Genomic DNA, 64,538 nt, shown 5'->3' with positions numbered 1-64,538 from the left:
ATGTGTTTTTTTTAAATGTTTACTGAATATGATTCATGATAAATAGAAGATACATTCATTTAATTAAAATATACAAGCTAGCTACTGTACAAATGATTAGTTATGCTTAATGTCTATGTGTAAATAGTTTATCTCTTCATATTTTGGTTGTAAAAACGATAAATACCCACTCAAAAAAGAATTCTCTCGAAATCATGAAGACAAACGAACTTAATACATGTACGACATCGGAACTCGTATGATCTTTAAATAATACTTGTGTGTGTGCCATTTTTATTCATACAACTTTGAGTTGCTATCATGTAAATGTTTATAAATACAAATTAAAATCATTACATTATTCTACATAAATTGTTGATTTTTGTCTCTGTGAGCAGCTGTTCACCACCTGTACCCTGATATCCTCGTTTTTCGATGCCGCTGATTTCACACTACCCCTCTTCATCCTTCCTCGGAAACCCCCGACCCTTGGGGTGGGCTCCGGAGTTCTCACTGGAGTCCTCAGTTCAGCTATGTTAACGTACACAACGTTTTCTTGATGCTCACATACTAGGCAATCGTTGATTTTTGAATCGTCTTCACTTAGACCTGAGTCTGAACTGGAGAAAGACGCCCTCCGCGTACACATTTCGTGGTGTTCGACAGGATTGTCAAATGAAATCTCTGAGATATCTTGAGCGCTGGACGATCTCGATTCCTTTATACTATCAAATACGTACGCAAAATGGGCGTTCTGGACCGTTGAACTTCTGTATATTCCATCTAGAGCAGATATGTATGATAGGCGGTCAAAATCTGAACCAGTGCCTATACTGTCCGTATTGGACCTATCGTCGAAAAAGATCGAAATATGATGAGGTTCAAGAGATGAAATTTGCTTCGAGGTACGAAATTTCTTCCACTTTTTTCTGCGATTCACCTCTTCCGTAGAGTCAATTTTCGTGATATAAGTAAACTCTCTGCTCTGAGTTTTCATATTCCAAATCACAGGTCTATCCGGGTTCCTGTCCTTTAGATTTCCCAAAATTGATTCGCATTGTGCACTTCCAATCTCATAGTAATGGGGATCTTCTTTTCCGAGTAAACGGCTGCACATATGCTCGGGTTTGGTCTCAGACCGACCAATTAACTGTCCAAGACGCCTAAAGGCCGTCATGTTTTCATATATATTTTCCTCCTCGCTTTTATCTGGGTTCCTCTTTAGTTTTTGCATCCCAGACATGTCGATATACGTAGTCCGCCGGCATTTTTTGTTCAACACCTCTATATGTTCTATCTCTGTTGAAACTATCCGACTATCTCGTTCCAAGTTGTCTTTTATTTTTGTTCGCAAGATGTATTTCTGTTTTTGTTCAAGCTCCACCAAAAAACCTGGAATCAAATTTTCCTTTGGAGGCTTTTTAGTTACAGTCTTTTGTGGTAATTTCTGAGAAGGAAGACGCATTGATCTAATTGCTTCTCTTGGATTAGCTAATGCTTCATCAAGACGTTTACGAAATTTTGGCTTAGGAAGTGTCTTCGGTGGTTTTGGTTTTGATATTTTTGCCTCGGTTTCACGAACGATATCATCTGTTGAAGGAGCTTTAGGGATATCGACCGGAATTGGCTTAAGCGGAGAATCAGATGATTTCTTTTCTTTTTCAAGCGAGGAATGAGAAGGATGGACTGAAATCTGACTCGTCCTTGATGACGCCTCAGACAGGATTGGACTTGATGGACTTGGAAACAATCCAGCTGAAATGTCCGCTATATCTGGATTCGCTTTTACATGTACGTCGAAAAAGTTTATTTTATTCTTTTTACCAAAGAAACCCTTCCTGTAAGATTTGATGCAGAAAATTTGAATTTTAGATTACAACAAAACATTGAATACTCTGCAGTTACATTGATTTTCAGTCATAACAATTTGTTTATACTTCTTTAAACGATTAAGGTGTAAAACCTGCAGGTATAATTACAATTAACCAAATTGATAAAATAAAACTACAAGCTAACCACATTTTTTCAATTTAAAAGAATTGAAAAAAATCCCACAATATTTGTAAATATTAATCACGAGGACAATTAAGCAGCAGTATTTTTTGTACTGTTGTCGTTAAGTATTTAACAGTTTTCAATCGTCAGTGAGTCCATAATCATGGACTAAAAGACTATGTACATGTACTGAAAATTGAAAATTACTAAAGGGACACTGTATTCTACATGTACACTGCATAATTTACATAATGGGTGTTCTGTTCATCATTACAGTAGGACAAAAATTACCAATCACAGAAATGGGTACTAATGGGTAAATGAGCAGGATTTCACTTTCCCACCCAAATACTTGATTTTGAATCAAATCTATTTGATGTAGCTTGCGTCCATAGCGAAGAATTTACCTTATAAGTATTTTCCATAGTCCAAAAAATATTAAAATAACAAAAAGTTGTCCCGCAAGTACTGGAAGTAGAACCTCTTCTACTTCGAAGTAGTCTAGTCGATTTAGATCATAGGCTACAAAACAACAACAAATTGTAAACCTCTTATATACAGAATCAGCTGAACCTGTTTATTCCTAGCAAGTGTTTTTGTGCATATTTTGAAATAATGTATGATAAAAATAGAAAATACATATAGTCTAGAATTTTAAATTCATATAGAGGAAACATGTAACATGTAGTTAAGCAATGTTGGATAATCGTTCAATTTTCTCAATACTTTTCCTGGAGATTACGCTTATAACGTATTTCATGTAAAAACTAAATTAAAAATTAAAACATAGTTTATTTCCGCCGATGAAACAGCAGATAACGGCATAATTTTGAGATAATGTAAATACAGGCCACGTCGCATTCAATTACTCCACAAGTTCTCAAAATCTACAGCTTTCATAATCATTGTTTTTCACTACTAATATATATTAAATTATATTAAATGATTTGAACTTTTAAAAAAGTCAAACATGATTATATATATTCAACTTAAAGTTTATGCTCAACCAAACATTAAATTTAAAATTTCCTGCCATTTATGCTTACCTTGCAAGCTAAACGTCAAAGCTTCACTACCTAAAATAGAATTCTCGGATTAATTTATGGTTAAAAATATTCCAAATTTGCACGTTAAAAACAACTATTACCATTTATTTCTTCAAAAAAATCGCAGTTTGTGGAGCTGTTGTCCATAAACCATATTTGAACTGTAGAGCCTACAATAGACATAGTATTATAAATAGATGAAAGAGAATCATTCAAAGTAAAAACAACCTTTGCAAAATTTTGTACGAGAACATTTTAAAAAAAAGTAATTACTATCATTGATCCAGTATTCGACATCATTATGCACCGGTTTTGAACAAGAATTGCTTATGGAAGTATAGTTCACTGGTTGTAAGCTCGCTACAATTCACAAAATCAAATTTAAATTAGTTAAGTGAAATACATGTAAGTATAATCAATGATTATCAATTGAACATTCTTTATTGACACTATTATTAACTTGTTCGTGCATATTTTGAAGACGAAAACAAACCTGAAACGTTTTTGCCATCTGAACATAAAAATCGAAAAGGTTTGACTTTTTCCTTTGCCAAAAACTTGACGACAAAAAAACCGTCTGAAGAAAGAAAATCAATGAATGAGTCGGCATACATCTTCATTTTAGCTTTTTAAAATGTTTACCATTCATGAAAATTTTGAACTAAGAAGAGCATGATTGTTTGTTGAAATTTAATGGATGTTACAGTAGAATATCAAATATGTGAGCTAAAAATGAATTGATGTAAGGCCATAACAGAAATTTTTGCGAAAAAATACCGGTATACGTATCTCTTTTAATTTTACATATTCAAGAAGTACATGTATATGTATCAGTGCATCACAATTCTGCATACGCTATTTTTAAATTTTTATTCTTTGACATATGACCATGCCAATATATTTACAATTTCCAATGTCTTTGTGATAAAACTTCGAATCGATTTTGAAACGTAGTCAATATATTTCATCAATGACGTGGTTCGGGCGAAAGACGGGGTTTGCATACTTATACAAAAATGAAAATAAAGTGAAAATATCTAATTGATCAACAGCTAAAACTTATATAAATATAAGTTATAAGGAATAACTGTTGAATATTGTGAGGTTATCAAATATGGTCAGTGGTGATCAAATTTTTTATAAGGTCATGTGGTCTTTATTGGATTTGGTCTCGCACAACCGTATCTGATAGCTTCAGAATACTCAAAGAATAATTTCTTTTCCCTTGAATAAATATGAAAATTGACCCCGTGAAATCTTTGAAATTTAGAATTAAAAGAATTTAGCGGTTCATTATATTCCGTATGAACATGGTGCAAAATATGTAGCTATCACAGAGAACTTGCGTCAATTATCAGTACTTGATTGAAGTTTAATCTCAAAACCAGATGGCCATATTAGAATTTCCCTGGCCCTTATATCGATCCCAAGGGTGCAGTTTTTCATCGGAGACGTAATCTGTTCGACTTCTTCTTTGACTTCTTTGACAATGTAACCCGAAAAACCTGTAACAATATTTAATATAACTTTTATTCTACACATTGTATTTCATTTTAAAACACTTCACTAATCTGACCATACGCTCCAAAATCACACGTGCACACCCGTACAATGTAAAGCAGTATAAACAAAAGCAGAATCCGCATTTTTTTAACAATTAATGATTGAAAACTGATTGATCTCCAATCACACACCCCTAAAACAATAACCGTTAGGATATATACATATTCATTTAGATTTTTGAGAAATCCTCAGTAATCCAAAAGTCGACCTTTATGCAACCTGTCAACCCGGACGCGGATACAATTCGATCTCGATGCATATCCAACTCATAACCTTGGGGAAAACCTCATGTAGATTATTTACCACAAAACAGCAATTCAAGGCATAAGGAAAAGTTAAATCTTAAATATTTGTTATTTGATATCACATTCGAAAAATATCAAATATCCATATATATCAGATATCAACTTTGAGACAAGGAGACTGCATGGTCAACAGTCGGTCTTGTCAAATACTCGTATCCCGTCAGTATCTCTCTTACCGCAGGATGTTTTTGCGTTCATTAAAATCATCTGATTATACACCTGTAGTACGCTCAAATCTCAATTATTTTCTCTCCCTTAAACATTAAACTAGTTTAGTTGCTGGTTGATGCATATCAAGGACACCTATTTTGCATGTCTTTTCGTTTATCCTAACGTGAAATCACTTTAGAAGCGTCTCCTCGACCCTTGCACGACACCCAACCAGAATCGGCAATACCTTAATTTTGACGACACAGGAAGTTGGGTGTGAGTCTGTAACACGCTTCTTAGTTCTCAAAAAGAACCTATCATGCAATGGTTTAATTCAAGCTGTAGATTTAGCTGTCATTTTTTTAGAGGTCTGTAGCGATGACGGACGGAAAAGAATACTAGTAATGACACAGGCATAATGTCATAAATGGTGTGTCGTATTGTAAATTTTGAAATTGTAAATTTACAAGATGGGTGTAAATAAGAAATTGACAATATAAGTAGATTTAGAGTTAACATATAATCCCAAATTTACAAATTACAATCTGGCAAAAGGATAAACTTTTATATTTACATTTTCTTTGTCTATGATGACGTTACGAATCAATTTTGAACCCTAAAACCCAATAACTTCATAATACATGAGTGACACAAAGTGGGCGTGTCTTATAGCATAACCGAAAACGATATTGGCTGTGCCGCGTAGTAATACATAGCATGTGCTACATAAAAAATAGTGGTTTTAAAACAATGTTGTTTTAAAGTGTACAAATGGGAAATAATATAAATATAAGTAATAAGAAATCATTCTTTGAATATCATGGGGTGATAATTTCGGTCGGAGCGTGGTCAAATCTATCATAAAGACCTTCGGGCTTCATTGGATTTGACCACGCCCCGAGCGAAATTATCACCTCATAATACTCATAGAATGATTCATTATTTCTTAAATACAACATTTTTCTGATCTTTAAGACTGTCTTCTATTTCATGCATTATAAAACTGTACAACAAAACTAGCGTTTATTGTCCCCACGCGTAAATAACCATTTCTACAGAAGAAGAAAAAAAAATTGCGCGACTGTTCGTGACACTCATTCCTGTTTTGGTGATGTGATTAGTATTCTTCATACTTATTACAGACTACTCATGTTTATTTATAAAGTTTAAGTGGTTTCGCTTTTCATATTTTAGAACATTGTAATCACTTAAATAGATACATGTATAAATTGAAGCTATAAGTGTAGATGAAGTGTTTTGTACATTTGTTCTGCACTCAAGAACAGCGAGACACGACGCATTCACGTTCATATATGTTGCCCTGTAACCCGAAAGTTCACGAGTACTGAGAGTCACTAGACCGAGAGATCACTACTACTTCAAGCACCGAAATAAATCAATAGTTCGAAGATCAACTAGACTGAAGGTTGATTTCGGAGATCCATTGGAAATCCACTGGAACAAAAGTTAATTTGATAAAAGACCCTAACCAAACGCCTACTCTCACTCGAAAAAAACGTGTACTATTTAAAACAATGATACGTTTTCTTTGGTGATCATACTGATGAAGGTATAAAACAAAATTACATCTTACTATGTCATAATTTGGAAGTACACATTATATAAGCGCGACCCAATAAATATCTTGTATTTAACTACATAAATTTCTCGAAGTCTCCTTTTCTAAGCACTACAAATGACTTCTTACAATATATATAAATCACAAACGATTTTTAGCTATTTAAACAAGACAGAAGGCATCATTTTTATAAGAGATAGTTTGAAAATCAGCGTTATTCATCAAATAAAAAGGGAGTTTTAGATGATACTAATAAATAAATATTAAACCGATAGCTATTATTCTAAGCCAACGGAAAAATAAGTCTTATATTAAGCAATATCAGAAACAGATTATAAAAAGGTTTTCAAATTATCTGAAAATCAAACCGTGACCTATACTTCCAAGAAATGATACAAGACAAAGTCCACATATTGATCTCAGTCAACGTACACAAAATAGTAAACTATAGTCTGTCCCAAGAAATTTATGAAGCACATTTGGGAGATTTTTAATAAAAATACACGCACCTGTAAAAGAAATGCAATTGAATTTGATGAAAGGGAATAATATCCAAGATAATTCCATTCAAACAAGTCAGTGACAATACCCAATCCCCGTAGACTTCACATTTTTTAGCCGTGTATTGACTCTTAAAAAGTTAGCGGGGGCATTTCAAAGGAGAACTCTTGGAAATTAATCATACTTTTGAACGAACATCGTGTGAACCCTGAGGTATTTACAAATATTGAGCAATTAGGCAAAATGTGAATCGAGGATATCTTAGGACAGATTATACATGTCTCGTAACGCCACGATAGCCCGTGACAGGCAGCCAAAACAAATGCCATACTTTTTCATTTGTTTGCACAGAAGACTTTTCCCCTAAAGTTGCATAACCCTGTTAAAATTAGACCTGGACCAAATGCGAACTCTACCTGTATTTCCTGGTAAAATATTTGTATATGCAATTTCAGTTTAATATGTTATACATCCCTTCAGAAGTTAAAGACCGAAAACAGAAAATTTCTTTTTTTTTCTAAGTTCAAAGGGCACAACTCCGTCAACAATCAATGGACCTGGATCAAATTCAAACTTGAACTGTATTGTCTAGTAAAATATATGTATATGCAATTTTTACTTTATATAAACATCCGTTTAAAAGTTAGAGCGCGAAAACTGAAAATTTGTTTGTTTTTCCAAGTTTAAGGGGCATAACTCTGTAAAAAATTATCAGACCTGGACCTTTGAACCTGACCTGTGTATTGTTATGACGTAACCATATATACATAATTATATCAAATTTGAATTGAATGCGAGCAATGTTGGAAAATTGTGTGCCTTTAAATAAATAAGGACGTGATTAAATAAACATTCACAAAAATTTGCAGCTATTCCATGTTTGTAATCAGGAAAGTAACAAGGTTCTCCATGTTTTTCCTTGTGTATTTTTCTAAAATGGATTCAAATTTATCTTAAAATCTATAAATAATTTAATGTTAAGTTTATTGTTCAGAATAGAAAATGTATTAGATAACGAAAATGATTGGATTTAGTCGAAATAAATAGAAACATGAACCTGAAATATATATTCTTAACGCACGGATATTCTGCGTCAATCGTCAATGATACGTGTATATAGCACTTTAAAGTCAGGGAGATGTTAAACTATTATCCAAAGCGTTGTTTATGATGACACACACCCTACTAATATATTTATATCTACACTAAGTTAATATATACTCTTTACTTTATACTATAAGAGCAGAGACTGCAGGGACGGACCTCAGCTTCCAAATAGATATAATTACTTACATGGGTGGAAAAATTGATTCATGTACATGTAACGTCGATAACGTTGCTTCAAGTTGATTTACTCACCTTTGTATGAATAACATAGGCGTCGGAACATGGGGGCTACTTTTTTGCAAAGGTATACACAACCATACAAACATAACCAAAGACGTTTTTTGGCTTGTCAAGATTTTTGATAAGTCTAGCCCCCCCCCCTCTCCCACTTTCAATTTGCTTCCGACGCCACTGAATAATTTTTAAGAGATTAAAAGTAAAATGTAAAATTTAAACAGTAAACGCTTTCACTGGCCTCTCTTGTAGGCTATTAAGGATACAAATTTTGAAGTATAAAAACTCACTTTGATATATTGTTAAAAGCTCAAAATGTAAAATAGATCTTTCTATTGTTGCTTTTAATAGCATGTGAACGTGCAAAATCATAGTTAATTTTAACTTTGTCGTAAAAGATATCCGAGTGCTACATATATATTCAAATCAAACTGTAAAAACAAAACAAACAGATCACATCTATATGAACTTACCATTATCAATCATCGTTGCTAAAAGAAAGATCAGAGCAAGTCTCCCTACAGTAATAAACATTCTAGAAAACTTCACAAAATATATCTCCCACCATTCTCTAATAAGGAAATTAATGCTCTAATAATTTTAATTTCCCTCGCTATACGTTCGCGAGAGAAAACGTATGTTTAGAACAGGAAGACATTCAAAAGAACTAACACGTGACGACCACATCCGATATAAAATCCGGCTTCAAAAGTGTTCACGGATCAAAAATAAAGATTCATTGAAATTCCAACTGCTTATATATGTAAATGTATAGAGAGACTGAAGCTTTGTTTGGATGGAGTTGGATTTGTCTCAGTGAAATATCTCAAGAAGTAATACAAAAGTTATCTGTTTTGAATACTTTTGATGAAATTCATGTTCAGTACCGATAAAAAGGGTGGTTTATCTTCTGATACTGTAAACAGTAGACTGTAAGCTGAAGTTTAACATTTGATACTTTCTCGCAGTATATTAAATAAAGGCGAAGTCATATGAAACCGAATTCTTATATTTCATGCCAAACGGAAATAGATATATACATTAAACATCCGAGTACTGAATACATAAGTTGTTGAGCGTTTTTGTGTCGAGTACCTAACCAATACATTGAACTCACCAGAAAACACAAAGACAGTGATTGTTGTTTTTCTTAACAACTCGCTATTTGTTTTGTTTCATCAGCGTATAGAGGAATAGGGGACGCATTGATTTTCATACATTGTGTCTACATGTAACTACACTCACTACATATTCATGCTGAAATACTAGTAAGCAATAAAAGGTTTGTTTTTAATGTTTTATTAAAGAAAAGCGTGTGTATTATCTTCGAATAACAACTAACACTTAGCTAACAAATTACGATAAGCAAGGCAAAATTTTGACACAAGAGTAGAAATTAAAAATTTATCACTTCATTGCAAGATCCTAAAATCTTCAAGACAAAGAATGCTTAGTTTTTATTTACAACTTTCGATATATTCATAAAATCATGTATTGGAAAAACAATCTGCATTTAGAATCACACTTGTTGTAACACTTGACAGAAAATAGAAGGTGATGCAACTCCATGAAATGCTGCAAAGAAAACTAGCTCCACACTGAGCTTATAAAATTTCTTCGTTGCGTTTTGCATTGGTCTTTGCCACGAAACCGCTCCAAATAGTTATAATGATGCCCACTGTAAAAATATACTGTCATCTATCCATGACCTCCTGATTCAAAAGAAGATGGGTGGATAAGGCGTGTAAAATGCCCATACGCGGTCGGACAGGCTACTAAAAAATTAAAGTATCAACAAATCTGATGGGTTATTTCTAAATCATTTAAAACAATATATATTTAACGAATCATTGATTTGTAACCTGTAGGTATGTTCAATACTTGGAATATGTTGACTCAAACAGGCGTATACGTATCAAAACCTGCAAATATTGTCTTTTTTTTTAGAACTTTAAGGAATTTTCTTTTATAGAGTGGGTCTATGCTCCATATTTTTCTCATAGTCTAATTAAGGTCTAATGGAAAACAAACCGATTTCAATCAAGAAAAACGTGGAGAGATGACCCACTATACATTAAAAATATCATTTTGTATCCCAACAACTGAAAGTATTGAAAATAATACAAGTCCGGTAATTCGTGACCTTAGTCACACATAATATTTAAAAAGCAGCCTTTGTTGTGTCTGAAATGGCTCAGTGGTTAGAGTACCTGGCATAAGATAACCGTATATATCTAGGGTTTTTATGTTACGGGTTCGATACCACCAAAATTTCCGACAATATTTTTTTTTCTTATTTTTTGTTAAATATATTAAAAACTGACTATAGTTAGAAATTTTGCTTTTGCAAAGTTGTATTATAATAGTTTTGAAAAGATTTAATTGGGGAAAAATAAATTTAAAATTGTATTTCACTACTAAACCGAATGGGCATTTGCGCCATCTTATTCCCCCATCTTCTTTTGTCACGCAGGAACAAACCATTTGCAAGGACAGAAAGTTCCATACCATATCCCTAGGCTGGTCAACAGGATTTTTGTTGGTATAGAATGTTCGTACGAACTAAATCTGTGTTTGGTTTGGACCTGATTTTTAATCAAACAGATTTTGATCGATGAATGCTGTTCCGGTAGGGTTATGTTGGTGTCTTTCTCTCCCGAGTAGAAAAGCAACTCTCACTTGTCTTCCCTGTAAATACTCTCTGCAACTTTGTTATTTCGTACAGTTTAATTTGTGTAAAGAGTCTTTGGTTTTAATAATTTGTTATTAAATGAACACAATGATTTGATTTGTAATCAAAGAAAATAATTCAAAGGGGTGTCCTCCTTCAGGTGTCAAATGTCTCGTTACCTGTGCTAGTACTGCTGCTCAAAAGATATTTTCAATTCGGCGTACAATTTGTTACAATGCTGTTACAGTTCTGAACAGGTAGCGTCTTGTTTATGCAGCACACTTTCTTAAATAGACATTCATAAATGCTCACGGGTTAAACGATATTTATTCACAAGTATGAAAAACAACATCCAAAGAGTTCTCTTTTGAAATACCCCTTCTGTAAAATTTTAAAAAAAAGTCTACAGAGATTTTGAGTTGTAACGGCATGAAAGTACCTGTAAAGATGACACTGAAAAATTGTGCGGAACTTCAAAACTGAAAAAATGTCACATTTTCCAAATCTCTGTCAGAAATCTTGAAAGATCGTCGAAAGAGAAGGCATGTCAATGAAAAAATCTAAGATTTCCCCCCTTACATTGATTTCAACTGGTCTTTTTAGACAGGTATGTGTATTTTCTTTAAAATTATCAGAAAAAAATGGCAACAGTAACCTAAAATTGGGTCAGATTCTAGTTACTACCATGGAAGCTTAGGCTTCGTCATGCTTTTTTCAGCAGGTGATATGAAACATCTATTAATAATAATGTGGATATCATAGTATATCATAATCAAAATACTTTCACCGAATTTAACAACATTTGACCCAAAAATGTGTTTTGAAATATTAAGAAAGTTAAACGTTATAAAAGCATCAGCCGGACTCGAACTCATGAATTATGAAATTATACTGATTTTATTATTTCGATAGGAGGAACGTTACAGTATGACAGATCAGCTGCAAGATGTCAACGATAATTAAAGAGATAATAATGCCTATAATACTTTTCAAATTAGAAACATTAGATAAAAATTGGGTTTTTTGTATACTTTGTTAAGTAAAATATTGAGAGTGTCTGTTCTTGATAGCAGACAACCATATTACTTAATTATTTTACAATATTTCACTATTTGTTACCTGGACATCATTCGTAAATCGTCTATTGTAACAATTTGTTATTGACAGTGTCAGCCTTCTAACACTAAGAATTAGTTAAGGTAAGGTATCGTAACACAATAGGGTTTGAATGGATTAATCAATGTAGTTAAAATGAAATTGTCTTCTATGAACAGAATGTAAAGTAACGCATTTATGCAATGTCGATGATTCTACTGTTGATGAACTGTTTCGACTTAAACCGATATGTAACATCACATCTCTCTGTTTTAAATGCTTCTGATTAAAGCATATGCTCATGACATTGTTATTTGTCACTTCACTTCCGGACCTTACTATTGGGGGTACATACATTGAAATATTCCCACTGCAATAGAACTGTTTTCATTTAAAATTAATTTGTTTAACAAGTCATGTATTATTGTTTTACGTTTATTTCACACATTTTACAAATAGTTTATGCTATGTCATGTCAGTACATGTTTTCACATTAAACTAGGCACATTGAATGTATGTCCTATAAACTAATCATGTTTTTACCGTCCTACATTTTTTAAAACACGAACATGAACACAGCGAAACATGAACAATATAATACTAGTTTAGTGTAACTCTTGACAAAGCAATTGTTATTGTAGGCAAAAAGTTTCCGGCTGTACTTAAGCTTTGTAAAAATTTAATTGATTTTAACTTTAAGTATTTATTAAACATAAATCCTTCAATTTACAAATATTTCAAAGAACAGTTTTCAAAAATTGGTTTTAAAGAAGCACAGTTGTTCGTCATTGGAAGGAAACATGTTTATTTCGAATTTGCTGAAGTGTTACCATTTCGTTATTGGGAGATACTGAATTAAAGATATAGCGAAGTAAATATTAATCTAAAGGTCCCAAGAATTGGTTACAAACGAGTTTCATTGTATAATTCACCATAAGCTTTCATAACATGATTGTTTTAATGCAACCAAAAAAATTAAATTTTTTAGTCTTTTCATGTATTGATTAAAAATAATGAAACTTAGTTAATGTCGGGATTACAATTAAGTAAATGTAAAGAGCCTAAAACTGGAAGGAGCCTACAAATTTCTGAGATCTGAAATTTTTTTTTCAATTGTGCTTAATAATAATAGCTTGGACTTTTAAGGCATACCGGGTCCTAATTTTTCAATGAACGAAAACGTAGTGTTTTAAACTGTTATTTCAAATGAAATACATGTACATGTACGAAAAAACCCCCAGCAACAAATCTCGATTTTTTTCCGTATTTGACAAATTAGATATAATTGTATCCAGAATGCATGCCTAGAGTCTCTCTTAAACAGCATATAGAATCATGCTCTTGACCTCTTCTTTTTATAATGATGTTAACTTGAAAATAAGTATCTAGATAACTTTTTATAGGGTTTTAAATGGAATACCAAGAAAATAGAGAGGTTTAGCAAACCAACGGGTACGCGTACTTATACATGTAGGTTTCAAATTAGAAAAACACGTACCAGTTCACATTACTTATCTTGTTTAGCAGTTATAACGCGTACTTGCATATCATTTAAAGTTAAATTTATATCTTTTCTCCTTGTTATTTGGGTATTGATAATCAAGGTCGAAAACTGAAGATAGCAATTTCTATTTTTATTGAACAACATCGTCTCAAGCATTTATATATGTTTATGTTTTTAATTACAGATGATTAAGAGTCACTGAATAATTTGCAAGAGGCGATAAGTGTATTAAAACATCTACATCACAACACACTTCAGTAACAAGAAATTAGCTGTTAATGTGACAGCAAACCGAGCTTTCTTTTGTGTGAACATCATCTACAATCCATTTGACAACCCTGAATTGATGGACACAGCCTATCCAGAGAAATGGGGGACTGAGTACTCTGTACTCAATACTTTGCCAAAAAATGATTAAGTTCAATAGCTGGTATTTTTTTCATAAATCACCAGGAATCAAAACCCTAGCAATATGCGTACCTCTGATATATGCAATAGAAAAACGTCCTATCTTGAAAACTGTAGGAAAGGTCATCTGTACAACAGCGGTACCCTCTATGCAATATTTTTCAAAAAAAAAAAATGACTAAGTTCAACAGCTGGTCATTTTTTAAAAAAAATCAAAACCTTAGCAGTATCCACACCTCTGATATACATGTATGTACAAATGATCTGCAAAAGAACAACTTCTTATCTTCAAAACTGTAGGAAGGGTTATCCGTACAATAGAGGTGCCCTATATGCAATATTTTGCCCCAAAAATGACTAAGTTTAACAGCTGGTATTCTTTTCATAAATTATCAGAAATCAAAATCCTAGCAATAACTTTGAAATTATTTGTTTGATCTTACTACTGCACAATACACGTTTATGTAATTTAAACTGAAAGTTTGTAAGTGCAGAAACCAATTATTAATATTTCAAATTTACGTGATAAAATTTAAAGTACGCAGTAAGTAATTTCCGTGCGGACGTATTGAAAGACTCTCGGCAGATAAAAGCAGGAAAATGTATTATTTGGGGTTGTGAAAACTTTTGGATATCACTAAATACCTGACCTACCTTTAACGGAAATGAAACCGAAACGTATCATGTATATGTATGTATTAGAATAAAGATCACGATAAACATGTATATAAGATATCTATCCTTGTGGTTGTTTGTCGGTTCATTACTGTACACTTATCTACAACAAAATATAATAGTCAAACATAGCCACCGACAAGCAATCTACTTATGAGAAGATGAGGGTCTTTTGAATAATTCTTTGAAGATGCCAACGGTTGCTACGGATCAACCATTCTTCATAAGCTTTCATTAAAAAAAATGCCCCGTGGAATTAACAATCAACAACTTGAATTTCCTAGAAAATCTCTTCATTTTGAAGTGAAATACAACCATACACCCATTATGATTTTTTTTTATAACAAGAGGCCCTCAGGCATTGGCGGTCACTTAAGTACCATATCCCTTAAAAGATGAACCTGTCATGGAGTTTCATGTTTGCATTTTAAGCTTCAATTTTGAGTTTAAACCCTTATCCAAGACTCCTCTGACAAGTACCTCCGCTTTTATTATTTGATGTTTGCAAACATCAATTCATCAATGAGAGGTGAGTTGGGGGTCGGCGATGGGGGCAAAGTAAAAAAACAACAACCGGATTATCCATACCCTAGCACCAGGGGCCAAAAATTGTAAATTTTTGGACTTTAATGGTCAATATTTTATAATATTTACAGTTTCTTTAAACTGCACACATGTTTACAATGCACAGGAAATATTAATGTAGATTTCTTTGAAAAACGCTTTAAAGAATATGGGCGCTTAAGATGTACTTTCGGCAGGAATCTGGGCGCACAAGAAGAGTGAAAATTTCATCAATTAATTTTTAATATTTTTCGAATTATAACCGTTATTTGGTATCTGTTGGATGTGGAATGAGTGGAAAAATATTTGAAATGCAAAAGGTTTTATCATAATATGGGTCTAAATATAGCAACACGATGCAATTCATGCAAAATCCGACTTATTAACAACTGTTTTTAAATGATTTTGTTGTCTCTGGGTCTTCTCTCCACAAATTTGAAACGTGTAAAGATAACATATTTCAACATAAAAAATGTCGCTTTTTAAAAAAAGATGGAGAGATGACCCAGAGATGACTAATTATGTACTTTTTCAAATTATTTTTTGAAGGATAAAAAACAAAGTCCATTGATATAACAATGTTGTTTCAAGCAGTACTTTATACAGCCAACTGACAAGTCTCGCATGGCGCAGTGGTTTCGTCCTGGATTAGTGAATACAAACATTCAGTGTTTTGGGTTCAAATCCAACTGGTGGTCTTTTAAAAAAAACTTTTTTGTTTTAAATGTTTGTTATTATAACCTGATGTTGAATCATAGTATACCGGTATATTTTTTAAATTTGTTGTTATTGATTTCTAGATCTGCTGTATGAACAATATTTTCCTTTTTTATTACTAGTTTTTTTGGATATACACAATATAACTTCATTAAAATATGTTTGCATTAACATTTCCAACTAGTTATTGGTTTACCTCTCATTGCCATTTTTTGAAAGCTTGTGAGTTTTTTAATAACCGGAATAGCCATGTACTTCGACACTCAACATAATATATTTCTGTTGAAACCTGTACATAGCCTTTCGAGGTTATAGACATTTAAATCCCAGTTGATTCGAGTCGAGGATTCCTGCAAACTTACCGTCTTGTGCGCTCACTTTCTTTATATAGCCCAGTGACAATTTATCTTGAAGTTTTTAAGTTAAAAATGTAAAATTCTTAAGAGACGAAGTAGAACCAACGGCAAAAGGTTCCCCCGAGTGTCTCAGGTGATCTAAAAATTTCATGTTCACTATATAGCCATATATGTTTCCCCTACCCTTCATAGCACTTAACCTTACTCCATTGGCAGTGAATTTCACTATTTAAAAAGAGGACATCATAGACATAACAAAAATGCATTTAGTCCAACAACAAATAAAGTACAGAAGATAATTTTTAAAATTTTAATAATTTTCAATATGTTGCCATATTGCCCTACTAAAAGGACCTGAACCCCTGATCCAGCTAGGGTCATGAATTTTACAATTTAGGTGGACGGCTAAATCAACAACTTTTCTCTAATAGATATGGAAGAAGAGAAAAAAGATGTTTAAAGATTTAATACTTTTTCACTGTATGGCCTTGCCATGGGACCTGATCCAGGGGCCATGAATTTCACATTTTTGGTAGAGAGCTTCATGGACTTTATAACCCTGCATTTTGTTTTTCTCAAATATATGTTGAATTAGAGAAGAAAAGTTTCTAAAATCTAATACATTTTCATTGTATGACAATTTTGGCCATACCATAGGGCATGAACCCCTGACTCGGTGATCATGAATTTCAAGATTTTGGTAGTAAGAGGACTGCATGGATATGCCATGCATTTAGTTTTTTTTTCTAAGTGTGTGAAAGTAGAGAACAAGATTTTTGAAAATTTGGCCCTATTGGTGCAAATTTAGCTCTGCCTATGACGCCCCGGCGGTATTAGAGCCATGAATTTCTCAATTAAGATTCCTCTCACCATAGAAATGCTTTAAACCAAATATGGTAGCAATTTGATTTTTAGTTTTCAAGACGAAGTTTAAAATGTAAAACTGTTAACGCACAATGGACGACGCCCGACGACGGAAGATGCCCGGTAGCAATAGGTCGCCCGAGTGATACATACTGAGTGACTCAGTATATAAAAATATACATATTTTCTGACATTCAAACCTACACTTTTACGGCATTCTGCTTCATGGAAATTTTATGCCGATATTTGATAAGCTAACACTCGAGATTAAATCGGGAAATACAACTTGAGATTTATTAAAATCTAAATTGCTTCCAATGTTTGCCAATAAAACCTCGAATAGAAATCTTTATTAATACGTGATTATTCAATAACTTCCGTGTTTACTTATTCAATTTCTATTGAGACCCAAGTTTATCATATGTATTAAGAAACTAAATCATGAATTAATTAATCAATTACGCAACTTAGCCTGTACGTCTAATGTAGCATTGAATGATTGACGTCGTCGTGTCATTAACTGCCATCAGGTGAGCAGACAAATTGAATAACGCGCGTTATGATAATGTATCTGCTCAACTGACGGCAGTTATTTACACGACGACGTCAAAAATAAATAATTTAGTGCTTATATTTACATTACCTCACAAATAAAATCAATTATTTACTAAAATAAATCGATACAAATTGCAGCTCACGGAGGGAGTAAATAAGTAACAACACGAACAGCTGTTTTATTAAAACCGGTTTAAACTGGTTATCACATAGACTGTTGAGTTGAAATCAATGAGCATGAAAATATAATTCATGAAAAACAACTCTCAAATGCTTTTATCAATAAAATTAACTTTTTGTTGAATAATTGTAAATTGAAAACAAACATATATAATAATTGGATAAATTTCCTACTTCATGAAGAATTTAATAAGTTTTTAGGAAATGCATATATAAAACTTATTTCAGAAGCAACCCTTGGAAGACGCTATTTATATCTAACAGTTCTAGTATATATAAGTGTAGAGTCGCAGTATATATTCTTTTACATCATCCCTATTAAATTCTATCTATCTCCATGTAACCTTACCTTCGTTTGTTCTTGAAAAATACTTTTTACATGGTATCAATAATATAACGTTTGTTCTACAGTATTGTTACTATCGGTTATTTAGTAAAAAATAGAAATTGTTGCAAGAACACAAAACTGTTATCATATCTTTAATTGAATGTAGCTTACAAACATTGAGTGATATCATTAAAGTGACATTTTTCCTGCATATTTTAATTTCCTGCATGCATCTAGGGTTACATAGATCAACATATATTAGGAAATGGTGTCAAATAAAACTTACCTCCCCTTCCCAACCCATTGACATCAACAGTCATACACTTACCTATATTTCATTGGGGTGAAGATATGTTCGTTCCATTCTAAGAATTGTTTTAACTAAACATTATGGTGGTAATTAAAAGGTTTGGGAAATCAATGTTTGAGCTGGTGAAAATTTGAGCAATTTCAATAAAATAAAACTGAAGATAGTTTTGCTTATATTCAAATCAATCGGCAAAAGCAAAAAGTTACCGATTTTAAAAACACTTTCTTTAAAGTAATGCCCATTCAAAGATCAAAAGGTTTTGGACATTTTTAAAAAAAGGACACTATTCAAATCGAAGAGCTATTGATTGAGGGGAAAAGTAATTTCTTGGCCACTCCTATGGCCACTTAGGAATACTTCTGCACAGCTGATCTTTCAAGATGGGAGATGTACATGTACATATGTAAGTAAGAATCTTACATGTACTGTATCACATCATATCATGCAGCCGGGGCTGGATCATGTTTTTTCAAAAATAGGATCCTTAGTCTTTTACAGAAATATCAATAGGAATAAGATGCTATATTTTACATATGCATCATCAATTTATAAATTTTACTGAAATTTAAAGAAGAAAGTTAATCAAATGAGAGGTACAATGAATTTAGTTTACATGCATCTCCAAGGACTGTGAAAGAACTGCTGTGGAAGTAAAGAAGATCTTCTAAGAATAAATACATTTTTACTATTTGGCCAAATTGGATCCGCTTATGGGTCTGAACCCTTACCCCAGCCGCTCAGCCTGCTCCGGGTATCGTCTTTCAGCTTCTCAGACAGACTCTCTTCGTTACTTGCTTCACTGGCTTATATACACTTGGGGCAGTTCATTCTAAGGGGCGTCTGGTCATTCCAGTTTTATGGGTGCGTTCAAATTTGTTCCAATATGCTAACTTGTTGCATCATGAAACTGTATGAAAGACCAATATTTTGAAGAGTTAATGCATTTTCACACAAGTGGGTAAAGAAGACTCAGTTCCCGTTCTTGTACCATGCACCTAATTTGCCCGATAGATGGCAAGGAGAAGAGAGGGCAATTTAACATCTTGCAAAATTGAAAAAATGTCTTGAAAATATGTATGAGTCTTTCACTTTTATTTCTTTAACAAATTTCACTACTTTCTTTAAAATGATAGAAAGAAATGCATAAATGTTCTTTATAAAAAAGTAACCTTTTCTTAAGAAATGAAGTCTTTTTATAAAGAACAAAAATATCTAGACATTTGTCCCTCTTATGACTTATTTCATCTAAAGTTAAGACAAAACACAGTAAGATATATTTTATTAGAATTTGATGAGGAAAGACAACGATCAAGCAAAGATGTCTGAATTTCCGACAAAGAAGGCTTACTATCTAAATTCCGATCTTCATCAAGTTTAGATTACTGATGCTTTGTTAAAATTCATTGCAGGAAATCTGCTTCCACTTTCCATCGTTAAAAGTAAAGAATTTAAAAATCTAATGGAAATTGCAGACAGTAATTATCAAATCCCTAGCGGAGAGCATTTGTCCACCAAACTGCTTTTCAAAAAATCAACAGAGGCCAGAAATAACATGAAACATTAGTTGAAAAGGACTGGTGTTGACTTGACCATTGATAAATGCCTTAGTAGCCAAATAAGGGGTGTACCAGTATATGAATGCCAGCACATTTTATTTTGAAGTGGAATCTACGGTCTTCTCTGTGTGTTGCAATCGTCTTAAAGGAAATCATACGTCAGGCTTTGGTGCGCTTTGTAATTGCTAGCGCTCTCGAGCGCCACCTACTACGTTAGTCGTTTTCACTGGAATACGCATGCTTGACTCCATACTAGGGGATTCTGGGAATACTGTACTACTGTAGATAAACTGTAGCATTTGAATTCCGTTTCATCATCTTCACATGAAGTTTTGTGTTTTATTGAAAATTTCAAAAAGTAACAGTAGCTTAGGTCTTATAATGCAAAGTTATTTTAAATATAATAATAAATAGCTAGCTTTATATTAAATTCATTCAAGCTCGGAAAACAACCTCGGATATGTTTTCCGAGCTTGCCGGAAAGGCCCGAGAAGATACGACTGCTACACGACAGTACCAATGGTTCTTGAAAATTTTCACCTCGATCCACGAAATTAAATGTTTACTGTAGTACATTTTCTATTAACATTTTATATTGATAGAGTCATTGGCCCCTAATTGTATCCTTGAAACTGTGATTTTCACTTTATCCACGAAAATTTATACCCTTGAATTTAAAAGAAACCACGGTATGCTTTTTAATTACGTATAATGGTTATTTCTCTTTTAAATGAACCCGTCTTTAATACTTTTTTGTTTTTTTCTGTTATTCCTAAATAATTTCAAAACTTACTTTATTAGAGAAACAACAACAACAACAACAACAAAAACAAAAACACAACGTTTTTAATCATTTATAAATAGTAATAAAATTTCACATAAATTGTAGTTTATGAATTTCCTTGCGACCCTATGGTGATACCAGAAAATTAAAAACGCCGTGATAACTCCGTGGGAACGTAACCTGGCGTGACAGGGCCTTAACAATTAACCAGGAAACAAAATTATTATTATTATATAAGTGGGTCATATTTTATAATGAATTGATTTTTCTACTGAAAATGTTCAAATTAATTAGGATGTGTGTATTTTTAATTTCCGGATCGTCAAATCCAATGCAGCAGTTGACTTGTCAATATAAAAAAACCGGTCATTGCTTGAAATATTGTACTTTAATACTCTTATAAAATATCTCAAAAGTAGAACAATACTGTACGTACATTTGAAATACATGACATACTTAAGAAAAACGCAAATCTATTCACTCTGATGTATAGGGAGCCTTAATCTCAAAATTCAGATTCAGGGTAAGACAGGATTCTACAAAAGATTCAGATCATAGTAAGTTTCTTCATTTCAGAATTCAAATTCCTACGGACCATAGCCCATCAACAACAGGGAGGAAGCAGATTCAGATGAATTCTGTGAGTAATATACCGAATCATTCAATTCACCTGTATTGCCGAGAAAATTAACTAGATCTCGAGTAACCTCCGATCGCCTCGGTGAGTGGGATATTTTATTGTTTTTTATGCCACAAAATCGTGTTTCATAACGCAGGGTAAACTAGTATTTTAAAGTAACATTAAAAAAATCAAGTTCTTATGCCAGCATTCCCTATTCCTTAATCGCAAAATGTTGTGGTGTCGGTTGTTCCGATTAGTTATTAACACTGTGCCGGATAATTATGCCAGTGCCAAGGTGGCATTTTTGCACCCGCTTAATAGGCAGTTTCGGAAAAAAATCATACATACAATATGGTAGACCATTGTCTAGAAAGTATAATCACTTTTGTTTTTAGTGTGTTTCACCTGACAGGTGAGATATTTACCTTTAAAAATTAATATCCCATAGGAAAATAATATGTTCCATTAGGAGAAATGATTCTCCTACAGGAAATATTGAAAATCATATAGGATTTTCTAAAAATCCTAGAGGAATTATATTTCCTGTAGGAGAATGGTATTTCCTGTGGGAATTTGATTCAGACAGGCGGTTTTCCTATAGGAAACTAATATATTCTATCGGATTTTATCAAATCCTGTCGGAATTGAAATTCCTATAGGAAATTCTTGTACTCCGATAGGAAATTTCAAATTTCCTGTAGGAATACCGTTTTTCCTATGGGAAAAATTATTTTCCTGTAGAAATTTGTTTTTGAAAGGTAAATATCTCACCTGACAGGTGAGTTTCGATGATAGCAAAGGTGGTTGTAAACTCTTTAAGCTTTCCCCATTTACTGCAAAAAGGAATTAGCAGGGTACTCGTTCAAAACAAAATAAGATTTGATTAAGGATAATAACTAAATTCATCTCATCCACATTTCCAGAATATAATTATGCAGATTTCCAATAAGTCTTAAGTTTATCAACTACAAAGTTGTAAATGCAATAGTGCCGAATTTCGTGACGAACGGGTAAAAACAGTTTACCAATTGCATATTTTAGCTGACATGAATCCATTAATACATATTATTCAACTTTCAACTCAGACAATCCACATGATATTTTTAATACTATGATTATTTTTTAACACAAGGTGTAAAAAGCAATCTGTAATAAATACGATACAAGAGAGTGTCCCAACAAAGGACAGAACGGCCTACTGCAAAACTACCCTGTGGGATACTGTACCTATGGAGAGATGGTCCGTAGATATACTCGGACCCATGCGCTTTGCTCCTATAAATAATATGTACTTGAATGGTTGGGCGATTATTTCACAAAATGTCGCGATCCATAGAGGAATGAAGTCAATTACTATTGTATAGAAATTAATAATTTCCAATGTTTTTCTCAGATAAATTTTCAGTTGAAGGGATATATTAAACCCGGACCGCGCCCTAAAGATATTACCCAGATTGTATGATCGAGGACAAACGATAGAATTTAGATCATGCTTTCAACCTTTGTTATCAAATACCTGAAGATTAGGACGAGTTAATACTTTTGATTACGCTGGCGTATATATCAGCTGTCCGTGAGGCAAAAGGTGTAGGCCCTAGTAAATTTTTGTTTGGGCGCTTTGCTACTATCCCAGAAATCCGGTACTTGAACATCCCTTTCGATCTATATGGAATAAGTTCTGATGAGTGTGCACACAACATATCCAGTAATGAGTTTGCTTTCGATAACTTAAACATTTTTTTTTTAAAATAAGAGGCACACAGGCTTTGACGGTCACCTGAGTACCACATCCCTTAGATGGGCCTGTCAGGGAGTCTCATGTTTGCATTTTAATTTTCAATTTTGAGTCGAAACCCAAATACAAGTACCCCCGCTTGTATTTTTAATATCAATTCAATAATGAGAGAGGTGGGGGGGGGGGAGGAGGGGGAGGAGACAAGAGTCAGAAAAATCTCGGATTATCTATACCCATTCTTCAGGGGCCAGCAATTATACACTTTTGTTAAAAAGAGACCTGCAGGCTTTAAATTGTCAATAAATAATAATATTCAGTTTCATTCATACTGCACAAAATTGTATGCCCAAGTGAGAATTTACCTTGAAGTTTTCAAGTTAATAATGTAAAAACTGTTTATTGACGACGTACGACCCGAGAGTATATTAAGTGACATAAAAAGAACACAATAAAGTCATATTTGTCATCACCCTGAAATAAAAAGCATCAACACTTGCCCCAGGGGCCGTTAATTTCACATTTTTGGTTAGAGGGTTTCATGGATATATTAACAATGTATTAAGTTTTTTCCCATGTGTTTGAGTAGAGAAGAATTGTTTTTGAAAAAAAATTGGCATTTTGTATATTTTGCCACGCGATGGTAAAACATTTAGATTCCTGTTATTTAATCCTTTTTAGTCCCCTACCGGTTTCACCGGAGGGGACTATAGCTTTCCTCTGCGTCCGTCAGTCCGTCCGCCCGTCTGTCTGTCCGTCCGTCAGTCCGTCTGTCTGTCTGTCCCACTTCAGTTTTCCACACTTTTTTTCTTTATGCATTTGAGGAATAATATGAAACTTGCTGAACAGCTTCAAAATGTCAAACTACAGATCAAGTTTACACTTTTGTAGCGTCTGATTGACATATTTTCGAGAAAATTAATTTTTTATATTCCAATTTTTTAATGTTCGGGTTCGTTATCGGGTTCGGTGTGTATTGAATAAACGAGGCCAGTATGTAGTCAGTAATAATATCGTGCGTTACTTGTACCATTCCTTTTCCTGTACCATTCCTTTTATCATTTCTAACAAACAAATGAATTCTATAAAATAGTGTCAAACATTGTGTTGTAAATTTAATCGGCAGGGTTTTTTTGTATTATTATTACAATCGGGTTCGTTGTCGGTTTGGGCTGTTTAACTGTTTGGTTTGATTCGGGGTACAGAAGACGGTAAGAAATGATATTGTACATAACAGTGCATTGTTTTCACAAATTTTTACCAGCGAATACAGAATAGACTTGGCGAAATTACAGGAGATGAAATAAAGAGTATTATTTCACCTATTTCCTATTTAATTTCTATATCAACTATATAGTTTTAATTTCCTCTGTTCTTTAATCTCTGATTAAAGCATGACATCTCGTTTACAATAGCTCTGAAATAGTTGTGTGCTTGGAAGCTTTCATAGAATAATACAAACCGGTAGGGGACGTGTATTGCTTATGCAATACTCTCAGAATGCTTGTTTAACAAGCATTCTGAGAGTATTGCATAAGCAATACACGTCCCCTACCGGTTTTTGGAAATTGTGAAAACAATGCACTGTTATGCAAAATATCGAACCCGAACATTAATTTGGAATATAAAAAGTTAATTTTCTCGAAATATGTCAACCAGACGCTACAAAAATGTAAACTTGATCTGTAGTTTGACATTTTGAAACTGTTCAGCAAATTTCATATTATTCCTCAAACGCATAAAGAAAAAAAGTGTGGAAAACTGAAGTGCGACAGACAGACAGACGGACAGACAGACGGACGGACGGACGGACGGACGCAGAGGAAAGCTATAGTCCCCTCCGGTGAAAACCGGTAGGGGACTAATACTGAAAAAATAGTTAGTGTCGAAGAAAAACATGATGTTGAAATAATCGTGCCTGGAATAGAAGATAATGCTCTTTTAGGATTGGTCTTACTGTTGAAAGAGGGAAATGGGTCAGTTGATAATAATTACATGAAATTTTCATTAATTTCATAAGAAAGATAATCAAACAAGTGGTTGACAAAACCAAGAGAGTTATGGCGGCTGACAGTCGTTATTTCAAGTAGATCATAGAGTTACAAACAATGTGATAGATACAGGAACATAACTTTACATTAATATTAACTTGGTACATTAAACACCCCTATGGCTTCGCAGATTGTAAAGGTGAGGATTAGCAAATGGAGCAAATCACATGCAGAAAGAACAGCTTAATAATCCCAACATAGATCCAGTATTTAATTGGAAGAAAAACCAAATCAGGCCAGATATGCCATGCAACGATAATTATTTAATATCACGGACATATCTTCGATTTTCTACTTTTTCAAATTAAAAAAATTAATGAACTCTCACTTACACAAGTTAAATAAATCTAGGGTTGGCGAGATGGCAGCTAAGCCAAGCGATTTTCAAATACAAAACACAACCCCCAAGAAGCTGTTTATATTTGTACAAAGTCATCAGTTATGTCGATGCGATGTCACAAAATATAATTCATTTTCACTATCTCAAATTTTTTTTTTAAAAATTTCTCCCGCTAAAGATAGTTCCTGGCCCCCTGATGATACGTGCCTGTAATGTAATGTTGTATTCGGCGAAACCGCCAACATTGCAAAACAGGTGGCCCCATTGTCAATGATGGCTCAATGTCGTGCCGATGCAGTCATATGTTGATCCAAACACTCTCACTTTTGCCCAATAAATCTATTTTTGTCCCCCGCCGCAACGCGGTGCGGGGACATAGAAATGCCGGGCGTCCGTCCGTGTGTCCGTGCGTCCGTCCGTCACACTTTTTTGTAAGCGCTCTCATGCCTACAAACTTTGACGGATTTTCATTAAATTTATACCAAATGTTTATATCACCAGTATCTTGGTCAAGTTCGAAAATCAGCATTGGTCAATACTTTTTGTTGGAGTTATGGGACTTTGATCACAATCATGACTCCGTTTAATCCAAAAATTGACCTTGTAAGCACTCTCATGCCTACAAATTTTGACGGATTTTCATTAAATTTATACCAAATGTTTATACTACTTATACCTTTGTCGAGTTTGAAAATCAGCATTGGTCGATACTTTTTGTTGGAGTTATGGGACTATGACCACAATAATGACTCCGTTTTATCAAAAAATTGACCTTGTAAGCGCTCTCATGCCTACAAATTTTGACGGATTTTCATTAAATTTATACCAAATGTTTATACCACTAATACCTTTGTCGAGTTCGAAAATCAGCATTGGTCGATACTTTTTGTTGGAGTTATGGGACTATGACCACAATAATGACTCCGTTTTATAAAAAAATTGACCTTGTAAGCGCTCTCATGCCTACAAACTTTGACGGATTTTCATCAAATTTATACCAAATGTTTATACCACTAATACCTTGGTCAAGTTCGAAAATCAGCATTGGTCGATACTTTTTGTTGGAGTTATGGGACTCTGACCACAATAATGACTCCGTTTTATAAAAAAATTGACCTTGTAAGCGCTCTCATGCCTACAAACTTTGACGGATTTTCATCAAATTTATACCAAATGTTTATACCACTAATACCTTGGTCAAGTTCGAAAATCAGCATTGGTCGATACTTTTTGTTGGAGTTATGGGACTTTGACCACAATAATGACTCCGTTTTATCCAAAAATTGACCTTGTAAGCGCTCTCATGCCTACAAATTTTGACGGATTTTCATCAAATTTATACCAAATGTTTATACCACTAATACCTTGGTCAAGTTCGAAAATCAGCATTGGTCGATACTTTTTGTTGGAGTTATGGGACTTTGACCACAATAATGACTCCGTTTTATCAAAAAATTGACCTTGTAAGCGCTCTCATGCCTACAAATTTTGACGGATTTTCATTAAATTTATACCAAATGTTTATACCACTAATACCTTGGTCAAGTTCGAAAATCAGCCTTGGTCGATAGACTCGATACTAGTATGCTGCTTGACCGGCGGGGGACCCAGGAATTCTATTCTTGTTAAAAATGATAAAGGAATCATTCTTTCAGTATTATAAGGTGATCAAATACGGCTGGGGGCTTATGGTAGATCTGATCATGCCCGACCGTATTTGATTACCTCATACTATTTGAAGAATGATTACTTAGGTCCTATTCAGTAATTGTACGATTGAATATCAAAATAGTCATTGATTAAACGTTTTGGACTATACATTACAAAATAGATTCGTAATGTTATCACAGACAAATACACGGGAAAATGTAATTATTGTGACTTAATAGTACAAATATTTCGAAATCCAACAATGTCATTTAATCTTGATAGAAACTATGTTAGAAGGGGAAGTCTCAGCTGCAATAATGTAGCCCTCCCACGATTTTTTCCTCTCCTGTAAACATCATATATAAATCAAAGTACTGAAGTACAGACGGGAGTTGATTTTATCGATTATCATTTATTTTAAAATCAATTTATCTTGCATGGCAATTAGTTTCTAGTTTTTATTTGAATTACGCACTTTTTTATAATATGAATTTTTAGACTTTTCCGACAAGAATTTCGAGAAACCCCACATGAATCATGTTGTGTAATATTTAAAGATAGATTTCAACTACTAGTATATATTAGCAATCGAAACAATTCTAAAAATTGTATGGATTCAAGCACTATTGATATCGAACTCTAGTCTCGTTTAACAAGACGCCCGGTTGTCTCCATTAATATCGCTTGTCGCAGATTTACGGAGACAGCCGAGCGTCTGGTTAAACGAGACTATTTTAACTCTGGCGAAGGAATACATGAGACTACAAAAATATCTAAATTGTTCGTCGTATACAAAATTTGACTATTTTCAAAGTGTTTATAAATAAGTTTTTCTTGAAAAACAATGCTTCAGCGTACATTGCATCGAATTTTTTCTATTATTTTAAAGAACTCAGTCTTGTCAGCGGTGATGACTTACATCGAATTTTTCTATTATTTTCAAGAACTTAACCTTGTCAGCGGTGATGATTTGTGCTTAGGTCCAAACACTGTTTCACTTTCGGTTTACCAGAGTAACTGCATAGGAGAGTTGATTAAAATCAACTCCCAAAAATCAGAGAGGGCTACATTATTGCAGCCTGGGAAGTCTTGCCCCTGCCTTCCCCCGCCAATACCAAAAAACTCGCGTTTTACTTGCCAAAGTCTATATGCACGGATCCAGAAAGGGCCTGGACGTACAGATTCTGCATTTATTCAAATTATTTTGGATGTTCAACTATAATCTACAATGCATTTTTCTGCAAAATATTGTGTATATTACTTTATCATTCAGCATGGCATCAAAATAATAACGTGAACTATCGAGGTACCCCACTAATAAAGACACGACATCACAAGATGGCGTATTAAATGGTCTAAAATATATTTCATCTTAGAAAATCTTCTCTATTCCCATTTATATCTAAGAAAACATAAATGCTTGATTCTGAAGTCCACTGGTTATCCACTTAAATTGTGAAATTCATGGTCCCTGACAAAGGTTCAGACCCTAGGCCGGGACCAATATGACCATATAGTGAAAATGTACTAAATCTTACAAAATCTTCTCTGCTCCCAAATATTTTCGAGAAATACTAAATGCATGATGATATATCCATGAAGCCATCTGCCAGTTAAATTCGTGGCGCCTTGGGCTAATTGCAAGATCGCCATAAAGTGAGAATGTATTAAATCTTCAAATAATATCCTTTTATATATTTTTGAGTAAAACTAAATGCATGGTTATGATGTCCATGGTATTCAAGGTGACCGTCAAGGCGTGTTGCCCTCTAGTTCTCATTTAAATGGGGCAAGTAGAACTGGATTAAGAAAATTATTAATTACAAGGCTGTTCAATAAATTCCTGTACATGTACTCATATGAAAAGATAAAAAAGGTTCATATTTTTTAAGCCATAGATAGGATTTCCTTTTATTTATATAATGTATTTTGCTCTCGCAGGTTTACAAAAAATCAATCTGACCTAACAAACAAAATGTTCAGTCACTAGAGAAACTCAGGTGAACTGTTGCTATCTTGCTTTTGTTCGTCGTCGTGTGTTAACAATTTTACATATTTTAACTTCTTGAAAACTACGAGACCAATTATTACCATTTTTGGTGCGAAGCATCTCTATGGTGTGTGTGTGTGTGTGTGTGTGTGTGTGTGTTTTTATATATATATATATATATATATATATATATATATATATATATATATATATATATATATATATATATAAAGCATGTACATAAACGTAGTACTGTATACTTATGCTGTAATTGTACTATTTATGTTTTTTATTTTTATTTTCTCTTTCTCTTTCCGCAAACTGGTTTTTGCAACCCTTTTTTGTCCATCTGAATATATATTTTTATGCATATATCTTTATGCTTCATCATGCAATTCTTTATATGTATTACCTTGCACCTTATGGAGAAGGCTTACATAGGCATTGCCTGCTGCCTAATCTCTTTATGTAAATGTATATTTGCATAATGAAATATGTTCAAATCAACATCGTCACGTACATATAATGAATACCATGGATTTTCAAAAAACAATCTTATTTGTGATAGACTTTCAAAATATCAATTTTACATCGTAACAAACGTTAATCTGATATTACATGTATAAACAAAATAATGTTTTAACAAGTGTGAAAGAGTTGCCATTCATCGTTTGATCTTTAATCACACATGTACAGATAAAGGCCATATGAATTTTTTTTAAAGTACATTAATATCTTGCAACTTCATATGAATATTCCCCTCACGTTTTTTACAACAAAAACAGAAGATAATTTGAGACTTTTTTACACAAATGACCATTTATATGAAAAAAGTGTTATCGATAGCAGGTAACTCAAGTTATTTTAGTGTTAACAAGAACTGAATGGCACAGTTGACACCTATTATGTCTGTACTTTTACTGCACCTATCACTGAATTAACTATTAATGTTTAGTTTCTTTTTAAACTCAGTTTGTATTATTTTTATAGTTTCTCTTAATTTGGGCCCCGCTAGTCGGGCGCGCTATCTGTTCATTCGCGTTCTTCTTTCTGTATGGCTGTCCGTCTGAGATCGCTGTCCGGAGCTTATTATCTCTTTCCTTGGCCCAATCTGGCTCATACTTCACCCACAGAGTGCCTTTGATTACGAGTGTGCAGTAACTTTGAAACATATTTGTAGGTCGAAGATTAAGGTCATATTTATTATAAGAATTATATATAAAATACTTGTCCATGTATCTTCTCTTCCCATTGGTCCAATCTGGGTCATACTAAACTCACAGAGTGTCTATGGTCTAAGGGGTGCAGTGATTTTGAAAGAAGTTTGTAGATCTAGAGTAAAAGTCATATCAGACCACGCAAAAATTCTTTTTTCAGAGCATATATGCACCCCCAATAACATATACACATTTTCAGATTGTCAGACAGATATTATCTGCCACAAACGCTGACCTAACACTGCACCTTACGTGCTTAACAGACCGAGACGTTTATACACATTAGGTATGAAATTACCTCAAGAGATCAGGATCAGCACTACATGTAAATACTTAGGCATTTCCTTTAAGACTGGGTAATGTTCTGACTTTCCGAGTGACTGTAATGTTGTAGTTTAATGCTTAGTAGAATATCAAATCAACAAAATTTATAGATATATATGCGTAAGTTCGTATAATGTGATAACTACTTGTATATAAAATAAGAACTTTACACCACTGATAAACAAAGATAACAGTCAAAACACAGTGGTACAAAATGGCGTTAGAAGAAATTAAAGAAAAATTTGTGGGCGTATGGAAGCTGGACAGAAGTGAAAACTTTCAAGAATTTCTACAAGAAGTGGGTAAGAATTGAGATAAATACAGCAGAACGGCATTAAGATGTTGAGTACATAGTTAGCAACAGTTACTTCCCGTTGGTCAATGTAGACTACAAGACTTGTCAAAGTAGTATTGATATTGATTTCCGAAATAAAAAAAAGGGATAAAGTACATAGAATGCAACATAAGAAATTGACGAGAGCATAACATTTCCTGAGCGTGACAGCAAACTGCCAATACAATGTCATCTATTTCATCTGTGTACTTTTGTATTGTCTATTGCAATCTACCACACTTCATATAACCCCAACATACTTGTCTTAGGTGTGGGATTACCCCTCAGGAAGATGGCTTCTCTGGCCAAACCGGAAATGACAATAAGCATTGAGAATGACAATAAAATCAAAATCGTTATGAAAACTGGCTTTTTCACCCAAGAGGACTGTTTTCATCTGAACGAGGAGTTCCTCAAAGAAATGCAAGGAACTCTAATGAAGGTAGCAAATCCAGAGTATCACGGAATATGGGTACTCTTTTCATTTTCTGAGCCACTAATTCAGTTAATATCCATTTAGTCGGAAAAAGGAATGTATGGTTTCTGTGGTTTTTAGCACAGCCATAAAGTATTAATAAAAGGAAAAGACATAGATGAGATAGATTAAAATCAAAGCAGTTTACGTAATACTAAGTCATTAGCCTGGGACTGTTCGATTTAATTGACAAAAGGGATGGCATCAAATGATATTAAACAGTAAACAAAAGCTTTGATCAAGTTTATAAATGAAGATACAGAGGTAAAACTAGTTCAATAACCCAATAAATTACAACTTCAAAAATTATTAGAAGAATGGTTAATAGGTATTTAAATTTGAAAACAAAAGATACTGTCTGAACTTTTTGATATGCGAGGGGTCGAATTTACTTTCTAGTATTTTATTTTGTTTAATATTGATTAACATGATTAATGTGCTTTTACATTGGATATATGAAATGAAAACTTTTCATTTTAATTCTTAAGGCAATCGCATCATACGAGGACGGCATGATAAAAATGACCAACACTCCAGTTGATCCTAAATCCAAGGTCAAGCAGCAAGTCATTCACAGGGAAAGAGTAGGTGATGAAATCATATTGGTGAGATTCTATACTTAAAACTTATATGATATGAGATTCTATACTTAAAACTTATATGATATGAGATTCTATACTTAAAACTTATATGATATGTACAAAGACTTGTAATTGCATCTGATTCATACTGTCAATTTGTAATTCTTCTCAATGAACCTACTGACAAATCTACAGCTTACTTGTAAACTCATAGATGGCTTTTAGCTTACAAAACGCTTGCTTTGCTATCGGTTCATATTACACTTATTAAAATAATAAATATTTATATCAGTCAAAGGATATGAACCTAACTTAAATCCAACAATTATATAGTTATCAGTGATGTTGTTGATCGTCATTTTGCAGACTTTGCACACCGGAAATGTAGTATGCAAGAGGTACATGAAGAAGATAGGATAAAACTACAATTGACCGAGTTCCTATATTCGTCTTCTTGAAGTATGATCACATAAACAGTGATGACTTTTATTTATAGAACTTTGTGGTGACATATAAAACACAATGCTCTAGATTGGTAAAGGGAGTGAAAAAGGAAGCTGTATAATTCAATTATAAATGTGCTTTCGTAATTATCGTATCAATATTTGATATAATTGCAAACTAAATACTGCAGAAACACAGTGATTAAATAAAAAACCCGTGGTTTGCTATAACGGTGATTACAGTGTTCTGTTGCAAAGGAAGGAAAAATGTTAAAGAGTATGTTGTGCTATTACATAAATAAAAAGGCATTCTTTTAATAAAATGCGTTTTTGTTGAATTTCTTTTTGATGACACGAACTGCCAACCTTAATAACATCAAACTAACAAGATTTGGTGTTTTGCAAATAATGGATGAAATCAAAAATAAATTTGTAGGCAAATGGAAACTTGATAGAAGTGAACGATTTGAAGATTTCCTAAGGGAATGCGGTAAGCTCACTTGATTTCACTTTGAAATACCTTCATCCGCCATATCACACCAGTACATATGTTGACCGATACTTGATACTTCCGGTTCAATGTAACATACGGAGATTTGAAATGAAGAGCATGTTTATGAAAAATTGTAAAATAACACGCCCATGTGGTGTACAATGGAACCACAAAAAAGCAACAAGAAATGCGTTTAACAGACTTTCAAATCGTAAATGCATTAAATTTTATACATTGCCGATTGGTATCATGATACAAAATAGTATGGTGGAATGCTTGTGTAAAAAAAGGACCATCATAACAAAGCTGTATCGATGATGTCCTTTATCTTACAATATCAATAACTGAAGTCCGTAGAAGGCGGGGTCTATCTCTTTTCGACCGATTATATTGGAGAAACCCTTTTCACACTTACTAGAAAAGTGCACCCCACTTTTTGTTAAAATATTAAAATTGCCACTGCGGATCTAAATTGTTTATGTAAGTGTGTATGTCTATGAAATTAGGTAAACAAAATTACAAATGTGCTCAAATAGGACATAATATACAATGATAGATTTTAAAACGATACTGGCAGTACGGTTTTAAAATAAAAATCAAGTGAAGTGTTAAAAAAAAAATTCAACGATTCTTTGTTAATCAAAGAAATGCACTTTTTCCGAAACAGGAAATTTGATTATTTGCAGGTGTTAATTTCTTTGTCCGTAAGATGGCGGGCATGGCCTCACCCGTGTCGGAAATCTCCGTCAAGGAGGGCGATAAAGTACATATTTCCATGGTAACCTCTTTTATGACACAGGAGGATTGCTTTAAGCTTGGCGAGGAGTTTGAGAAGGACATGCGTGGGAATAAGATGGTGGTAATTTTTTTGTATAAATAACACTATCAGATAACATGACTGCTCGAACTACAATGCTTGCATGATTGTGTGCGCATTTAATTGAGGTGGTTACAGTGGTCAATAATCGTTTTTTTGTGTTGAAGGTATCAGCTTGTAAATTCTACTGATTTTCCTAGTCTTATCATAAATGTTCCTGCGAGAAATAAAAACATAAGGGAATGGTTTATATCTTTCCCATCCAGTATGCGTCATTAAATGTTAGCTATGACATTTTCGCCACAGTTTGCGTACCAACACTTTACAATAATTGTTTATGAACAGCAAAATTTATTCAATATTTTATTTCCTAAAGGGAACATCTTTTATTAGACCCGACGTTAACTAACTTTCCATGATAAAATAATAGTTCAAATGTCAGCATGGAAATGTTTGTCTAGCCTAGAACGATATCGAACAGTTGTCGTCATAACTGTTGAATTTGTTAGCATGTGTCTGCTTGTATTCCTTGAAGATCACTAAAATTAAAACCTTTCGCGATGCTACAGACAATTCCATAAACAGACAAATACAAATAAAATAAGCAAATCAAATACATTTTCAAACTATATGAGTATTTTAAGATAAAAATTTAACCACTTTCAATACCCATTAAGGAGAATAAAAAAGATAAGCAACATGTATATCCCTTAATAAGATAAAAAGGCATACTTATCATCGAGCACTGCTTAATGTTGTGATAGATTTACCTGTATGTTATTGAATTGTACAATTTATAATATTACCTGTCTATTTTTAAAGCATTCATTTATCACATACCATGTTAACATTGTGTTTCGACCAATGTGTAGAAAAACTGAGATATTTATTTTTTCATTTCTGACAATAGATCTGCTTATCTTTTGGTTTTTGTGTGCTAGTTTTTGCTAAAAGCTCTCATACCCCTATCAAGGAAAAAAACTGTTAATAAATCGTTGTCATTCTTTTTTTAAATATCTGATGTCATGGGAAAATCGTCAACATATCGTTTATACCTGTCATCTCTCGTATGCGGTGAATGCTCTTTTTTTGCTCTTGTTTTTCCTACGACTGTACGACCAAGAGTATATACATACTCTTGTTAAAAATACTTTTATTGTGCAATAAAACATAAGAACAATATGACATTTAGACACAATCTTAACGTAATCTTATCGTTATCGCACCATTACGGATGCGGGTATGCCCGTTGTCTCCGCTCTCTGTGACATAGGCGTAGGTAGAAGAAATCGCATCTATCCGCAAAACAACTTTTGTGTCCAGTATAGCACGACAAAATCATTTATATCTGAGTCTGTTGAATAATAAACGATATTAATTAAATGGCTACGTTATTTTTTTTCTATCAAAACTAAACATCATTTTATAGTGTGTTATATTTTATCAGTTATATGATACATTTGAGAAGCAACGTTTAATTAAGGTTGCGTATTGTCATCCTCATCAGTCTTTCGTGACTATTTCCTGTAATACAAGTAGAAAAATTCTTAATTATCGGTTTCCATAAATAATTTTGTTTCCTGATTGGAAGTAAACTTTCATACCTTTTGATTTTATTCGTTCAACGGTAGCTGACCTTTAGCGAAATGTATACATATTTCACAGATTCAGCTTTTACATATATATATGTTCTTTTTGTTATTAACTACTTTGGTTCATGGTTGAGACGTTTTGGTTCGATCCTTCATTTCACCGTCTAATATCTGTATACAAATTCCAAAACTTCAACTATATTTAATCAACAACAAAAAAAATGGGGAAAAAACGACATTACTTTATAGAAAGCATAGGTACCATGATAGTTATATATCTTTCGATTTCAAAATTTACAATATGTAAGTATAAATTCATTGAAACTTTAACTTTAATAAGAACTCTGTTCATTTTAAAACCATTTTCAACATGTGAATGACAAAAATGAGTGTAAGCTACCGATTTGTAGTTTTGCAATATTATTGGCATGCATTTTCTTTATATGTATTTTATGTTACTAGTTGTAATAATAATCAGCTGCACTGTTTCTTTATAGGCACTTAGGCTCATAACAAGAACACATTATAGCAGGGATTAATATTACTTTAAAAAATTTTTATGATACTTCCAAGTTTTGAAATCCTTGCCATTGTATTTTTGTTAAGCAGTGGTGGGTGCTATTCTATAAATGCCGTTTAATTCTGCTTTATTGAATATCCAAATACTTTGAGGTTAAATGAAATAACTTCACACCAATGAAATAATACAGACAGTTCAATACCTTAGTTATAAGCATTATTGGGAAACTGAACATGCACCTAAATGGGTTGTTGTTGCAAAATTGCTTTTGAAGTCGGCGAAAATCAAAATGTCATTTTGATAACCTTTGGCGGAAACGTGGGAGAATATTGTTCTTATTTTCTAAATTACTATGCTTCACACATGTTTTATATACTGTGGAATGCAATAAGACTAGACTTAGTATATTGTAGGGTAAGCCATCCGTAGTAGATGGAAAGATTATTATTGAGTACACTCCCACAGACCCAAGCATAAAGCCACAGAAAGTGACGAGGGAGGTCATCAATGGAGAATTAGTGCAGGTAAATAAGAAAGAGTGCAAGTATATTAGAGTTAGTATAGATAATTTAGAATTAGTTCAAGTACATTAGAATTGGCTCTAGTATTGTAGTTTTCCAGCGAGTGCTAGTGATATCTTATATGTCAAAGTTATTTTGGACAATTTATAAAGTATCCCAATTGACCTTCCTAGACGTCCCTAGATGTGTTTCATTTTCTGGTACATCAATATTCAAGAATGCGTGTTACTGTATCAGTGTGTTAAGCCAATAATATGATAGTTGTCATCTTTTGAATTCCATAAATTGCAGAAACGCAGATCTAGTGTAATCCTACAGCTTTATGTAAGCTTTTGAACCAAGAATTATGTTTAAAGAACAGAAAATCAAAAATGTATATGGGTTAATATGACACGTACTTATTCTGAACTTCACTGTTTTTATTTTTTACTTTACAGACTATGGAAATCGGAGATGTAACTTGTAAGCGGTTTATGAAACGAATGGATTCAGAAGTTTGAGCAGTAGCCACAGCGGGTCTTGTGGTTTTCGAACTGTATTTTTGTTCATGTGCAATGACTTTGAAAAAGGGATCAATATTGTATCGCAATAATAACTTATAAAATATACATTATAAATCTTTTTAAATTACGAATTAAATATTTTGTTGTTTGTAGTAATATGATGATGTAAAAATATAAAATAATATCAAAGCGATGGATTTTATAGCGTCTGCTTAAATACCTTGGAACTTACACGAACTAGGCCCTGAAAGACCTTTAAATGAAGAAAGAAAATATTTTTCGAGATATCTGTATTGGTATTTTTTACAAGATTATTATTGTAACGTATGGGACATATTCTTTCACAATTGGACATTTCATGACTCAAGCAAGAAATGCACTCGAACGTTACCAAATTGGTGTTGTTGTGGTTGTTTCCCGTACCCGAAAATTTAACATGTACGTGTAGAATCCCAGTCGGGTAGTTTTTAAATACATACCTGTATTAATCAAGAACGAAGGAACAGAAATCTTTGATCTATGAACATAGAACATTGAAAGTTCAACATATTTGTCAAATTTTAAGACTCAGATCTGCTATAATGAAACATTTGGATTGGAGAGACACAGACTATTGGAAGAAGCAGAGACATTACGTAAACATTTTGTCTACCGATAATTTTTGGGTATAAGAACAAAGTAGCTATAGTTAATACCACGTGAAATAAACGAAAGAATTATAAATTTCATTTAAATCATTCTAGAAATGCAGTTGATCCTTAAATATAACAACACCCTTTATGGGATACATGAATGTATATATTTAAAAGTACTCCATTTTTACCCTTAGTTAGAATCAAAATCAAATATATCTCAAAATCAAGATGATATTCGGTTGAAGTTAAGTTATAAAAAACAGGATATTTATCTCTTGCGCGTACTAGCTTTTAAGTAGAAAAAAATGAGGTAACTAAGGTTATTTTAGACGCGAGTGATAACTACGATTAGTGTCGTCCGGTGCCACGGTTGACACCTATTACGTGTGTACTGTTACTTTATCCCTCAATCTATTGTATTTTTACATTCAATTGGTCAAGGTCACTGAAAATTTTTAATTTCTTAAATCAACTACTATAAAAATTAGTAGGCTTCAAGTCGGTTAATTATATTTTAGCGAATGGGTTGCATTATCTTCTTCAACAATATTTTGAGGTATGAAACTAATGAAGCCAATGCATCATCATTCGTAAATGTATAGAATATATAACACTTCAATGTTGTGTCAAAGTTGAATTATCCATGGACTTTTATGTTTTCCAACCAAATTTTTGTTTGCTTTTATCTTTATTTTTTCGTTTCCCGAATAGTTTCAGTGACATTTTCAACGCAATTTCGTTTCATTTAAGGACATTTAGTTTTTGAAAATTCTTCCCCGCTTCATTATACAAAAATCAAAATTGAAGAAAAAAAATCGTTTTTCCGACTAAAACTCATTTGTGTGGGTTGTTGATTTAAAACAAATTACCGGCATTGAACTTTAATATGCATATCAGTCATGTGATAATATGTATACCTTTTGTAATTGCGATAAGGAAGTTTAGATGTCATCATAACGTTCAGGCGCTAGAAAGATATCAGTATTGGTTAATTCGAAAATTGTTCTGTGTTATGTAATGGATTGATGTCCTGAGGACAAACTCGTTACCAATATATACACCATTTACCGTTTGGTATTATTTGTCATCTATCGGTAAAACCGGAGGACACTATAAACATGATGGATCTCCGTTTATTCTAGACCATCTGTCTGTCATACTGTCCTTCTTCATTTTTTTTTAAGAAAAAAATTCATTTGTTTAAAATTTTATGAAAATTTGTCGAGAAGCTTCCTCTTGTGGCAAAATAAATGGAATTAACACCTTTTCTCATTATATTGTTCGGTCAATACTGAAAAGACAAGAACATCAGACGTTGATATGGATTGTTTATGTAACAGTCTTTTTGCAGCGTGGAGGACTCTCTGAACACCAGTTTTAAGCAATATGAGATATTTGCATATGAGATTATTTTGCATCTAAAACCTGCTGTTATATAACTTAAATGTATACAGCAGCTCTTTCTTCCCGGGACAGTCTGCAGAATTGAACAAAAGGGTATTCTGGTGGACGAAACGGAGCAAACATTATAAAAAAATTAGACTATGCTGAGATAGACAGAACATCTCACAGTCAGCTTCAGGGTCATGTAATTTAAACAGGCTCATTGTTGATCTTTGTCTTATTATTACAAAAGGAAAAAAGAATGGAGAAAAGAGAAACCAAGATCGAAAGTGAGATACATTTAGGCTCTATTGGTCCGACTAAAACAGACTCATAGGTCTGAAAACTTCGCCAAGTGCAGTGTTTGACTGGATCCTTGAAAAAAGGTCACCTCTTACTCGGAATCTTGCACTCAAAAAATTAGCTGTACTCAAATTGTTCGCAAAACTATTGTATAGGTATACCACTTATATTAGTACTAGCTCATCCGATCTGTTCGGATGAGCAGTGCGGTTTTATTCTTTAAATATGAAAGTAATGAACATTGTGAAAAATATAAAACTTTGGAAAGTGAAAAAAAAAATCAATAAAAAACATGCATACCCTATTTAAAGATATTTTAATAATTTGTTTTCGTTCTCTTTGCTTAATCAGTGTGCTCCGTTTGATACTTACTAACGATTCTCGTGTAGATATGTTGTAATTGGCGCTTGCTGTGTTTAATTCCGTGTAATAAGTGAACAAGTCTGGCAGGTGAATATCGACCATTTACTGGGAACTATTGCGCTAACATTTGGCTTGGCACGGGATGTCGCGGTGAAATAAAACTTCCTCTACGTTCTATTTATATGCTCTCATGAAAAAAAGCTTTATGTTCTGGTTAATTATACACAAAAACATAATTTTGAGGAATCAGTGATGTAATCAATGATTACACAATTACGTTATGATGGTCTTATATAAAATTAATAGCCAGTCAATTTTCCTAAGAACCAGCAAAATTAAGAGACATTCCTAAGTACATTAGCGTTTTTGAACTTAAATCCTTAATCGTTCATTTTTAATGTAGTGTAGCTTAAATTTAGCTAATTTTAGCCTATTGCTAGAGATTTCGTTATTACATTTTCAGTACATGTAACTCGTTTGTCTATCAAATGAATCTTTTTTTCATAATCAGAAAATTTTAAAACGCTATCTTTTTGAAACACATGTTAAAATCAATAGTTCTCTGTTTAACAAATTAGTTTTATACCGCAGTTGATTTTTGGAAATCAAGATACAAGTTATTAGCATGTCTACCGGTATACGCCATTATTGTTTATGGTTTAACTTATTATTTTTTTATTTGATATTTATTAACGGGAAAGGGATGACATTTTTTACTGTTTTTATATGTTAGATCAATGCGAATCGTCTACACAGTAAATGTAGTATAGATCTTTTCAGTCTTAGCTTAGAAATAAAACTGCGGGGCGATATCTTGTCACCTATCAGACCCGGGCCCCGAGTGGGAAGTTTCACTAACGATTTAGATAATAAAGAGTACGATAACGGTGTAGGCGATATATGAAGTACAAATTAATGTCAACCAAAAAGGCTTTCAAACAATAAAAACAAAGAAAGAGAACAAGCAGCTCGTTCAAGATGCATTGAGAAAATCTGATACAGAGAGAGAGTCGTCGATTTAATGATTCGCTGTCGTGGCCGTCACGGTAAATATTCCTTGAGGTTTTTTTCTTCCGTAAACAGTGAGACTTCTACCCGTATTCCGATACTTTTATCAATGGGTTCCTGTTTCATTCAGCATCACACTCCCGGCAGAGCCAATCGATGCCTAACTGAGGAACTTACGGAGGCATTGATTGGCTGCAAGACTTCCATATAACGAGCAGTCGACAGAACGTTGGATCTATAAAATACGCTCACACGGTAAATGTTCTATTCAAAATACATCTACCCGCTACAATAATCAATTATAAAATCAACTCGTCTGTATCTTAATGAATGGACTTTATTATTAATCCGAGTACTGGATAGATTTTTAATTTTAATTTTCAAAATATTGATAGTGCAAGCGGTTGAAATATAAAATTTGGCATTCAATATAAGGGCATTCAATAAGTCAAAGGTTTTTCATAGAATGTGAAATGGCTCTCGAAGAAATTCAGTCACAACTTGGAGGAAAATGGAAACTCGATAGGAGTGAAAATTTTGACGAATTTTTAAAAGAGTTAGGTAAGTCTCTCTCCCTCTCTCTCTCTCTCTCTCTCTCTCTCTCTCTCTCTCTCTCTCTCTCTCTCATAATGATTTATTAGAAGTGAAAATGGTGACGTATGTTTTAAAGAGTTAGGTAAGTCTCTCTCTCTCTCTCTCTCTCTCTCTCTCTCTCTCTCTCTCTCTCTCTCTCCGAATTCTTGATTTGTTTAATAAACACTTTAAGACAAAACAAGTACAATCACTTAAGTATAACTTGTAGCCGGTTCTATTTTATTTCTATAGTTTGTTTAATTTATGTTTTTAAAATGTCAATCATTTTAATTTCTTGTTATTGTTCAAATAATTATTTTTTAAAAGAAACCCCAGCCCCAGTCACAAAAAGTGAAAAAGGTAAAACATGGTATATAAAACAATACCTTAACTACCAGTTTAAAAAGCGATTGAACTTTTTCCTTTACCAAATGTCGAAAGTACAAGTAGTATGAGGCTAATTACAAAACGGAAATTATTTTTTATCACTTGCCAAAATCGAATGAAAACAATAGAATCGTTTTAACTACCATGTGTTCTTTCAAGAATTTGCCAGTGTATAGCATAATCAAATTAGTTTTTTCTCGACATGTGAAGGAGGTTTCCATCTTCCTATTCAAAGGAAGTTTATTTGCATTTAATGCTGAAGTCATGTTTCTGTCACGTTCAATTGTTCCCCCATGTGTTTATTTTGATCTGCCGTCTCTTAAAGAATTCCAGAAAGAAGTTAAAGTATGTCTGTAGTTTAATTTGCTCACGTAATGAACATTTGTTACATGATAAATGCAATGATAAGTTTTTATAAAAATCTATCATATTTGATACATGTATTCCAGTTTTAAATACGGAGGTAGTATGATGTGTAGTGTGATAAAAAAGAAAATTATGACAATTGCTTTGTATCTGCACGGATAAGTATCCAACACTGGTGTTGAATGTTAGAAGAACCAGATTGCAAGATGTCGAACATAACGTTGTTCTGAACACTATAATTACATGCATCCCTCTGCCAATAAAACGCTTTCCAACATGTATTAACACTTAAAAAGCATGCGCCCGTCTGCCTATGTTCATTTGAACACATCTTGCTTTAACAAACACATTCTTGAACGCGATTCCTAGATTCTGTTATAAAGGGAGACCAATTACAAGAACAGAACGTGTTCGTTGATGATTGGAAACGTTTGATTCTGTTTAGATACCAGACATTAAAGAGGTGGCAGGTTGATAACATACCAGAACAACGGGGAGACTTGTTTATTGTATAATTGAGATGAACCATACTTCAAATCGTCTGGGATAAGTCTAATGGCTTATGAGAGTCATAATATATGTGCTTAAAAGATGATGGTTATTACCACTTCTAAAGCTACTTTAACTTCAGATAATAGATGGTTTTTAACATCAACCCTGTTAAAGTAAGGATTAAAATATTAGTGTGGTAATTAGAATACAAAGTCAAATAATATGTATCATTATATAAAGAATATGCAGTCGTAATTAAACATAAAATCATCTTTATTCCAATCAATGAGAGCAAATAGTAATTATATTACAAATCTTTTAAAGAGCCTTAATCGTATGTTATAATTATTATCATTATGATAACTTTCTTAGTTTTTTCTTCATTCTTGTACAAAAAAATTTTTTCAGTCATGCAATAAAGCGTTAAAAGCTAGTAATCAAAGTTGATGATAAAATGCATACATTTTTATTTCATGTAGAGAACTTGAAAAACTGATACAATATTTTTTAAAGTAGTTTCTTAGATCAAATTGGTGTCTTTTTGTAAATTGTGACAGTAATGCATTCCAGACTTACTAAAAGCATTATATGGGACGTCCCCCAATTCAATAAGATGTTTGGATTAAGATGGAATTGATTTCAATATTAGCGTGTTTACAGAATATTGCGCTCGAGGGTCTAGGCGCTCAGGGATGCCAAGGGTAATGGGCGCTCATCGCAGACGGGGGAAACGATTAATATAATTGTTCATGTTAATTCTAACTGACTTCACTCATTGGTTTCATCTGTCTTCTCTACGGTTCACCTGACTAATTGGAGCATTGTTATATAATGACAAAGATTCGAGCAATCATAAAGCATCTCCGCAAATCCTTAGGTTAATGTATACATAAGCGCCCATTTTCTCCAAAGAGAGATTGCCAATTGCCTTTTCGTTTATTCTTGTGATCGATTTGTTTCATAAATCAAACTATTACCAACAAAACTGGCCCGGAAGTCTCTGAGGCATATTTGTTTAAACACAGTGGTATTTTTCGTGAACCCAAAAGTTTTGAGAGCGAGTTAAAAATATGTTAGTAATAACCTAATGAAACGCCAACATCAAATTATTATATAATATTTTAAAGACAGGGTCAATATTGCTATGAGGGAATTTTCCCCTATTGTCATGCTGATCAATACATGTCATTTATCTAAACACAGAAAAAAAATACGTACAAGAATCCCTGCCCTTTGATTTGCTACCTAGATAAACATTGCGTGGGTGCGATTTATGACGATCAATTTAACACTCTGATTACATTTTCTGATTAGAACTAACACTGAATCTCGTGATACATGTACACTGAGCATCTTGGATGGAGAAATACATCACGTTCTTATTAAAATTTGTATTGGTTTTTTCACAGGTCTCAATGTGGTTTTCCGTAAAATGGCAGGGGCTGCGAAACCCGTGATTGAAATCAAGATTGAAAACGACACGGTTAATATAGTCTCAAAAGTCAGTTTCTTCAATCAAGTCATCTCTTTTAAGCTGGACGAGCCCTACCAACAGAATTACGAGGGACTAGAAATGAATGTAAGAAAACAAATTTTGAGAATTTTCATTTGTGTTATAAGGTCATCCGCAAAACGATTTCGAAAGTTAACATGAAAGAAATACTCACTGTTGAAATTCGAATGATTTTACATTTCAAAGAACTGTTTTCTGATTTGTATCATGCCGCTGTCGGCTATACCTCATTCATCTGTAGGATTCGGCAATTGTTGGAGGATTGCTTGGAATGCTAAAACACGTGCAGATTCTTAAATAACAATTGAATACGAAAGATGGTACCTGAAACTTCTTCGTTTGAAAAAACAAATATATATTTATAAATTTTAATTGTGAAGTAGTTTGGCTCTTTGATGACAGGTCATTATGTAAAGAGAAATTGCCATAACTGTTAATTTATTTTTAGATAAGTGAAAATTTCGGGGTTTTGTTTTTGGTTACAGTGTATGTCTAGATGGGAGAACGGCAAAATAATAACAGAAGCAAATCCGGTTGCGGAGGGAAAAGGAAAGGCTCAGAAATTCGTGAGAGAAATAAGTAACGACGAACTAATTCAGGTTATATATCTATCTGTAATGTTTATTATCCCTTCTCATGACTACGGTAAATAAAAAAAAAACATCAGTCCGTTGTACATGTATATAATGTGTTCTTTAAAAAATGTATCACAAAATATTTTATACCAAATATAACAGATGACGATTTTTAAAAAATAAAAATGACTTTAAACGAAACGAAATAAATAACGAAGTTTAACTCGCTATATAAATTTGATTTTTTTATTATCTGATTTCAGACTATGTATGTTGGAGATGTAAAATGTACTAGAGTCTTCAAGAGAACCTCAGAGTGAAAAGAAGGGGGCCCAATCATACAATTCTGTATTGAATCACTGCATTTGCTTTAAGCTATTGTCTATAAGCATGGTACAGTGTCGAACAAAATTAAGTCGATAAAATGAGAGGATGGCGAGTGCTTTTTGCGTATTCGTTCCTTTGTAGTCATTCTTTAGTATTAAGGTACCTCACTACACACAGACTCTTACTTTTTAAAACACTACGTCACAAGATGGCGATTTAAATGTTTTTTAATTTTTTTTTTATATCTTTCGATTCGGTTGTATATCGTCGTAGCTAAGTGGTTAAAGTATTGGGCTTCTGGAACCACAAATCATGAGTTCGAATCCGACTGGAGCTTTTGCTCATGTTTACTGAATTAAATATTCGAAAATGTAATTTTTCATCCAAAATTGCACATTTTTTTGCTTATTTGATTTAAATACTTTTTATCCATTATGACTCTCATAATCAAGTAATTTTCTGCTGATTTGAGAAAATATTTCAAGGTGTAATGAGCCACCTTAAGTCTTTTCTGAAGTAACTGTTATGTTTGATTCCATCAATACCTTACTCCCTTTAACAAATTGGTACAAGTTGAAACTAAAGCGCCTTTAACAAGAATAAAACATGTCTCTTTTAAGAAAATATTTTATTGCTATGTTGAATTCTTTGAACTGCTTGTCTTGTGCATAAAGATTTTTTTAGTATAGACCATGGGAAGAAGTGTTCAATTTTAGCTGTTGAAATTTAACACCCCACCCGTGATAAATGTGTATTTTGTTGATATTTGTTCATTTTTACAATTTCGAATGTACAAGATAACAATTGAACTCTTTTACCAGAGAAGTTGTTTCTGTTTTTACATTCCAGAATATATTGTCCTCTATCAGACATAGAAGCCAAAATTGTTTAACCCAGCTTGCGTACATGTCTGTATGAACTGTTAATATAGCGGCGTTTTGCTGCTTTTAGCATTAAATATCGCATCGATGTGTTGCTTTATTTTCCAGTTGTTATTTTACGACAATAAAGTTACACCACTAAATGTCATTTCTCATTACTTTATGAAATATACCAGCAAAGCAAAATATATTGCTTCACATTCACAAAACAGCAATGGGCATAGTTACATCGTCCACAGGATATGACTTAAAAATGAGTTGAAAATTTAGAGCCATTGTAACGATGTGACCTTAACGAATGATCTTATTCAGGGTCATTGGTTAACTAAACAAAGTATGAGCTTCTAAAGAACTAATATTAAGAAACTAAAAGAAAAAAAAGGATATATCCCTCTCTAAACTTATATGCAACCAAATGTTAACAAATGACCATGTCCATAAATTGGAAAACACCTGAACGATAAAAAAGGAAAGGAAGTAAAAAAAATATGATATAGAAATTTATGCATATATTTATATCCTGAATTAAGATAAATCATTCACAGCACTGATGATTTAAATAAACCGTCAGGGGTATAATACGAATAAAATGCCTTTGAGGCAGAGCTTCGGTATATAACGTGTGATGAAACATACATGTACTGGTAATGTTATAGCACTAGTATACATGTACTAGTACTCATGCGTACTTGTGTATAGCGGCTCAGGTTCATGTGTATCTGAAATCCTGTATTCACTTCGATTTATTTTAACTGTATACCTTCATAGCTATTTCCTACTTAACCATCAAAAGTCTGTTAATTGCAAGCAATCATGATTCCTGATATGCCATTAGCAATTTCAGTTTTTGTCATTCTGTTGGTTTCTTATTAATTATCAAATATTAACTACATATAAATACCATAAAATCGTGTTAGCCAATTGCGGAATTTTTCTTACTACATGCATATAAAAAGTGTAATAAAAATTGTATCCATAAGTTCCAATTAGTAGAAGCTATTCATCCGAATTCAACATTGAATGACCAATGACATTTGTCTAACCTCACCGCACTTACGTGGTAAGTAATATAAGAATCTATCATTTCTGTCGTATTACATGTATCACATTAACGACATTATTGAGGTGTGCTTGGGGAATAAAATGGCGCCTATATAAATTCTACCACTAACGTCATACGGTTCTCTTCGGTCGTTCTGACCAATTATTTTCGGTCAAGTTGACCACAAGTTAGTTGTAAGCATCACAGTTTCAACATCTTGCTGTATGTAGCAAATCAAAACTGGCCTTTTCATCTTAAGCTTCATAAATGTTTGGGGAAAATGGTGTAAGGTCGTTCTGAAAGGATCGCAACAAAACATACTTAATTGTGATTAAATGTAAAGCTAAACATATTTATTCATAACGATTAATTTTACAATTTCACTGATTCGTTGATATCATTTTATTAAATTCATATATAAAAGCTTATACCTTGAAATACAAAGAAAATTGCACAATAACCAGATATAGATAAAGCTTTACCATCAAACATGTTACTTTGGCTTGGAAAGTTTATCAATGGGTTTTGATTTGGTTCCAAATCTAATACACTTTGAAACTTTTTTTAATGTGAAACTTTTAAAAGCGCGTTGCCGTACAACATCAAATCAAGTCAAGAAAATTATTACATTTAGTAAATTCACTGTTTTTCCTTTTGACGTAACTTTTTTATTGGATGCAATGAATTATTTCAAATAACATCTAACAATGGGCTTCAAGTCTGTTGGATTGATATAATTTCCAGCTTGTTTTCTATGTAAGTGACGGAATCCTTGGCAAAGGCATAGAAAAAACGCTTTTCAAGAAAACATCGCCTGGTCTTTTATCTTTAAAAAAAACTAGCAATGTTAAAACAAGTACTTCCTCCAAATGTCATTAAAAAAAAAGTGAACACAGTTTTGATAGTTTGTTGCGTGCCCAATGCAGGAAAACATCAATTAACATACACAGGTTGATAATGGGTAGAAACTAGACATCATAGATATGGTGACCATCTCAAAGGGAATCCGCTTCAATTAAGAACGTTAGGATGAAAAGCACTAAGAAGACACTGCTTTGATCTTAACCTTCAAATTAGAAATTAAGTTCAAGATCCTGAAAATATCATCCTTTATCGAACAAGCATTGTATGCGAGAATAAGCAACGGCGAAACGATAAAAAAGGGTATTTACAAACATTTAACAGAGAAGCATGAGTCAAGGTCAAAGCAAATTCTTTACCTACAGGCAATCTTATTTATCTAATATTGAATTTATTATTTAAATTTGTTTGTTTTACTTCTACATATTTTCATTTAGTCTACAAGAAATGTTTAGACAGTCGATGAAATTATTTTTACATATACATGTATATGTACATACAGTACAACGGGCGACATTATTTTGGACACAGAGGCAAAATTATTCTACATATTGTACATGCATGAGAAAAAATAAACAAGTATATATTACGGAGATATCAAAGAATTAAAGATATTTTCAAAATATGTATTGTATATTACCATCATATTAGATATTATGTCCAGTACACCAGTAACCAATTATTAGGTTTGGCATTCTTGAAATTGGCGTTCTTTGGATTTGACGTTACTTCAAGAAGGTTAATATGAGACGCTAAAATTTTAAGCTGGAGTGCTGAAACCTTATTATAACCCGGATATTTTATGGAAGTATGTTGATCTCTACAATTTCAATTGTAATGACATCGAGCGTATGAAATATAACCTTCTCACGCGGAATTTGATGTCTCTGTTCATGCTATGCGATCTAAATATTCGCGATAGAAAAATAGTTTTAAACTAGAGCAAAGCTCGTTGCAAAGCAACGAGTGGGTCTTCCGTTAATGTCGGAAGTAAGGCTGGAAGTTTCTGTAAGAAGCAGAACTCTTAAACCAATAACAAGAGTAACTAAAATATAAAATATGAAAAGAATCGAATTATTCCTGGTACGACTTAACAAAATACGAATGCTTTTAAGTACGACCTATCAAACACCTTTCCGATTTCAAGAACGACTTAACAAAAAAAAATCCGAATGTGTTCAAGTACGACTTAACAATTATTTTTGGTACGAGTTAATGTTGCTTTAAACATTACGCTATTTTTTAAACCAAAGACGCGGAATCAAAATTTCCGGAAAAATCAATTTTTAAACCCCGATATCTCTGTAATGCATCGCCCGATTTTAAAACGGGTTTCGGTTTTAAATTAAGCTTAATAAAAGCTTCTCTGCTGCTTTATGATTAATATCAAATTATTGGTCAGAAAATAGTTATTATGAAAAGATTTAGTAGCCCTTCTGGCCCCTAATTTGAGGGGTCAGCCCCTTTTTCATGATATCAAATAAAAAGTCTCGCTACTATAAACATATTTTGTTCTACAAGTGTTCATGAATTGTAAACCGTTATCGAGATATCTAAACAACTGTATTTTAGGGGCCGACCCTTTAACTCTTTACCGGGGCCACTAACAAAAAAAATTAATGTATCTTATTGTTTAGAACATTATTTTGAAGAACTTTTGTTCTACATTGCTTTTAAAAATATTTCTCCTTTTTCAGTTATTAATGATCAGAGTTTTGAGTTCTGGCCCCTTGAAACCCCTAATTACGTAATATATGACTTAGGTGTGGTAATGTATAGATGAACAGCTGTACAATGAACATTTTTGCTTCTATAATTAATAACAAAATATTGCTCAGTAAAGAGTTATTGTAAGAAGACATTAGAACCCTCTTGACCCCTAATTTGAGGGGCCAGCCCCTTTTTCTTGACATCAAATGAAAGGTCTTGTAAATATAAACATATTTTGTTCAACAAGTGTTCACAAAATGTTTATCGTTCTGGAGATATCTGTACAAATGTGTTTCAGGGGCCGGCCCTTTAACTCCTAAATGGGGTCATAAACAAAAACATATAAGATAACATATTGTACAAAACATTATTTTGAACAACTTTTGTTCTACATTTCTTTTCAAAATATTTCTCTTTTTTTTTAGATATTAATGATCAAAGTTTTGAACTTCTGGCTCCTTGAAACCCTAATTACGTAATATATGACTTAAATATGGTACTGTATAGATAAACAGCTGTACAGTGAGCATTTTTGCTTCTATAATTGATAACAAATTATTGTTCACTAAAAAGTTATTGCTAAAAGACTTTAGAGCCCTCTTGGCCCCTAATTTGAGGGGCCAGCCCCTTTTTCTTGATATCAAATAAAAGCCCTTTCAAATTGAAACAGCTTTTGCATTACATGTTTTTACAAAATATTTATACGTCAAAAGATATTACTGAAAATGTGCGAAAATTTTGTGAAAAAATTTGGTGCTAATTTTCAGGTTCAGGCGAGCTTCTAGGCCTTGCGTATTTTTCGCAATTGGAAGCATGGAGGGCAATCTACAGACATTCATCTACAATCCCTACAAATTTCAAGTTTTTATCATGATTAGTTTCAGAGGAGATGCGTGGACAAAATGACCGTTAAAAATTTACAAAATCGTCCATATCTGAAACCGGAAGTGACGTAATCATTTGAAATTTTAAAAATTAGTAGCGACATTGATGCTTTATATCTCCTAAAAATTTGGTGTAAATCGGTTGAATAGTTTCTGAGCAATAACGCTCCAAAAAAGTCAGAAAAAGAAAAAAAAGTATAATAATAAAGAAAAAGAAACCGTAGAATAACAGAAGGGTTTTCCGTTGAAAACGGAAAACCCTAAATATAATGATGCCTATGGATGTTTGTAAAAGTTTGAATTTTGAAACAACGATGTTATCCGAGGTTCGCTTCACTACATTTCCTTTGTGTGTAGTTATTTAGACAATTATTACATTTTTAAACGTGTAGTTGGAAGGTCTTCGGTTTTTCTATCAACCATATTACATTTGGTACACTGCAAACATATCTGCATACATAGGGGACTGATACAGAGACCACTTTCTGACATTAATGGTAATCGTTAGAAGAGCTCGTTCAATACCATGCATACATGTATGTTAATAGTAATTGTTTAATTCACTTGATGGATTTGATCCAACAGAATACATTCCACAGCATTATGATGCCTTCGTTCTCCCACAATCGGGTTATTTTCAGATGACCGACTTACGGCTTGAGCAAAAAGAACCAGTTTGACAATTATATATAAAAAGCCGATCGCGCGACAAGTCGGTTTATATTTATTATCAAGTGGTTTATTGCACGCTTGTACATAAAATACCTAATATAGGCTTCAGCTGCTGTTGGCTTTAGTCTGGGAAAACGAATGACAACACTTTGTAAAATCGACACAAATTATTAGTCCACTGATGTTTCATCAAGCCCATCCCGAGTCAATATTATGCAGAATCCTGACATTGTTTCAAGTTCGTAGTAGAAAAGTCCGAAGATATATGATTTATGAGATATTCAGATTTTCATAACCGGGAGATGCAATATATTGCTTGTTTTTCTATTGATCATCTAACTGTTTCTAATAGTAACCAGGTAATAAGAGACAAATATATGGTTAAATTAGATGAGTGAAAGGGCTCTAGGTTGGTCGAAGGTAGTAAAAATAGTTTATGGACTATTTACAGTGGGTTTTTTTTAAATTCAGGGTTAACTTGTTTTTCCAAAGCACACAAGAATGAATAAAGTCCCTTAAAAATCGATTTTATCAAAACATTTATATATATATATATATATATATATATATATATATATATATATATATATATATATATATATATATATATATATATATATATATATATATATATATATATATATATATGTTATATTTGGGGAAAACAATACAACATCCAATATTTTCATACTTTTAGCCCAAGGTTATATTTTACCCCACCAACGCGGAATATACCATACGTTGTTATCACAGACGTGATATTTTCAAATAATGGCAAATTCTATTCGATTTTTTTTTCAAGCATTTCTTATAAACCATTCTTTCGATTTGAAGATTGTAGATGTTCTAGATCTATTATTCGTCATATTTATTATATGAGGTTTGAATTCCGCCACCTTGTGTGTTTTAGATTTGCATATCTATGTAATAATTGGATCAGTTTCAATATAGCTTTTAGTCTCAGTAATAAATACGTATGTCACTAATATAAGCAACATTGAAATCTTTTATAATATATTTTTCAATCCATTGTAATTTTCAAACAATAAACATTCTTACGTGTAATATCTTTTACCCGCCTGATTTTTTATGAGTCGACGAGGCAATATTTAATACCGAGTGGGCTTAAAATTGTGTGGGTGAAGTACCCTATAAACACAAACAGAGATATTGTCTTATCTAAAAACAATACTAGGATAAAACATAATATCTAAAAATTAAGTAGATCTGTGGTACATTTATTTATTTTAAGGGATTTGTGTAGATGCCTTGATAATTTTGATAAATTATTTCATTAATATGATAAAACATCATATTACTTCTTGCATTAAAAGGCGGGTCAGATATACGTTCCTATAGTTTGAAACCTTGACTCTAAGATATTTTCGGAAGGACAATAATGCTTTTAAAGCTGAATTGTTTTACATCTATTTTAAATTAACCATGATGTGGAAAAAGGCTCTTCAATCCATTGTTATTTTAAAAAAAATAAACATTCTTACGTGTAATATCTTTTACTTTCCTGTTCTTTTATGAGTCGACAACGCAATATTTAATACCGAGAGGGCTTAAATATACTCTATAAACACAGAGATACTGCCATCTAAAAACAATATTTGGAAAAAATAGTACTGAAAAATTATGGATATCTGGTTGACATCTATTTATTTTAAGGGATTTATATTGATGCGTTAATCATTTAATAAATTATTTTTTAATATGATAAAACATCTTACTTCTTGCATTTAAAGGCGTGTTAAAACTTAATCGTTTACATCTATTTCAAATTGACCATGATGTGAAAAAAGGCTCTTGTGAGATGGAAGAAATTAAAAAAAAATCTACGATACACCAAATGTTTTATGCAATTTCAAATATTATACTTGAATGACGTTTTTTATGAACATCATACTATATCATCGACTTTGTTGTAACGAGATAACATACAAAAGTGCAGTGTGTCATATTTTCCTTCAACTTTTCATGAGACGGTGTAACTCTATATTCAATTGAATGTGCTTGACTGCTTTGAATTCGAATGAAACTCTAGCATAAAGTCTGGTTTAACTAATCAATGTATATCGTTATAAATATCCTTAGCGTATATACAACTACACTGCAAATATTCTCTTAAGAAACTTGCACCCTTAAAAATAATATTGAAAAGTGTACTTCACCCTGTTAAATTATAATATCAGCTTAGAACATATGCCTCTATAAATAATGTAAATGATAACGTAGAAGAGCTATATATTGCATTATTAGCGATTTTTTATCAAGTTTTAGTGATTTGGACGTAATATTGAGAATTCGATATTTGTTACAATCACTTCCTTAAGGTGCGCAATTCGCACAGCCAATTGGTTTCATCGTCCTTAACACAAAAGGCAAATGATGGCGATTGTTCACTTGGTACAATTATATGTTTCTAAATTGTAACTACGTACTATAGTATCATTTTTCTTCCTTCCTAAATTCAAATCACCATAATCATAGTTTAAAGGTCATGTCACCTAGCTTGTTATACACGCACATTTTTTCATTTCCATGGCTATTTAATAATAGTAAATACTTTATCCTTTTTCAAAACACAACAGTTTTATGTTGAATATGATTGCATGAAACATTGTCTTGGGGAAACAATATATCATCCGTCATATTTGATTGATCCAAACATTTTTCTTCAATGGATGATAATCCTCATTTTTAAAAAGTACATTTCTTGTTTTCATTGCGAATCAAGGAAGACATAAACCGAGAGTTTTATAGACTTTGGCGGTCATTGGATGGTATATGGCTCCACAGCCATCAGGATATTGGTTTCAAGAACTAATCTACATTTGGTTTTTGGAATTTGTATGAGAAACGTTTGAGGAAAAAATGCATGGAACTCTTCTCAAAAGCTTTATACATAATAATGGTTATTATTTTTGATAAAAGAATTATATCAACATTGTAGTATCACCGTTATGTTTTTTGGCATGCGTGTTTATGTTTGAGCAGAGAAAATACATGTAAGTCAGCTTTCCCTTAATTTGGTCGAAGTTATCAATAATTCACACAGAGACTACGTTTATTTGTTATTGTGTCACAGTAATTTTGTGCACGACCCAGTATATTTGTTTTGACTATTTTCTTGATAATAAGATTTATTTTTAAAATCTTTATCCAGTCTTCAGTTATTACAGTTGTTAGAGTAGTGACTTCATATATGGATACTGACAATTTCAATTTTCAGAGTTTACGAAATTTATTGACATTTATTATATATTGGATGACCCAACCTGATTTGTCATGATAAAGTACCTTACTTACAGCTTTCAGGCAATTCTTTTGGAAATATTTTTTGTCTTGGAGTACACTCAATTTGCAGCTGTTCCCATAGCCATTAAGAAATGCATGTATATCCTATTACAACTAGGCTAAGGTTTCATCTCGAAACACTGCTAACATATGACTGTGCATAATGGACTTTAACGGTACACAATATTTTAAACTTATCTTTCTTAACTAATGCAAACTGCAACAAAAGCAAGCGTCTTTTAAATATAAAAAATAGTCATTAAAATATTTTCTCGTGAAAACGGCATAGATTCTTTTAGGCACTATCCCAAAGGTCAGATCAATCAGTAATTTACCATGTTTATTCAAATAACACGCGTCCTATGTACTACTACAAGTCTACTTGAGAGGATTCAAGACCCATTCAAACATATTTCGAGGACATGAGTTTATGATAAATATGTACTTGATTTCTCAAAATGGATCGAAATCGTTGTGTATCAAAATAACATCATTTATTTTTTATTTCTTAATCCTACGAGCGGTTTATTTTTCACGTTATATTCATAGAAGATATTGAAAATCATCTCTGATTTCATGCAAGTTTTTTCCCACTATGATCGAGTTCATAACTATTCATACATGTATTCAAACATAATCACACGTCATTTCAATCACTCAAATCTCATTTGTCTTTATAAACTACCTTTCAATTGTGTAACAAATAGGCTAGTATACAATATATTAGGTAAGTTTTTTTCTTCAGTTTACACTAATGCTTGAGTTTATCTTTTTTGCGCACCCCCTGTTTAGTGTTTTATTTTTTTAACGAATTGGGAATCTTTTTTTCTCTTATGATATTGCTATGCATAATTATATACATCTTGTTTGCGAAAATTAGTCGCCGCGTACCAGTGTATTTCCGAACTTTGCGACATAAAGTCGACGCGAATAAAAGTTGGTTTACAGTCTGCGCGGTATCGATGCGTACTTGTCCAATATCCAAACTGCAAAACTCGGTGAAGGTTCTGAACTTTCGACGTTGTAGTCTACGCTAATGATTGAATCCCAAGAAGCAATTAGTGATGATGGTGTATTATAACGACAGCTGTTTGGCTCTCAGAGTATTTGACTAGTGAGGAATCACAGGACTTGAATTCCACGGCAATCGGATTGTCCAGTGATAATTTGTTTCCGCTTGCAACATTTCTAACATCAAATAAATTTAATTCACACAGTGTACACTTTTTGATTCGCATGATCATGAAAGAAAATTAGTGTAAAATGAAAAGTTGCCTTATACATTTAAGCTGATTATATGCATTCGTGTTATCTATTCCCGTGAATGTTACATGTAATTTTGACCAACAAAATTACATACAAGTAACTTCTAACACAATTTTTTAAAACGTATAACAGGCGTATAATTATACTTGCAGTATCTGAGTTTAATAAAAGCAGATGGTCTCACGGAGGTAAATTGAAAAATACGTATATATTTCCATAGTTGTGTGAATTAAACCATCTGCAGAAGCATACTTTGCAACATTGTCCTACTTTTTATTGCAATAATACTAATGAATACTATTAAGTGCTCTAAGTTTTAAGAATCATCTACATACAATATAAAATATGTGTAAAGTAAAAATCACAATGCGTTGTACGCTGACTAGTCAATAGAAATAAGTCAGGGCATTGCGTATAAATGTTAAAAAAGAACAATGGTAGGGCCATAAATTTTTCCGTATATATCATTTTTTTATCTGTGTAACCAGATAACACTTAAAGTTACCCAACAAATCAGTCGGTAAAAAATTCTTCTCTGTGACCTTCGTTATATAGAACTCTAAAATATGCGAGCTATTTTTTTAAATCTCTGTCCTACAGGTAGTAAGGTCTCACATTGCACATCTAACCATTTGCGCAAAGTGTATATGTGTGTATAATATACAGTACCTTCTATTTTAAAAACAATTGCACAATATTTACATCTTCAAGCTTTTTGAAAAATGACAAATAATTATCTACATCGACACTTACATTTTAGCTAGAAATGGTTTAGTGTTATTGATAAAAAATTATAAAGTTCGATCTACTTTCAGTTTCGTATTTCGGATTTTCCATTGCATTTAAAATGGAGGTAGATATTGTCGTCTCATGTGTTTTGATTTTTTCATTTACTTTTCTGTGTCCATACGTTTGTGGAAACCGTTTTGAAGAAGTGTCATCATGTCCATCAGATGGAGTAGAATGGAGAGAACGAGCTCAGAGTAAACAATGTAAAATTCCTATACCTGATTTCATGTGTGCAGCCATTGAAAACCAACCTGGGAGGTTTGGGGAAATATGTACCATTGTTGGTCTCTCGACTGCAGGTAATAATGTAATGCTGTTGTATGATTTTATGCGATCAAATAATTTTTGAAACCATATAAAGTCGATGAAACAGGTTTGTATATTGAGTGTTTAAAAAAGATAACTCTTTTACTGCCTTGTATATACAAGAACGTTTCCAATAGATATAAACCTGAAAGAGTTTACATCATCATCTGCTTCTTTGTTGTGCATTGTAACTTTTGGATTTTAGCTTGTTGAGGTAGTGTCATGTCGTCATCATTTTCGTTTTAAGAGCATTTCCTCGGACCGCGAATACATTCTTGCCGTCTGCCTAATCACTGCCACTGTCCTTATTATAACGTTTTGAAGAATTTGAACGAATGATAGTGTACTTGTTTCTGCAAATTTTGCAGTACAGCCTTTTATATTTTATGTGTAAGGCTGATACAAACCTGTCTGTCGACGCAGAACGAGATCGCTTCATCTTTTATCACTTACTATACATGACCAGAACACACATATCTACCTCGGTTGTACGGCTCTTACATGTAATTAGATCACACTTATATTCTTAATGACGAGAGATTACTCAATTGAAAAATATATTCTGTATAAAATATGCAAGAAGTTTTATTTTCATAATCGGAGTACTAATTATCCTTACTAAAATGAATTGCACCTTCCATTTTGTGTATTTTTCAGGTTTTTGTGCGGTTTTGGATGAAGACACCTATAATCTAAATTACATAAAATGTGTCGCAGCTTCCGGTTGTCCGACTACCGCATACAGATCTTCTGAAGTCTATAGATGTAAGTCGCAATCATCAAAAAAAATATCAGTTAATGATTTATTAACTTATTTTACCTTAAGGTTGCAGTTTGGTAAAAAAAAAAAAAAGAGCAAAATCTTTCTGAATTTTCTTTTTGTTGTCAATTTTCAAAAATATATTTGAGTGTAAAGATGGCATGGTTATTCCATATTCTAAAAATTAACATTATTTTTATCGACTTTATTGTAGACGAAGCATGCTATAGAAGGTACTTATAAATTAAATCTTTTTTAAAGTATATTGTGAAGTATTTTATGATTCACGTCGTCTGATAATATTGTATTTGAAAAAAAGAGATTATTTTCCTCAACTCAAATTAAAAAATTAAAGAACCTCACGTATACGTAGGAATTCACAAATAACATAATGGTTGGTAAAGTATTTTGATCAATGTCAAGAGATATGTTAATTTTAGCATCGAAAATGTTGAATTGTATTCAAACACTATTTATGAGACATGAAACGTAGAATACTTTTACAAGAAAGATAAAAAAGAAATGAATCTTCAATATTAACACCGTCATTTGTTTACTAATTTTGGTTTCACATGTAGTCAACTCTACTCTACAACAGCTTTATATATTCTATATATTGATGATACAATTATCCTGTGTTTGTTTATATTTGTGTGCTTTAATTTTCATGACTTAGTAAATTTCACAACTCCCAGAGTAAATAAATATTTGGCCAACGATCATATCAATAGAATATATTATCAGATACCACTATAAAATGAACATTAAATTTCGTGGAGCAATTCAAAAACGAAATCCACAAAATTGGTATTTAACGAATACAGTTGAACTTCCATATCTCGAACACCAATATCTCGAGAACAATGGATATGTCGAAGTGATTTTTAAGTCCCAACTACCCATTTTTAAGTATTTTACCCTCGATATCTCGAATACTTGGATATCTCCAAGTTTTTCAACAGCCCCATCTAGTTCGAGATAACGAACTTTGACTGTAGTTGTAAAACCATAGTAAATTCGACATAAAAGTTTCGTTTATTTTTTTCGTTTGCTTTATCATAGATATCATTTATTACCTTAAGGGGCACTGTCACGATTAAAACTACAAGCTTAAATCGTGAAAAGGTATATTATTAGCAATTAATTCAATTTACTTTATTTTTTTCAGTGAAACTTCTACACCTTCAACGGATACCGTCATACTAAACAAGCTTATCACGTAAGTATCTACCGGCATAAAAGCGCGAAAGCTTCTTCGATACAACAAAAACTGGTTGATTTTGTTCATTTTAGAGCTTTTAAAATTAAATGCTCAATTCAATTAGGAATTGTCATAATTTGAAATTCATTTGAGGGGAGGGACCGGTGGTCTTGTAAGAGAAAATATATGTGATTTACTACTGTCACTCTTAGTGGGTATCTCGAATTCCGATTCAGGTAATCATATCAATTATCAAACCTATACATGGTTTACCATAACTCATCCCTTACTCTCCTTTTCTTCCTTTGCATTCGGACAATCAAAACTTTGAAACTATCAGTTTAGTCTTAATTTCTTATTCATAACTAACCCGTCTTAAGGTACTTTAATCCTCAGCCTCAAAGTGTTTTTTTTTTCATCATAAAAATGTTTTTTGTCCTTCAAACTTTATAAATGAAATGAAATAAAAAGTTTATTGATGGTATCCATGATTTTGCAAGTTATTGCAAGTTATTGCAAATTTGCCCACGAATAAATATACAAGTTGGCTCTAACCCCTTTATCTATATGTAATATATCTCCGTGGATCCACTAAGCCCAACATTTCGTTGAATAATGGAACAAAATATTATCACTAGAAGACTTATTAGTATAATTAACACAATAGTTCATGAAAGTGTTGGTTTTTTTTGTTCTTTTTAGGACAAGGATGCATATTGCAGAACAAGTTGGATCCTTCAATGCAGTCACTTTTTCTACATTTATCATATACATATGTTTTATATTAGTGTTTCTTGTTATATTTATCTTTTGGACAAAAAGAAAACTATTCAAACACAGAGAAAGTTCAGGTAATATAAAAGTCATGGTATAATCAGTTTTGATATCAAAATAATGTTGGTTGTGATATTTAAATGAGTGCATACTTAATTTTATAGTAAATGTAACAAATGTATACACACCAATTTAAAAAAATGTACAATAAATACAAGACTGTGTAATAATACACAACTCGTACTGAAACTCAAGTCATATAAATTCAACTACATTAAAATATATCAAATAAATGCAGTTTAAAGTTATTTATGATATTATTGTCCTAAGCATAACAAGCTCAAAAGTCTCTACTTAATTAAATGGTTGACTTAATTGCCATTTGTTAAAACATCTGCAATAACTTTATCGTTTCTGAAATGTAATTCACGCCATCAAATCTTAGACTATCTCATAAAGTTAAGAACTAGAAAGACCCGTTTTAAGTAAGGCTTAAACATTATTCGAAAGTCTTATTAAGTGTGAAATGTTAAATTTATTTTTATATGCTTATTATCTGCATTTCAAACATTTAAAGCTTTACATTATGAATATGATTAGATTTACTCAACCGGACTCGTACGCCCCTACGGAACAGTAATAACACTGTTTCCACAGTCTTTCATTATTACTTTATAAACTTTAAGTTACACTATAAATGTTAGCTAAAAACTTTTTGTTTCCACCTTTAATACCAATACGAAGATATTTTAGGATATTGCATCAATGTCAAACTGTAAAATCATCCTAATGTAACCACTGTCAATTATTGGGTTTATAGCATGTTTTTATGATGAATTTAAAATGATGAGGGACATGCTCACATTTCCTTTTTCAAATTTTCCTTTTCAAATTTTGAAAATAACAATGCCTTAACAAGGTATTTTCAATTGTTAGCCAAACTTTTAGCGTCAGTTGATAAGTTAAAAGCAAATTGCAAAGCTCACAATTCTTTCTTGTGTAAACAAAGTTCGCGTCATATGCTTACATCTAGGGTGATTAATAGAAAATACGATGTTTAAAAAGAGCAGTTACAACTAGTAACTGTTAAATCACTTTCAAAAACTTGCAGATAAAAGGAATCTTTTACCAGGAGTAACACCCTTTGAGAAAATGAAAACCCCAAAGACATAGCACGTGCCTTGTTTACATAACAAAGAATTGTAATTGAGCTTTGTATCACGCTGATATCATGACAACTGATGATAAAATTTTGACTGATCTTTAGAACTATCCAAGGTAAGCATCGTTAACATCAAAATTGGAAAAGTAAATTTGAAAAAAAAATGTAACCATGCCCTTCTAAAAGTTAACAATATTTTTACAATGCGTGAGAATTGTTTATTAATCTAAACATCGTGCACATGCTTGTTATAATGGTTTATTTTGTTTTGTTTACATGATTTATACTTTTTTCTCTAGAAAATCTGTATAAGAATGGGAACAGGATTTCACTGTTGGGAAATAATATGAAATCTCGACTTGTTGCTTTCTGTCATGAAGATCTAGACAGCCTTAGATATAAAATAGTCACGCATTCTGAATCATTAAAGCATCACTTCAAGGAAACATTATGTGACCCGATGGTTTATAATGAAGATGATATGAAGAAATTCGATTTAGATGTCGTATACATACTGCTAACAAATTTTTGTGACATACCAAGTCCGGATAATGGCTGGGGAAACATGCCAAGAGATGGAGACCTTTCTTTAGGGGCGGACATAGAAAGAGTACGGATCTTGGTCAACGAATATTTAGATAATAAAACTTTAAATGTTGAAGAGGCTGATCAGATACTTGGAAGATGGGGAAATCTTTCCGGAGAGATCATTCAGGATGATTACAAAGAGTTTTGTCCCGAGAAAAAAATCATTTGTAAGGAAACAGTTAAAGCGTGTTAAGTTAAAATGAAGGAAAAAAACTTATATCATTGCTAACTGGAATATTTCTTTCATTTATTTTTATTTTATGAGACTTTATTATATAATTGCATTGTGGTCTTTTTAATTGAATTTTTAATATTTATTATAATTTTTGAAATTTGTATCCTTTTTTTGGAAGTTTTTAATATCATGTAAAAAAAAGTTACAAATTAAAAATACTTTAGGGTATTGCATTTGTAATCATAATCATTTTGCTTTTGTCATTAACAGATGTGAAAGTAATGCCAAACAATATCTTAGAGGATGGAGTTATTGTAACACAGGGTATTGCAAATATTTTGGAGAAAATGAAATCAAAAAAAGTTGTTATCTGTCATGGTGCCATAGGGTGCGGCAAAACAACCGCATTGGAGTATGTAACAAAAAAGTACAAGGAGGATGGATGGACTGTAGAGTGGATGGAGGAATCATTTGACGAACCTTGCATTGATAGAATCCCAAAGCACGTCAGAGAAAAAACAGTCATTTGTATTGACAATTTGTTTGGCGTATTTGGATGTCAAGTGTTTGTGAATGATTTGTTCAACAAATTTAAATGGTTCATGCGCGAAATTGTCAATTGGGGAAAGCAACCAATCGTTTTGCTTGGCATTCATCAGCATGTGTTTGAAGATATATCCCCCGAAAACAACCCTTTTCCCAAAGATAAAAGTTTTTTCATAGACTTGGACAAAATGTCGCAATCTGAAGCATTACAGATATATAAATTACAGCAAGAAAATAATAAAAGCAAACAGGGTGATATTTCAGTCGAAGATTTTTTAAGGCTGATTGAACAGAGATCGAGTGAGGTTGGAACACCTTTCCAGACGCTGATGATATCAGCAGCTCCTGGTGTCTTTGGAAACAAATGGTTCTGCAGCCAACCGTTCCAGACATTGACTGAGCATTTCAACTGTTTATACAATACTGAGAGAGAACTGTTTTGTTCTCTTTTTTACATTATGTGCGTGACGATTTTTAATCCTAGAGCGGACGAACTGGACATGGATGTGGTTAATGCAATAAGTACCTCTTTAAACAGAAACACCATAGCTTACTACCTATCACAATTAGCCCCTTATACGCATGATGATGGTAACGTTATAGAAATAAAACACGATCTCATTACAATTGCATTGATTCATGCATTGATGAGAAAATCGGAGAATCTTTGGACAGTTTTAAAAGTTTACGATAACACAAGAACTTTAGAACTTGTGCGTCCTGATGACCGATATTCCAGACATCATAAATTTGCTGTTCCTTTAAAAAGAGAAATGTTTACAAAAGCACTGTCCATTTTAGAGGAAAAAACGTTTTATGAAAATTAAACATTTACTGTATACTGTAAATATATGCCTGTCCTGATTTGATATTAACAATGCTATATTATTAAAACGTAATTTATTTTCTTTAAGCCCAGTCAGGTATGAAGAAAACTTATTTTCGACTTGCTAATCTAATAATAACTTAACATCATCTTTTAATATATCATTTCAAAAACAAAATACATGTTCAGTGTTTTGCTGTACCATTTTTCATCAGAGTTTGTATATGAAACCCATCTATTTTCAGCACTGAAAAGCAATTATAAAACAATTATTTTATGACATTGTTGTATATTTTTCAAGTATATTAAACTACGATCAATTCCAAAATATATTTTGATATCTTTTTTTTTTCATTGAAAACATTCTTATAACATCCAAGGTAAAAATGAAATTAATTATGTAACACAATTCAAAACGGATTTTCACTGTTTTTACTACATGGGTAAAAATACAAAAATGGAAAGTAAGCATTTGAAACCAATCCAATTAATGTAAATGTAACTTTTATATACACATAAAGACCGGTGTTACTATACAGTGGGGCATTAACTTCATGGTTTCACACTGATAATAGTTTCCACTATATATGTTTTATATAGCACTCTAAAGGATGACTATTTCTGAATAATATGTTGCGGGGGGGGGGGGGGGGGGTCCTGTACAAATCTCAGACAAGTTTTACTAGTCACTTTATCTCATTAGCTTAAACTAACAAAGGGGAACACGATAAGGCCTAAAATAAAGGTCTACCCTTATTAGTATGTGTTTAACTTTTTATGTGAACGATCCGTACAATCATCAAGAAGATGGATGATACATGTACCTTGAAAGAAGTAGTTCATATGAAATGATGTTTAAAACGGTCTTCTCAGTTGTGTAAAACATATTAAAACTCAAATAAGGAAAATGTAAAAAAAAATAAAAAAATTCAGTCATGGAAATAATAATTCTGAAGTATATATTCATATTGATTGGTCAATTACGATAATGATCATTTACGATAAGTTAAGTTAATGAGCGGAAAACTACAAATGTATAGAATAATATTCATGTATTAAAGTGAATTGTTGTGACTTTAAAATGTTTACATGTATACATGTTTTAATGAAACATTAATAAACATGTGCGATGATAAGTAGTTACTGTAGGAAACAAATTATTATGGATAAATATTAAATTGATATAAGAAATATGATCACTATTTACAAGTAAATTTTACAGCAATAATTACATTTGATAAGGTTTATCATTTGCTGTGTAAAAATTGAGATAAAGGAAAAGGATACAAAATCATTTTGTTCACACTTCTTGCAACTACAACTCAAAAGTGACATGATATCAAGTACGGGAGAATAAAGGATCTGATTTTTAATAGATTGGTCAATAGTGCCAATAACTATAATATTGCGAAATTGTAATGTTTGACTTGAAAATTACAGTCTAGGACCTTTAGCATACAGCAATGCAATTATTAGGCGAAAATCTTAAATAATTCAACGATATCTATCAAGAACTATAACCTCTTTCAAAAAAAATTACTATCACTTATTCTCATGTTTAAGGATGTTGTCTATTGACATATTGATAAAAAATATATATATAAAAAGTTTGGATTAAAAATATGATTTTTCAAAT

General features: G+C 32.5%; 5 protein-coding genes across 6 annotated transcripts; 4 read left to right on the top strand and 1 right to left on the bottom strand.

Moving 5' to 3' along the window:
- Nucleotides 1–24: 24 nt before the first annotated feature.
- On the bottom strand, nt 25–9,105 carry LOC128186704 (uncharacterized). The gene is made up of 8 exons (XM_052856558.1): nt 8,933–9,105; nt 4,382–4,525; nt 3,514–3,597; nt 3,294–3,380; nt 3,122–3,190; nt 3,021–3,050; nt 2,382–2,496; nt 25–1,817 (listed from the first exon to the last, which is right to left on the bottom strand). The coding sequence occupies exons 1-8, from the start codon at nt 8,991–8,993 to the stop codon at nt 338–340; spliced, it is 2,070 nt and encodes a 689-aa protein (XP_052712518.1). The 5' UTR covers nt 8,994–9,105; the 3' UTR covers nt 25–337.
- Nucleotides 9,106–30,948: 21,843 nt separating this feature from the next.
- LOC128189385 (fatty acid-binding protein homolog 6-like) lies at nt 30,949–33,108 on the top strand. The gene is made up of 4 exons (XM_052860980.1): nt 30,949–31,254; nt 31,556–31,728; nt 32,250–32,366; nt 32,709–33,108. The coding sequence occupies exons 1-4, from the start codon at nt 31,167–31,169 to the stop codon at nt 32,760–32,762; spliced, it is 432 nt and encodes a 143-aa protein (XP_052716940.1). The 5' UTR covers nt 30,949–31,166; the 3' UTR covers nt 32,763–33,108.
- A 2-nt stretch (nt 33,109–33,110) lies between these two features.
- Nucleotides 33,111–37,358, top strand: LOC128189383 (sodium/calcium exchanger regulatory protein 1-like). Of its 2 annotated transcripts, none has more exons than XM_052860979.1 (4): nt 33,111–33,275; nt 33,965–34,134; nt 36,621–36,731; nt 37,166–37,358. In XM_052860979.1, the coding sequence occupies exons 1-4, from the start codon at nt 33,134–33,136 to the stop codon at nt 37,226–37,228; spliced, it is 486 nt and encodes a 161-aa protein (XP_052716939.1). In that variant the 5' UTR covers nt 33,111–33,133; the 3' UTR covers nt 37,229–37,358. The 2 variants fall into 2 exon arrangements, with proteins under 2 accessions (XP_052716939.1, XP_052716938.1); XM_052860978.1 differs by having other exon boundaries at nt 33,965–34,137.
- A 3,686-nt stretch (nt 37,359–41,044) lies between these two features.
- Nucleotides 41,045–46,185, top strand: LOC128189386 (cellular retinoic acid-binding protein 2-like). The gene is made up of 5 exons (XM_052860981.1): nt 41,045–41,178; nt 41,389–41,484; nt 44,151–44,320; nt 44,740–44,853; nt 45,093–46,185. The coding sequence occupies exons 2-5, from the start codon at nt 41,397–41,399 to the stop codon at nt 45,147–45,149; spliced, it is 429 nt and encodes a 142-aa protein (XP_052716941.1). The 5' UTR covers nt 41,045–41,178; nt 41,389–41,396; the 3' UTR covers nt 45,150–46,185.
- A 10,404-nt stretch (nt 46,186–56,589) lies between these two features.
- On the top strand, nt 56,590–63,081 carry LOC128186523 (uncharacterized). The gene is made up of 7 exons (XM_052856318.1): nt 56,590–56,863; nt 57,528–57,635; nt 57,845–57,863; nt 58,799–58,849; nt 59,534–59,682; nt 61,067–61,522; nt 61,801–63,081. Exons 1-7 carry the CDS (start codon nt 56,623–56,625, stop codon nt 62,901–62,903), a joined length of 2,127 nt encoding a protein of 708 aa, XP_052712278.1. The 5' UTR covers nt 56,590–56,622; the 3' UTR covers nt 62,904–63,081.
- The last annotated feature ends 1,457 nt before the right edge of the window (nt 63,082–64,538 follow it).

Source organism: Crassostrea angulata, chromosome 6 (genome assembly GCF_025612915.1).
Source record: "Crassostrea angulata isolate pt1a10 chromosome 6, ASM2561291v2, whole genome shotgun sequence".
NCBI lineage: Eukaryota > Metazoa > Mollusca > Bivalvia > Ostreida > Ostreidae > Magallana > Magallana angulata.
Note: the sequence above shows the minus strand (reverse complement) of the source record. Positions and strands in the feature narration are given on the sequence as shown.

Excerpts from the sequence above, each read along its gene's own strand:
- LOC128186704 (XM_052856558.1), bottom strand. The coding sequence starts at position 8,993 with ATGTTTATTACTGTAGGGAGACTTGCTCTGATCTTTCTTTTAGCAACG. Across the intron at positions 4,526-8,932 it reads AGCAACGATGATTGATAATG|GTTTTTCGGGTTACATTGTC; the intron begins GTAAGTTCATAT and ends ATATTGTTACAG. Across the intron at positions 2,497-3,020 it reads TTTGACGTTTAGCTTGCAAG|CCTATGATCTAAATCGACTA; the intron begins GTAAGCATAAAT and ends GTTGTTTTGTAG.
- LOC128189385 (XM_052860980.1), top strand. The coding sequence starts at position 31,167 with ATGGCGTTAGAAGAAATTAAAGAAAAATTTGTGGGCGTATGGAAGCTG. Across the intron at positions 31,255-31,555 it reads AGAATTTCTACAAGAAGTGG|GTGTGGGATTACCCCTCAGG; the intron begins GTAAGAATTGAG and ends TACTTGTCTTAG. Across the intron at positions 32,367-32,708 it reads TAGGTGATGAAATCATATTG|ACTTTGCACACCGGAAATGT; the intron begins GTGAGATTCTAT and ends GTCATTTTGCAG.
- LOC128189383 (XM_052860978.1), top strand. The coding sequence starts at position 33,134 with ATGACACGAACTGCCAACCTTAATAACATCAAACTAACAAGATTTGGT. Across the intron at positions 34,138-36,620 it reads TGCGTGGGAATAAGATGGTG|GGTAAGCCATCCGTAGTAGA; the intron begins GTAATTTTTTTG and ends AGTATATTGTAG. Across the intron at positions 36,732-37,165 it reads TCAATGGAGAATTAGTGCAG|ACTATGGAAATCGGAGATGT; the intron begins GTAAATAAGAAA and ends TTTACTTTACAG.
- LOC128189386 (XM_052860981.1), top strand. The coding sequence starts at position 41,397 with ATGGCTCTCGAAGAAATTCAGTCACAACTTGGAGGAAAATGGAAACTC. Across the intron at positions 41,485-44,150 it reads CGAATTTTTAAAAGAGTTAG|GTCTCAATGTGGTTTTCCGT; the intron begins GTAAGTCTCTCT and ends GTTTTTTCACAG. Across the intron at positions 44,321-44,739 it reads ACGAGGGACTAGAAATGAAT|TGTATGTCTAGATGGGAGAA; the intron begins GTAAGAAAACAA and ends TTTTGGTTACAG.
- LOC128186523 (XM_052856318.1), top strand. The coding sequence starts at position 56,623 with ATGGAGGTAGATATTGTCGTCTCATGTGTTTTGATTTTTTCATTTACT. Across the intron at positions 58,850-59,533 it reads ATACTAAACAAGCTTATCAC|GACAAGGATGCATATTGCAG; the intron begins GTAAGTATCTAC and ends TGTTCTTTTTAG. Across the intron at positions 59,683-61,066 it reads CAAACACAGAGAAAGTTCAG|AAAATCTGTATAAGAATGGG; the intron begins GTAATATAAAAG and ends TTTTTTCTCTAG.